At 48.1% G+C, this 65726-nt stretch overlaps 1 protein-coding gene and 1 long non-coding RNA gene across 4 annotated transcripts; one reads left to right on the top strand and one right to left on the bottom strand.

The window, feature by feature from the left end:
• Positions 1-15317: 15317 nt before the first annotated feature.
• On the top strand, positions 15318-24205 carry LOC116957318 (uncharacterized). Its single transcript, XR_004405148.2, has 4 exons — positions 15318-15969; positions 20570-21464; positions 22013-22243; positions 23337-24205. It is a non-coding gene; the product is annotated as an uncharacterized LOC116957318 (long non-coding RNA).
• Positions 24206-24238: 33 nt separating this feature from the next.
• On the bottom strand, positions 24239-45004 carry LOC116957317 (uncharacterized). Of its 3 annotated transcripts, none has more exons than XM_076055736.1 (7): positions 44875-45004; positions 44099-44592; positions 41657-42264; positions 32244-32515; positions 30563-30692; positions 29290-29415; positions 24239-25374 (listed from the first exon to the last, which is right to left on the bottom strand). In XM_076055736.1, exons 1-7 carry the CDS (start codon positions 44892-44894, stop codon positions 25054-25056), a joined length of 1971 nt encoding a protein of 656 aa, XP_075911851.1. In that variant the 5' UTR covers positions 44895-45004; the 3' UTR covers positions 24239-25053. The 3 variants fall into 3 exon arrangements, with proteins under 3 accessions (XP_075911851.1, XP_075911852.1, XP_075911853.1); XM_076055737.1 differs by having other exon boundaries at positions 32289-32515; XM_076055738.1 differs by lacking the exon at positions 24239-25374 and having other exon boundaries at positions 30519-30692.
• Between the last annotated feature and the right edge of the window lie 20722 nt (positions 45005-65726).

Genomic DNA, 65726 nt, shown 5'->3' with positions numbered 1-65726 from the left:
GGCACGAGGTTATATAGGCCTCGGTAGTAGGCGGGGAGAGAGAAGGGGAGGGGAGGTGGGGCAGAAAGTGGACCCCGCAGCAGCACCCGGGTCACTGGAGTAAAGTGGGCCACCGCGGCAGCACTGGAGAGGTTGGCTGCAGGGGGGAGAGAGAAAGGGGGGGGGAAGCAGGACAGAAAGTGGACCCCGCAGCAGCACTGGAGAGATCGGCTGCAGGGGGGGAGAGAGAAGGGGATGTTGTATATATAGGCCTTTTTCCAAAAATGTATATTAAGAATAATTCTGCCAAATTTTTTAAAAAATAATAATCAATCTTGGTGTCGCTTGATGCGAACCCCCTGCCCTCAAACGGCAGCTGCCTTTCACCAGCACACCAGGCAAGGAAGTAGCTATAAAAGGTAATTTTGAAAAACCCCGGTGCAGAAGGGGAGGGGGGGTTGCTAATGAGATTCTGGGAAAATCTTTACATGGCTTCAAAGGCTGCCTCAAAAGCACGTACAAACAACAGGCAACGAGGACTGAACATACAACTGTTTTTAAAAATAGTTTTTTGTGCTTTCTCTTAATACAACGGTAAACGTTTGGAACTTAGCGACAAGAATAAGTCGACATCATAGACTGCCAACACACTCACCCAGATTAAGAACCAGACTGCAGTTGTGGTGCCACGACAGCGAAGCCGCTTCGTGGGAGCCGTGCCTGCGGCGGGGGTGCTGCAGCAGAGAAGCCACCCGGCTTCTGTCACAGCGCTTCCCCCCCCACCCCCCACATGAACACGCACATGCACTCATGTAGGGCCTCGTGGGGGGGGGGGTCACCTGCCCCTGAGTTGTTACCCGAGAGCCCCCTTCGTGGGGGTGCTCCACGGTTTCTCAAGGGCCAAGGAATTGGAAGACCCCCCCCCAGGCCGAATGACACTGCGGCGCCGTGGATTAACTTACAATTTTATGGCCACGTCAAACTCACTGAGAACCGCAATGAGGAAACACCCAAGGCGCATGCGGATCAGCAGGCAGGTGGGAAGTGGGGCAGTACAGGAGGATGCCGTGCACTGGGTTAAACAATAGCGAGCGGGCGTCGGAGAGGGGGCGGATCCGATTGGCAGAGAGCGGGAAATCCAGGGCTCCTGATTGGATGAGGGGCCAGCGGACTGACAGCGCGCTAGCTTTGAAGTAGGGGAATAAAAAGGGACGAAAATTAGGAGCAAGGCCTCTTTTGCTCGGGGTCTTCTGGAGTGAGCGACCGAGGAGTCACGGTCTCCTGCTACTCGAACGTCCGTGAGACGGGTCGCAGAGCAGCCAGGTCCAGTTCTCAGCAAAAGCCACGTGCAGCCTCGCCTTTCCGCGACTTCCAACACCTCGAGGTCGGATCGTAAGTACGGAGGAGAGCGGTAAGGTCAAGGGGGAATGTCCGTTAAGGAGAGTGAGTAGGGAGGGACCAGGCAAATTGGGTCCTAGACCGTAGGGAGATAGGTTAGGCCTACCCTGCTGACCCACACTTACACGGGTAGATTAACTTCAATTAACCAGAGAATAAATCTCCAGTAGACATTAAACCTTGTCGTGTTGTCTCTGTGGGTACGGAGGGGGGTGCCTGGTGTTGTGAGCCTGTTCATTGTGGTTTCCTGTGGTTTCGCATGAGCGTATATTTTGCCTGCGCGTGTGCGCTCGCCGCGCACGTCAACTTGTGAGCCTGTGCGTTGTGGTGTCCTGTGTATTCTGCCCGCGTGGGTGCTCTCGCTACTGCGCAGCTCGTGGTTAGCGTGTACGAGAGGGGCACAACTGTGTATTCGCATGGAGGTTAGTACAACCATTTAAATCATACCACGAGGGGCAGTAGCGAGGGGAGCTGAGGCGGAGAACGGTGGGTCACAGGAGAACGGGGGGACGGGGGGCAGTCACCCCGACAATTTGGCGTCAGAAGCGGTATGAACCCTCAGCGCGTTACCCCACGCAAAAATAAGGCATGTATTCACCGGCCAGGGGATCCCTTCATGGAAACCGTTTGCCCGCAACATCACAGGGGCTAAAAAAATAAATGGCTGAACAGACGCGTAGGGGTTAGAGCAACTTACAATACACTGAGATGGACGGGCGGCTGACTTCGCGGAAGCTCTACCCGCAAGCACACAAACCCAGCTAGAAGAATTAATGCACCAACTTGACCTGCGTTTCGGCGCGTAATGAGGAGGAGGCAAAGGCGGCCTTAGAGGCACGCCGGCGCCAACCCGGCGAGGACTTTCATGACTACGCCGAGGACGTGCGCTCGCTAACACAGATCGCACGCCCGGGGTACACAACAGAGGCAATTGAGGACCTCGCCGCCGAAAAGATCCAACGATACTTGGCTCGCACCTCGTGGTGGCACCCCGATTTAAGCTGTACACGTCTCCCCTTTAACGCACTGGTCGAGCGCACGCGTAAATGCAAAAGACTTGCTAGTGAGCGCGCACAGCTTCGGGGGCAGGGACGAGAGCGCGGCATCGTGAGCCGGCTCCCAGAGGAGGACGAGGAGGAGAAGGAGCTCGCCAGGACGGTAAGGGGTCGGGCAAGGGAGCCTTCGGGATCCCGCGAGACAACCCCGGGATGGGTAGCAGGGCTACAGACCGGCATGGGGGTATAGCCGGCCAGGTGGCCCACGTACACGAGGAAGCGAATACAAATATGAAGGCCATCCAGTCTGAGATGGGTGAGCTACGCTCCACAGTAGGGGGGCTGGCCGGCAGATGTCCCAGCTAGAGTCCGACCTTGGACAGCTGTGTACTGAAAGGGGGAGAGGGAGTGGGCAGGGGGCCTCCTATGGGGCCGTCCCCTGGGCATGTTACCTGTGCGACCGTTGAGGGCACCTCATGGAAGACTGCCCTCAGATCGCCCGCTCTAGAAATGCGCCAGGGTTAAATGCCAACGCCCCCTAGAGTGTGGACCATCTAGGGGTGCAATCGACGTGGTCCCAACACAAAATGACAATAATAATGGTAAGCGAGTGACCTCCACACAGATTCCGACCACAACACCCAAGGACGCGGTGAGGCCGGGCGACTGGCTGCGGGAGCTGGTGGCGGAAATCACGGGGGCCACGTCGCTGGTGGCAGGGAAGGTGAACGGGCGGCGTACCCGGATTCTGCTGGACACGGGGGCAGTGGCCTCACTCGTGAGCGCCACACACTGCAGTGTACTCGGGGTTGACGTGGGCCACCTGCAGGCCCCGGATCGCGCGCTGCACACGGCGAGCGGAGCCGGGATGGGGCTGCTGGGAAAAGTCTCCCTCGAGGTCCGTCTCGGACACCAGGTGTGCACCCAGGAATTCTACATCTCGAGTGTGTTGTGCCATGAGTGTATCGCAGGTACAGACCACCTGGAAAAGCTAGGGCTCAACGTGCAGCCCCACCAACGATGCACCACCGTGGAAGGCAGTGGGGAGCGGATTCCGTTCCTGGGACAAGAGCCGAATCGCCCCCGCTTCACACCCGTAGACGCTACCCTGGTGTCGGCCGTCACCAGCGGGCCGCTCGCCGAGATGCTGGTGCCAGTGGCAACACCCTCCACCGACCCCACACACCGACCATCGGGCGAGGTAATGCTAACTCCTCACCCGGAGTTGGCGGTGCGGTACGGGGTTGTGGGATCAGCCACGCTGGTCAACGCAGATGGGGGCCGGCTGTTTATGCGGGTATTTAACCCACACAGTACCCTGGCAATGCTACGGCGACGCACCCCGGTAGCTACCATACACCCCGTGCACGCGCGCCATTCTAACGACTCGGTGTTTGCACTCTGGGCTGAGGACCCCGGTCATCCCGAGGACAACCAGGACCTGGCCTGGCGAGTCAGCCCGACTCCCCGAGCCAAGGCCGTCCCCCTGCTTGATGCATTACACGTACCCTGGGCAGATTTACCTAAGCAGGAGGCCGATCAGCGGCGCGGGTTACTGCGGGAGTACGCCGACGTGTTCAGTGAACACGACTTGGACGTGGGTCGGACAGAACTTGTTAACCACATTGATACCGGTGCCGCCCGACCCATTAAAATCCCCGCATACCGAGTGGGCGCACCTGAACGGGGCCAGATTAAAGAGGCAGTCGTGGATATGCTCCGCGATAACATAATCCAGCCCTCAGCGAGCCCCTGGTCTGCCCCGGTGGTGCTAGTGATGAAAAAGGATGGGTCGACACAGTTTTGTGTTGATTACCGAAAGTTGAACGCAGTCACCCTCGGCGACGCCTTCCCCATCCCACGCTTCGATGACACCTTTGAAAGCCTCGCAGGAGCGCGGTATTTTTCCACCCTCGATCTGGCTTCCGGGTACTGGCAGGTGGAGATGGTGGAGGAGGATTGGCCAAAAACCGCATTTACCACCCCGATGGGACTGTTTGAGTTTCGGGTGCTTCCGTTCGGATCACTAACGCGCCCGCGACATTCCAACGGTTATTGGAGTTGGTGATGCGGGGCTTGCAGTGGGAACAGTGCCTAATTTACCTGGACGACGTGATAGTGTTCAGTAGATCTCTGTCTGAGCACTGGTCCAGGCTGCGGGAGGTATTCCAGCGACTGCGAGCAGCCCATCTCAAGCTCAAACCGCGTAAGTGTTACATTGCACAGCGCGAGGTGCGGTACCTCGGACGCTGAGTCAGCGAGGCAGGGGTGCGCACCGATCCGGAGAAGGTATGCGCCATAGTGGATTGGCCACGGCCAAGGAACCTGACAGAGATCAGGTCATTCTTGGGGCTCGCCACCTATTATCGTCGATTTGTAAAGGGATTCAGCGAGATTGCACGCCCCCTCACCCAACTCACATCCCCTAAGAACCCCTATCAGTGGACGGAGGCCTGCCAGATGGCCTTCACCACCCTCAAAGACCACCTCACCCACACCCCCACCCTGGCTTTCCCCGATTTCACCACTGATTTTATTTTGGACACCGACGCCTGCAGCAGTGGGCTGAGCGCGGTGTTGTCACAGGTGCAGGGTGGGACGGAACGGGTAATCGCATACGCCAGTCGGACCCTGAGCGGGGCTGAGCTGAACTATTGCGTGACCCGTCAAGAACTGTATGCCGTGATCTTCGCGTGCAAACAATTCCGGCCATATTTGTACGGCAGGAAATGTCGGGTGCGCACGGACCATTATGCCCTGCAGTTCCTCCTTACATTCAAGGAACCGCGGGGGCAGATGGCCCGATGGCTGGTGCAGTTGCAGGAGTACAACCTGCAGATCGAGTACCGAGCGGGGCGGACGCACGCAAACGCGGACGCCTTGTCAAGGCGGCTCGCGGTGTGCGCCGAGACGAGGGCGGAAGAAGCCTGCCCATGCTTCATGGGGGGATGTTGCCGACAGGCGGCGGGCCCCCGGGAGCGCACCGAGACTAAACCCCCTCTCGCGAGAGAGAGTGCAGTATGTGGCGCAGAGACCCCTGCAGAAAGGGCAAGGGACCCGACGGACCACCCCACCCTGACCGGGCGGATCCAAGAGGACGTCGGCTGCGCCTTCCCGGGCCTGGACGACGAGCAGCTGAGGCAGACCCAGCAGCGGGACCCGGACCTGGCGGCGGTGGCAGCGGCCCTAAGAGAGAAGAAGAGCGCCCTACCGGGACCCTGGAGTGGTTTGTATACCCGGTTGTGCGTACAGAATGGGGTGGTACGAGAGCTAACCGAAGCCGGCCAGCCAGGGTGCATGTGTTCCTGCCCAGGTGCGACCCCAGCTGCTGAGGCTGGTGCACGACCACCCGCTCGGGGGCCATGACGGGGAACGGCGCACTCGGGAAACCCCGCGTCGCCAGTATCTCTGGCCCAAATTAGCACAAGACGTGGCCGCCTGGGTACAGGGCTGCCGCACGTGTCAGCAATGCGGGCCGAAACCAGCGTGATATCAGGTACCCCTGAGACTGTTCCGCGTCAATCGAACGAACCAGCTGGTTGGGATCGACCTGCAAGGGCCATTCCCGCGATCCCACCGTGGCAAGCGATATAGTCTCGTAGCGGTAGAGTACTTCACACGCTATCCCGTAGCGGTGGCCATCCCCGATAAGACGGCCCTCGTGGTAGCCCGAGCGTTCGTACGGGATCCCCGAACGGGTCATTACCGACCAAGGCAGTGAGTTCGAGGCCGAGCTGTTTCAGGCGCTGTGCCGTGAGTTCGGAATCCAGAAGGACCGAACCACGGCGTACCACCCCCAGGCGAACGGTATAGTGGAGCGGATGAACCAGACTCTAGCCGGGAAGCTCAAATGCATGGCGGCCGCAAATTAGCAGGACACCTCCCCTACGCCCTGTTCGCCTACACCACCACGGTACACACGTCTATGGGACAGACCCCGTTCCTAATGATGTTTGGCCATGAGTCTCGTCTACCCGCAGATCCTCCCGTTGCGGCGGGGGTGTCCCCCCGCTGCAAAGGGAGGAGGGGAGCCGCCCCGTGGAACACCTGATGGAGACTCTGCGAGGGGCCCGGGGCCGGGCCTACCCGCAAGGAGAGGCCGCGCACCAGCGGCAAGAGCAGAGCGCCCGACCCCGTATGGAGCCCCCCTTCTACTCGGCGGGCTCTAAAGTGTGGCTGCACACTCCTCGCGTCGGGCCGGACAGGTAGGGAAACTGACTACCTACTGGCGGGGACGCTGGACCGCGGGATGACAGATCTCCCCCTGGACGGTGCTGATTCAGGGAGGAGAGAAGGGCCGGGAGATGGTGGTCAACGTCCGCCAACTAAAACCATGGAGAGCAGCGCCAGCGGGGGGGAACCCCACCGTTCGAGTACCCCGAAATCCCGGGGTCCCCACACCCCCCATACTCGGGGGTCTCACACGGTATATGGGCCCCACGGGGCCCCGGGCCCCGAGGGGTCCCGGCCCGGGCCGGGGGGGACGGGGACGACGATCCTTAAACCCTGCCGCCTCTGAGTTCGTCCCCCAGCCCGCAGGTGCCAAGGGCCGAGGGGAACCGTTGGAGTGGAGGAGGAGACCGCCGCCGAAAACCCGGGAGACGGAGCCACCACCCCCGAGGCCGGCCACGAGGACTGGGCAAGTCCCGCAGACCCCGCGACGCTACCTCGTGGGGGCAACCCAGGCGAGGTGCTCCAGTCAACCCGGGACGGGGACTGGCACCTCGGGGGGCTATGTGGTGCCACGACAGCGAAGCCGCTCCGTGGGAGCCGTGCCTGCGGCGGGGGTGCTGCAGCAGAGAAGCCACCCGGCTTCCGTCACAGCGCTTCCCCCACCACCCCCCACATGAACGCGCACATGCACTCACGTAGAGCCTCGTGGGAGGGGGGGGGGGTCACCTGCCCCTGAGTTTTTACCCGAGAGCCCCCCTCGTGGGGGTGCTCCATGATTTTTCAGGGCCAGGGAATTGGCAGACCCCCCCAGGCCGAATGACACTGCGGCGCCGTGGATTAACTTAAAATTGTATGGCCACGGCGAACTCGCTGAGAACCGCAATGAGGAAACACCCAAGGCACACGCGGATCGGCAGGCAGGTGGGGAGTGGGGCAGTACAGGAGGATGCCGTGCACTTGGTTAAACAATAGCGGGCGGGTGTCGGAGAGGGGGCAGATCTGATTGGCAGAGAGCGGGAAATCTGGGGCTCCTGATTGGATGAGGGGCCAGCGGACTGACAGCGCGCTAGCTTTGAAGTAGGGGGATAAAAAGGGATGAAAATCAGGAGCAAGGCCTCTTTTGCTCGGGGTCTTCTGGAGTGAGCGACCGAGGAGTCACGGTCTCCTGCTACTCGAACGTCCATGAGACGGGTCGCAGAGCAGCCAGGTCCAGTTCTCAGCAAAAGCCACGTGCAGCCTCGCCTTTCCGCGACTTCCAACACCTCGAGGTTGGATCGTAAGTATGGAGGAGAGAGGTAAGGTCAAGGGGGAATATCCGTTAAGGAGAGTGAGTAGGGAGAGACCAGGCAAATTGGGTCCTAGACCGTAGGGAGATAGGTTAGACCTACCCTGCTGATCTACACTGACACGGGTAGATTAACTTCAATTAACCAGAGAATAAATCTCCAGTAGCCATTAAACCTTGTCGTGTTGTCTCTGTATGTATGGAGGGGGGTGCCTGGTGTTGTGAGCCTGTCCGTTGCGGTTTCCTGTGGTTTCGCACGAGCGTATATTTTGCCCGCGCGTGCGCGCTCGCTGCGCACGTTAACTTGTGAGCCTGCGCGTTGTGGTGTCCTGTGTTTTCTGCCGTGTGGGTGCTCTCGCTACTGCGCAGCTCGTGGTTAGCGTGTACGAGAGGGGCACGGCTGTGTATTCGCATGGAGGTTAGTACAGCCATTTAAATCATGCCACGAGGAGCAGCAGCGAGGGGAGGAGAGGCGGAGAACGGTCGGTCACAGGAGAACGGGGGGACGGGGGGCAGTCACCCCGACACAGTCCACATTAGTGGCCTTGTATTACTACTTACCTTATTTTCCTCTTATTCACCTCATGTAGTGTTTCTTATTGTATATTTATATCTATGTGACTTTACCAAAAGAACCAAGGAACATTAATTCCAGCAGTCAAGAAAGCTTAAGTGAAAACTTAGTTATACAGTAAAACCTTGGATTGCGAGTAACTTGGTCTGCGAGTGTTTTGCAAGACGAGCAATTTTTTTAAAATAAATATTAATTTGATAAACGAGCGAGGTCTTGCAATACGAGTAGTACATATACGCTTTGTCTGCTGAGCATCACGTGATCACAACAGATATACGAGTGCTTTGATATACGAGTGCTTTGGATTACAAACACGTTTCCGGAACGAATTATGCTCGCAATCCAAGGTTTTACTGTATCTCCAACCTCAGGATATCAAAATATAACTCGAGAATAAACAGCATGGATCCCTGAATACAGACGGGGAACAAAGGTTAATAAAACCCTAGGAATATATGTGGTAATAACGATGATAAATCACAAATCTTGGCTAAACATAAACCAAATTATAATTATGAAGTATTAGACCGAGGGTCATCCAGAAGAGATACAAGGCGAAACAGGTCAATCACACACGACCAAGAAAATGTATCCAATATAGAGAGCCTCCCAACCGCCTTTATCTCCCAGCAGCACGTGGTAGCAATAAATCACAAATGCAGAGACGGCGCCCCGCTTTGAGAGAGACAAATGTAACACCCCGACCATGAAGGAAGGAGACAGGAGCCAGGCCCTGATGAAACAACTTATCACTCTAATAAAATGAGAACAAACACACACATGTACCCAAAACAACGGGGAACACAAATCTCCCCGGACCCGGCCAAAACCAGCTCCATTAAGTGCTGGAACGTGGTGGGAGCAGCGTTCAATCCCATTGGAAGGCAGTTAAACTGGAATAAACTCTGAGGCGTATGGAACGCCGTCTTCGGCTTTGAAAAATCGTCGAGGGGCAGTTGCCAAAATCCAGAAGAGAGATCGAGGGTGGAAAAGTTTTTTGCCCCCGACAGGGCATCGAGGGAATCGTCCATCCGTGGCAGAGGGTACGCATCTGCCACGGAAGCCTTATTAAGTTTTCGGAAATCAACGCAAAATCGGAGGCTACCATCCTTTTTTTTCACGAGAACAACAGGAGCGCCCCACGGGCTATTAGATGGATAAATTATATCAGCGGCCAGCATTTCATCCACCGCGCCGCGCACATGGTCCCTCTCCAAGGGACTCAACCGGTGCGGATTCATTCATATAGGGCTCGCCTCCCTGGAATCAATGTGATGGGACAATAGCAAAGTCCGACCCAAATCGAAATCGTTCATGCTAAAAACGTCAAAGTAGTCGAATAACAGCGCCCGTAGCGTGCCCCGTTGATGCGTGGTCAAGGATGAATTTTTCTGGCACAATTCGGCGATCCAACAGATCGTCGGATGTTTAAGCAGGAATCAACCGCCCCAACCGACCTCTGTTGTCGAGTCCCATCGCGGACTGTAAACGCGGTAGTGACGTGAGCCAAAACCGTACCGGCCGTGACCAAAAAACCTTCTGGACCCCCATTCAAGACTTGCAAAAATGGAGCCTGACCGGCCCAGACGATCATCTCAGCCCCCACATAAGCTTGGTGGCAGTGTTAGATGGGGACAGTAGCACGGCCGCCGCCGCGTCCATCCCGTGGAATTGCTTCCGGTATCGCAATGGGATGAGCATTTGTGAGCCCGGAGGAATTTCAGCAAGCGCCTGCACCGCAATGCATGGCGAAGGATGACTTAACCGGGACGGCAAAAAAAAACATCTTCTGACCTGCAGGCAACTTGATACAGCCCTGATCAACAAGAATTTTAACCGGCAACGGAGAAAGTCGGTGCCTAACAAGCAAGGCACCATACTCTTTGGTTCTATTGGGTAAAGTCACGTAGGTGAAAATAAAATAACAAAAAATCACGACGTTTCGGCCACAACACAAGCGGCCTTCATCAGGTGGAGGGACGAGACTGTCTGGAGGACAGCGCTGGAGTGGAAGAAGCCATGCTTAGATCACGACCTTTAAGCTGTGTGAGAAGAAAAAGGCCAAGTGCCTTGACAAAGGAATTAGCATATAATTTAGCATTGAAATGGCTCATTGAAATAGCTAAGTTAAAGTATACACATCCGCAGAGGTACCCCTTGACAAAGGAATTAGCGCTGGAGTGGAAGAAGCCACGCTTAGATCACGACCTTTAAGCTGTGTGAGAAGAAAAAGGCCAAGTGCCTTGACAAAGGAATTAGCATATAATTTAGCATTGAAATGGCTCATTGAAATAGCTAAGTTAAAGTATACACATCCGCAGAGGTACCCCTTGACAAAGAAATTAGCATCGAATTTAGCATTGAAATAGCTGAGTGATTAGCTTGTAACTGGTCACAGAAATAGCTATGTTAAAGTTAGAGCAGATACATTCACCGAGGCACCTAGTACTCATCAAACAGGAGAATTTAGCGAAACACAACCACGCTCAGACATCGGACCTGTGTGCAAGCAAACAAGGTGTTCTGACAAAGAAAGTAGCATAAAAATTAGCATTTGATTGGCAGATTTTAGGAAAGAGGTGGTGTACGTGCTGGTGGACTCGCAGTTTGGCTCGGGGGGGGGGGGGGGGGGGAAAGGGGGGAGTTTACCTATTGTTGGTGTGAAAAGGGGTAATTTATAAGAGCTGCGAAAGTTTGGGGTACCACTAGTTCGATTTAGAACATCTTTCCAATGGTTGCTTAATTTGAAACCATCCTCTTGGTTGAAATTGTGTCTGTGTTTGTAGATCTGAATTGCCTCATGGACAAATCTCTGATAAAAGCCCGTGGGTTTGCAAAGAACCTTGGTATCGGAGAAAATTATATCGTGATCCCCCACAGCGTTGTAACAGTGATCAGCCACGGCAAAAGAATTCGTTTTGCCGTGTTTCAAATCTGATTTGTGCTCGCGAATTCGGTCAGAGACATGTCGCTTTGTCTCACCGATGTAGCAATCACCGCAGGTACAACTCAATTTGTAAACCCCGGGGTACTGTAAATCAAGAATGACATCCTTCACGGATGGGATCAGATCACGAATTTTGTGTACTGTATTGAACCGGACCTGGATCTTGTGTTTGTTTAGAATTTTGGAAATCTTTTTAGTAACGCCTGCTATATATGGAAGTGTGATGGTTTTGACCGGAGTATCAAGTGGTTGTTTCTGTATGGAGGGAGAGACAGCTTGGCGGATGGTACGGTCAGGGTAACCATTCCTTTTGAGGGCCAGGTGTACATGTTTTAATTCACTGGTCAGGTGGTGTTGGTCCGAAATGCAATGAGCCCTATGATATAAAGTTTTGATGAGAGAATTATTTTGGGCTGGGTGGTGGTGGGAATCAGGTTTCAAGTAGGAATCGGTGTGGGTGGGTTTCCTGTAGACAGAATGCCCCAATGAGCCATCAGGTCTCCTCTCAAACAGAACATCTAAGAATGGTAGCTTGCCATCTTTCTCCACTTCCATGGTGAATTTGATAGCGGGATGTCTGGAATTGATGTGGTGTAGGAAAAGGTTCAGAGCTGGGGGGCCATGTGGCCAAATGACGAAAGTGTCATCCACATATCTCTTCCACAGGGAAGGTCTGAGGGTGGTTTGCTCGCACACAGGTCCGATGTCTGAGCGTGGTTGTGTTTCGCTAAATTCTCCTGTTTGATGAGTACTAGGTGCCTCGGTGAATGTATATGCTCTAACTTTAACATAGCTATTTCTGTGACCAGTTACAAGCTAATCACTCAGCTATTTCAATGCTAAATTCGATGCTAATTTCTTTGTCAAGGGGTACCTCTGCGGATGTGTATACTTTAACTTAGCTATTTCAATGAGCCATTTCAATGCTAAATTATATGCTAATTCCTTTGTCAAGGCACTTGGCCTTTTTCTTCTCACACAGCTTAAAGGTCGTGATCTAAGCGTGGCTTCTTCCACTCCAGCGCTAATTCCTTTGTCAAGGGGTACCTCTGCGGATGTGTATACTTTAACTTAGCTATTTCAATGAGCCATTTCAATGCTAAATTATATGCTAATTCCTTTGTCAAGCAGCGCTAATTCCTTTGTCAAGGGGTACCTCTGCGGATGTGTATACTTTAACTTAGCTATTTCAATGAGCCATTTCAATGCTAAATTATATGCTAATTCCTTTGTCAAGGCACGTGGTCTTTTTCTTCTCACACAGCTTAAAGGTCGTGATCTAAGTGTGGCTTCTTCCACTCCAGCGCTGTCCTCCAGACAGTCTCGTCCCTTCACCTGATGAAGGCCGCTTGTGTTGTGGCAGAAACGTCGTGATTTTTTGTTATTTTATTTTCACCTACGTGACTTTACCCAATAGAACCAAAGAGTATGGATCCTAGCAGTCACGAAAGCTTTAAATCTAGAATAGAAGCAAGGCACCATCAAGGATATGGAAATTAAGACCATCCCCGATGCCGCAACATTCCCAATGGCGATATGTGCGTCCACTTGACCGATAATGCCCATACTACCCCCATTAGCAGCAACACATGCATCAAAAGCCGGTCGCACATGCAAAGTGGGAATGGAAAGGAGGTGGAAAATGACGTCGGAGATTATAGTGGCCGACGCTCCGGTATCCACTAATATCCGAACGTCCACCCCCTGTATATAACCCAGCACCGTGGAGGATCCCATCGCAACCGCCACTACACGGCATGCCAATTTCTTCCATCGCGTAATCGTACGAGGCGAACCGTCGACGGCATCGTGTGAGTCGCGAACAGGTGGATTACACGCGGCAGAAGATGCATGAGGTGAAAACACATGCCGGGTGTCTGATGTATGCCGACTTGCCTGGCCTGGGTCGTGGTCTGTCCATGGAGGTGGCGCCGAAGATGGAGTCCCGGGAGGAGGTGGAGGACGGGGACGACTCCGACAGTCCCGTGCGAGTGGCCAAAGCGGCCACACTTGAAGCACGTCATGCCAGCCCGCCGATTGGCCCCACCGACGTCCCCTGCGCGGTGTCGAAGATCCCCCTCGATGGTGTCTCAGGCCTCTGCCACGGGTCCCAGCGAAGCGCGGCAGCGGCCAGGTCCTCGGATCCTGCGTCGTCCAGAGTGTGGACGACTCGCGACGGTGCCCATCCCATCGGTTCACCATCCACGGCAGGGTCTCCTGTCCAGGCGGCCATCTGCGCCCAGCAGAGCAAGTTGTACTGGGCGTCGAGGCATCTGGCGGCCCACCGGGAAGTCAGCGGCTCATGACCGCACACAGGCAACGAAATGTCGAGTTCCTTTGACAACTCCAACATCTTGCCCAAGATGAGGGGGTCGAGTATGTCGGCCATCGTGAGCGCCAACAGAGCGCCCCGGTAGGCAAGGGGAGACTCATCGGTCCTCCGCCGACGTTACAGAAATTTCCTTTGAGTATCCGACCGTGGCTCATAAATTTCCGCCATTTCGGCAAACGCACCTTTTAATGTCTTCTTCCGCTCAGCGGGGATGGAGCGGAACACTGCTAGCGATATGTCGTCGAGGAGAGTAGGCAAAGCATCCAACACTTCCTCCTCTGTCCACCGCACGGAACGAAATGCGGACTCGAACCGCCAAGTAAAAGCACTCCAATCGCCACCCGCAATAAATTCCTTGATGTGCGGAAGACCAAGGATGCGCACCGCGCCGCCGTCACCAGCCGACGCATACACCGTCGGCCATGCAATACGCGGCTCTGGCGAAATGGCGGACTCCAACTGCGCATCCACGGCCCCGCCCAAGATGGCGGCTTCGCGCCACGTGGCGGCCACCGTGGTCATAATGGGGGCGGCCCTTCTGAGGCCGCAATGGCGGCCGATTCTTGCACGAGGGGACCCTCCGAGACCCCCCGAAGGGAGCCCTGCACGTCTCCACTCGGCAGCGTTTTCTGCGGCCGTCCCGGCGCCGCGGACGACGCGACCAGCGTCACGAGGTTGAGCAGGACCGCGCGGAGCGAATCGATCTGCTCCGCCACACGCCGCCAGCCATCGTCCACGCCGGGAGATGAAGACGGCTCGGCTCCGACGTCTTTTCCAAGCACCTTGGTGGAGCCAACCGCGGTTGCAGTAACCGGGTCCACGGCCCCCGGGGCCAGCAGGTCCTAGGCGAGCAAGTCGTCATCGTCGTCAGAAGATGGCGCAGGTGGGTTCTTCTTCTTGAGATGCTTGGATATTTTCGTAGTACTTCAAGAATCACTTCTGACACCACTTGTAATAAAACACTTCGACGACAATTGACTGTCTTCTTTATTTATTTATTTCTCGCCGCTGGACAGCTCCGCGTTCTTCCACACTATATCCGTCGCTCCGCATTGCGCGGCATGAGTTGGTATCCTCCGCGCACGCTCGCTCACTCTCCCGCTCCCGCGCACCACTGGCAAACGGCGTGCAGGGAGACCGTTTCCGGACCGCCACATGGCCGATGGCGTCTTGGAGGCGCGAGACGTGGTCCCGCTTCCAGACTTCCCACACTTACCCCGAGTCCCTTCCGGCTTCCCCTTATAACCCCCTCCCGCGTCACCAAGCCCCGCCTCTAGCCACGCCCCCTCACGAACCTTCTAGATGGTACCCCACTAGCGCCCTCGGGCTCCGCCCTTGAACTCTAGCCCAGATACTCCCTGTCACCCGATTGGCTTAGAGGCTGAAGCGGCGAAGCCTATCCCACCATTCGGCGACCGTCAGCGTACGCTCGCATTACAAAGCTATAAGAGGTAACATAATATTTCTTACTTCCAACCGGTCCGAGAGAACACGACTTCAAAGGCCACAGAGCCCCTCTTTGTGAGAGACAAGATAATGTAACACCCCAGCCACGAGGGAAGGGGGGGGGGAAGAATGCAACCGGGCAAAAGGAACCCCTCCCTCCTTCCAGATTAATTATTGAAATCAGAACACACACGTACACCAGACGAATAACTTTCCCCACAAGCTAAGAGCAAAATCAAAGGAATTCCGGTCCTTTGTGAGAGGGCGAGCCAAGGGGAGAGAATTTCAGATATAAGCAGAAACACGACACACACAGTTCAGTACTGCAAGCGGCAGGCTCCGGGAATCTGCCCCCGTGACAGGCACATCGATAGGGAGTGGCATCAGCAGAAGCCATGAGTCGCGGAGTTCGTCTTTTGTTTTTCGTTTTGTGTATTGTTTCTTTCACCATTGAGAGCATAACCAGCGCAACCGAGCAAGAGTGTTGGCATCGTTGACCAGCGGACGCGCTGCGAGCGCAATCGTGCCTCGCCAGAGAGCACCGAGCAAAAGTGTCGGCACCGTCGACCTGCGGACGAGCTGCGAGCGCAATCGTGTCTCGCCAGCGAGCACGGAGCAGGAGAGAGAGCGCATAACCAGCGCAACCGAGCAAGTGTTGGCATCGCTGACCTGCGGACGCGCTGCGAGCACAATCGTGCATCACAAGAGTGCCAGCCCTGGCGACCTGCGGACGAGCTGCAAACGCGACCGAGCACCTTCAAAGACAAGCGTCGTGCCGACTCAGCTCATCCAGCAGTGGACAAGGGGCTGCAGCTGACGCCGAGAGAGGGAGAGTCGTGTGTATGACACTCCCACACTCACACACCCACAACGCATCGCCCAGCAAGGGACCAAGGCATAATTGTTACAAGAAACACCCCACCTCAGCATCTGCTTAACGCAAAGAGTTGAGCAAGGAGACAATACACCAACACACACATAACGCACATAATAAAAGTACTCCAAAAGTTATCCTTGTGTTTCGCCCATTGAGTTATGTAGATACGGTCGTTTAAAAGTAATTTAGTCATTCTTTAATTTAGTCATCCTGTTAATTGCACAACTGTACCAATGAATTCATTGATGAAACTAAACATTTAGAAACATCTATGTTACAAATCTACACACTCACAGAGAGACTATTGTGTTGAAACCTTTCTTTTGATCACGGAATCTTGCCCGCAAATTTATTGAAGCCTTAGCCAATTGATAAGAATTTGCTAGACAGACATGCACACTGCCACACACCATTGTTCCAAGACATTTCGTTAATTGCATAATCTTACCAATGAATTAATTGAGGTCTACTTTTGCTTTCGGGACATGTTTCTTTATTGCTGTTTGTATGAATATTGTCACACTCATTTTTAAGGACTTTTTCCTATCGCCGTGTATGCTCGCTTTACTCGGAGGAATTAACCGATTGTTCTGTTACCCAGTTTAACAAACGTAATCATTGAGGGTTAAATGTACTGATCAATGAGGAGGACATCTCGAAGAGTACTGTGTTGACAATTCCTAGCATAAATGTTCGCATATTAGAGTGTTATGTTTTTGTTTAAAAATTAAAGTTGCTTAACACAGAGTCTGAGTGGTGCCTTCCTAAGTTCATGCATACAAATCTTAATTATAAGAACTGTATCTTGTGGAGAGATCTGAATTTTGAGACCTGACATAAAAACAAAGACATAATCAGTAAAAGTTAAAGTGAGAGTCATTGTATTATCTCGATTGATAATACAACGAAGCCGAGCTTAATCAGCATACTTACATCACACTTGCATAACTTCATACAATTCATTGTATTATCCCGATTGATAATACAACCCTAGACAACGAAGAAGAGCCTAATTTTCATAATTGCATACATTAGCATAATTACATACACTTGCATAACTTAATACAATTACACCTTCCTACTTAGCATAAAGTAATGTGCATAATTACATAAATTTATATAATTTCGGATTACAATTTTTTTTATTTTTCAAGACCCGAAGAATACAACGGGGGGGGGGGGGTGGGAGGGGAAGGAAGCGGGGCAGAAAGTGGACCCCGCAGCCGCCCCAGGTCACTGGACTAAAGTGGAACACCGCGTCAGCACTGGAGAGATCGGCTGCAGGGGGGAGAGAGAAGGGGGAGGGGAAGGAGGCGGGGCCGAAAGTGGACCCCGCGGCAGCACCCGGGTCACTGGAGTAGAGATCGGAAAGAGATGCACAGAGAGAGCAAGAAAGACACAGAGAGTCGGGAAATAACAGCTGACATAGGCAGGTAAGATAGAATCATCATAGTCAGTTAAGACTTTACCTGGTTAATAACGTCCTTCCAATGATTGCTTGGTTTGTACCCATCTTCTCGGGAGAAGTTGTGTCTGTGTTTATATATCTGGATGGCTTCATGAACAAATCTCTGATAATAGCCGGGGGATTTGCAGTGTACCTTCGACTTGGAAAAGTCATTTTCTTGTGAGCCCACTGCGTTTAAACAATGATCAGCAACGGCAGAGATATTGTTCCTACCGTGTTTCAGATCTGCCTTGTGTTCGCGAACGCGGTCCGAGACATGTCGTTTCGTTTCCCCAATGTAACTGCTGCCGCAGCCACAACTCGGTTTGTAGACACCCGGGTATTGCATGTCAGGAATCACATCCTTTACAGATGGGATCAAATCACGGATATTGTGCACTGTGTTGAAACGAACCTGGATCTTGTGTTTGTTAAAGTTTTTGGAAATATTTTTGGTATCCCCTGGTATGTATGGCAAAGTGATGGTATTGTTTGGATCCTCTGATGGTTATCTTCCCATGGCTGGGGAGACAGTTTGCGGATTGTACGGTCAAAATATACGTTCATCCTGAGTGCTTGGTGAACGTGCTCCAGCTCACTGGCTAGGTGATGCTGGTTGGAGATACAACGGGCCCTATGGTGTAGTGTTTTGAGGAGGGAATTATTCTGGGCTGGATGGTGGTGGGAGTCAGGCTTTGGATAGGCATTCGTGTAGGTGGCTTTCCTGTAGACAGAGTGTCCCAACAAGCCATCAGGTCTCTTCTCTATCAAAACATCCAGGAATGGTAGCTTGCCATCCTTTTCCACTTCCATGGTGAATTTGATAGATCGGTGTATGGAATTGATGTGGTTGAAAAATTGGTTCAGTGCTGGCAGGCCATGTGGCCAGATGACGAACCGTGTCATCTACGTATCTCTTCCACAAGGAAGGACGTAGGGTGGATGTCTGGATGGCATCTGTCTCAAATTTCTCCATGAAAACATTCGCTACCTCTGCCAATAAGGGAGAACCCATGGGGTACCCTCATTTTGCTTGTAGAGTGTACCATTCCAGGTGAAGTAAGTGTTGGTAAGGCAGTGTCTTACCAAAGTTGGTACATCTGGATTCAGTCCCTGTTGGACCAAGTCTTCAATGATTGCAATGGTATCAGGTACAGGTACCTTGGTGAACAGGGAGACTACATCGAAACTGACAAGTAAATCATCTGGAGACAGTGAGATGTCCTTGATTAGAGAAACCAAGTGAGCTGAGTTAAGTACAGCTGAGGTGGTCTTGCCTGTGAAAGGAAGCAGGGTCTCAGACAGAAATCGGGCCAGTTTATAGGTACGTGAGTTAATGGTGGAGACGATAGGATGGAGCGGGGTACCTTCTTTGTGGATCTTTGGAAGGCCATAAAATCTGGGTGGGTCTAGCAGCTGAAGGTTTTAGAGAGCACTGCTTGTTCGAATCGATAAGAGAAGTCGAATTAGTGATATTGTTGTTTTTGTAGCTAGGCGGTTGGTGGGATCTCTGTTGATTTGGGTATAGCTGCCATCATTAAGAAGGTCCTGAATTTAGTTTTTGTAAGTGGGTTTATCCATGATGACAGTGGCATTGCCCTTATAGGCTGAGAGGATGACCGTGTTATCTGTTTTATAATTGAGAGAGTTCAAAACGCTCATCCTTGCTGATGTTGCTAATGGGTTTCTAAGCGTTTTTGAGGAAAGCAATTTCAGATATCGCAACGTCTGCCGGGATGTGTCCCAAGCCTTTGAGGGCTACGTCGACCTTGGCAATGATATCATCCACTGGGATGTGTTTAGGGGTGATTGGGATGTTACTATGATTGATGACAATCTTGTTAACATCTAACTTTTTAGCGTGTGGCTCTGGCTTCTTTTACGACAGGAGGTTGAATTTAGCAATCAAGTTAACTTTACATTTGGTTGACATTGAAGTAGCTGAAGAAAATGTCATGTTATCTCCATGGTCCCAATCAGATGTGGACATTTAATGTTAATTCTAAGTGTGATTGTAAGAGAATCTTGTCGAAAGTATCAAGTTCAAATCTGAGCAATCTTACACCATTGGTGCATTGTCTTTGAGTTGTGCGCCTTTTGTTGTCATCTGGTCCAACACCATGTGAGACTTGGCTCTAAGGAAAGCTGTCTTGGGTGTGGACCAATCAATTTCAAGGATAGTGCATACATTATCAGAGTTATGGTTTTTGTTTGCATTCCGACCACAGGTATTGTGGTCAATGCAAACATGACTCCTTGTAAAAAAAGGTGTCAGATTTGTTTCCAGATAAAAGGGTAAAAAAAAACAATTATCTGAGCAATCTTATTCTCTCTGAGACTAGAGCTAGGCTGGCCCTAAACAAGATCCGTTTAGAGTTAGGAGAAGTGACAGCAGCAGATGTGAGTGTAAAGGTGATCGGTATTACCTTGGTGTCGCAGGATCTCTTCAGAAAGGTGAGAGACTCGATCAAGTGAGCCTTCTTGTCTCACAGTCTGTTAAAATATCTAATAGTTGCGTGGAAACCCTCCCCGTAGAGGCGGTTCAATCTTGATTTGAAGCTTTCGTGACTGCATGAATCCATACTCTTTGGTTCTTTCGGTAAAGTCACGTAGGTAGAAAAATAATAGATCACGACGTTTCAATCGCAACACAAGCAATCGTCATCAGGTGGGACAACCACAGCAAGAAAAAACTGAAGGAGGCGAGAGATCTGCTGTGGCATGAGGTTATATAGTAGGCCTCGGCAGAGGGGGGAGAGAGAAGGGGGGGGGGAGGAGGCGTGGCAGAAAGTGGACCGCGAAGCAGCACCAGGGTCACTGGAATAACGTGGGCCACTGCGGCAGTACTGGAGAGATCGGATGCGGGGGGAGGGGGGGGGGCAAGGAAGCGGGGCAGAAAGTGGACCCCGTGGCAGCACCTGGGTCACTGGAGTAGAGATTGGAGAGAGGTGCACCGAGGGAGAGATAGAAAGACACACAGAGTCAGAAATAACAGCTGACATAGGCAGGTAGGATGGAAACATCACAGTCAGTTAAGACTTTACCTGGCTAATAACGTCCTTCCAATGATTGCTCAGTTCACCCCCCCCCCCATTCTTCTCTCTCCCCCCCTGCAGCCAATCTTTCCAGTGCTGCCGCGATGGTCCACTTTACTCCAATGGTCCACTTTCTGCACTGCTTCCTCCCCCAGTCGGCCAGCTGCCCAGTCAGACTCCCAGCCGCTCGAGCGTCCGAGAGACGCTGGTGGGTGCAGCTACAACTCGACCCAGGCAGACACCTCCCGGACCCTCGTCCCTCCCACTCCCATCGCGTCCGTGAGATACCGTGAGTACGTCCAAGGGGCAAGAAATTGCGTAAGGATTTGTATAGAAATAGGTGGGACGCTACTTACTGGGTATTTTGCTCCGGGACACGCAGGGCTTTTCTTCAGGCGAGCCAGTAATAAACTTTAGCACAGCGCAACGACGCCGTGTGATTTCTGTGTGTGTGGGGAGAGCGTAGGGGTGGCGTGAGTGCGTGCGTACGTGTGAAGAGCGCGGGTGTTCAATCATACGACGATCGCTGACGTTCACGTGCGCGCGATCGCGTGCGGGTTTACTCAGTGCATTTTACGCAGTGTGTTCGCGTAGCGACGATCGCATTAGGGATGTCGGCGTGGTGTGTAATTCGAGCGTGCGTGCAAGTGAGGCTGCACTGCGTAGTAACTCATTACCTGCGCCCACGTTCGCGCAGCAGCCGCGCAGCAGCCGCGCTATTTTTAGCGCGAGCCGTGGCAAGCAACCTGAGCAGGCACGCGCAAGCACCCAGCCACCTCCGGACATTTGGGGTAGTGTACGTGAGGAGTGAGTGGGATAACCCGAGGCGGTGGGGAGCCAGCCACTAGCCATGCCCCACAGAGAGGACGCTGGTGCGAGGAGGCCAATCACCCGATCGGCGGTCGCCCGGCGAGACGGGGCGGAGGAGGAGGTGGGAGAGGAGGAGGGGGGCATCAGCCCCCACATAATGGAGGAGGTGGGCGTGCGCCCCCACAAAAATCATTTTTATTACATGTTGTCACAAATCAGAAATATAACTAATCGGGCAATGCAACATATATTGTGCAACACTTGCACACGACTCGGGACAGAGAGACGGGCAACCGCCCTTACCGACCTCACCTCGTCCTCCTCACCCCTCACCTCGTCCTCCTCACCTCGCTCCTGACACGGCCACGCACACGCCCATGGCAACCTCACCAGGGCACGACACGCCGACTGAGCAATACCCTAATTTATACTTCCACTTTAACGGCCTCTTCTATCGTGACGGCCAAGACGCTGAATGTGTGTGAGAAAGAGCTTCGTAGCTCATCGGATTCCTCCAGTGTACAAATAAAAACTGTATTCCTGTTTTGATCGCTTTACGGCGCCAGTGGCGTTCAACTCGCGTCCCCATTGCACGACTACGACTCCCTCTGTTGGATGCTCTGTGTCATCAACATTGTTGTGTGTGATTACAATCAACACAACGTTGTTGTGTTGTATTGAGTGTGAGGTATGAACTTTTTTTGTGCCCAACAGGCCGCATATTACCTTGAGTAATTTTGAAGACAATTTTTTTACCTTGGTCTGTGAGGAGGCGTTCCGGGGCTCCTTTACCCAGAATGTACCCGTGTAAGAAAGCATGGTAATCGTAGCAGCTGACTGGTCCGGCACGGGCCAAGCCATCGGCAACCAAGAAAGGCACTCGATGACCCGGGATACACGGATTGATTTCAATGGAGGGCAGGCCGCTTTCGGCGGCGGTTTCCGGTGAGCACATTCCGTGCATCCCTTCAACACATCTTGTACGTCTGCTGCCATACCCGGATCAAAAAAAAGCGTGGCAAACGCAGCCTCCTCCTCCTCCCCCCACACACGAGGCTATTGAAGATCCAAACCCGATGATGTGACCCGACCCACCGAGTGTTACCCACAATGACCTCTTTACTGTAGCACGCTGTCCTTTTATCCCCAAGCGGGGCCTTCCCCCCGCCCTCTGGCTACGCCCTCCTTCTGGTACTCCGCAGCAGGCTCGCTCCCTTAATTACCCGAATGACGGGATATACCGGCATTACACTTCCATGAGTCAATGTTACACTCCCCATGCCGAGCGAGCTTCATACCAAGTGACTTGGTATGAATGGAGCCCTCCTGGACCCTGGGCCCTCCTGGATGCTCCTGGACCCTCCTGGACACTTGACCTTCACTGGCAGTGTCGTCACTAGTGTTGGTGTCACCCAGTGCGGTAACTCATGGCGTCACCCCTCATGAACCTCCGCCCGTACTAGAATCCTTAGTATTGTTTTTGTACTGTTGCTCGTAAATCGTAATTCCCGTATAACACTGAATGTAATGGCAATAGTAGTGACATAAACAACTAGCTAAATAAAAAATTATACCTTTAAATTACAATATTTCCTTTAATTACTACTTACGTCTCAAAAAAGTTATTGATATAGGTTCACAAATACTAATTATCACAATATTGTAGCTAAAACACCAGAACATTTTACAAAATCAGCGACTATAAAAACAGCAGCGACGAAAACAGCACGTGATTGTAGCGCGTGCAGACGAAACCACGTGATTCGAAGCGTCATTGTAATTGGGTAATGATAGCTGACCGGAGTGCATTAGAAGGTTCAAAAAGTAAATTAGCATAGAGTTTTAGCCTTGTAGGTATATTGTACATGTAAGCTGGGCTTACGAAAAAAGTTTTTTGTTGTGAAAACTAACTACAGGGATATTTTATGAAAAATAATACATTTCTGCTGAAACACTGCACAAAAGTTGTATAGCCATTTTGGTGTCACCCCTCTCATGGTGTCACCTGGTGCGGTCTGCACCCCCCACACCCCCCTAGTGACGCCACTGCTTCCTGGAGCTTCCTCGACCCTGGACCCTCTTAGACCTTACTGGTCCCGAGAGCCTCCTTCCCTCCTTGATGCTCCTGGACCCTGCTGGATCCTGGACCCTGTTAGACCCTGGAGCCTCTTGGACCCTGAACCCTGGACATTCCTGGACCCTCCTGGATGCTTCCTGGACCCTGGACCCTCCTGGATCCTGTACCCTCCTGAACTCCGGACCCGCCACTTAACCCCCAGGGGTCTGCGTACCCTCCGTTGTGAGCCACTGCTTAGTCGAGAGCTCGCTCTCATGGAGACCCTTCCATCAGGAGTAGGGAATTCGCAAGAAGAAAAGTGAAGACATTTTATTGGTGCACCTTTACATTTCTGTTATAGACTTACCATACACACCGATGGCATTGTACAGTGTAATAATTGGGACTTTATACGGGATCTACATATAATAGGGTATAGCAGTGGAACAGGCGGTTTGCATACTGCACCGTGGACTTCAGTTGAATACCTGGCCACGATCAACATGAGTAGCGGAGTGGTATCTGAACCAGTACTGGCCTCTACCCCTTCTACAACACGCACCAACCTGCATGGTGAGTGCGCGTTAGTGGTTTTATTATACTATACAATAAAATGCAAACTGCTTGTGACCGAATGACATTGGATGGTCTTCATCTTGCGGTGGACTTCCACAAAGTTGTAAGTTATTTATGAATCGTTATGTTTCGTCTGTAGAAGGAGAGGTTAAAAGGATCGTTTGTAATGTATACAATGATAGAATTTGTCGTCTACATGAGTTGGCACGCAATACATCGGCCACAAAGTGTCCATGTAATGCTAGTCATGATCCAAAGAATATATTTGGAAACACCTCCAGACAAAAATATTGTACGTACACAAAGGATAACATCTTCTGTGGGAATTTTATTTATTTAAACGCAAACTCATTGTGAATATGATTTTAATTTTGGATTTTTTTTTAAGTGTAGTTTTAAAAGTTTTTCACACATATATTTGATGGAAAATATTCTGTCTCTGAAACAGTGATGTACAGTACAATATTGTGGTGTACAGTATTGTGGTGTACAGTGATGTACATTATTGTAGTTTCCAAATTGCCTATTTTCAGTCAGAAGGTGAACAAGTATGGTGGTGGCTGCTCTCATTCCACTACACTGTTACACTGTATATATACAGTTTCTCATAAAATTACTTTGAATTACAATCGTAACAGAACATCTAAGAACTGCGTGTAATGATAATTTTTATTTATTTAACATTAAATGCAACAAAATGGATTGAATTTCACTTGATATCATTGGTACTGATTTACTTTTCATGACAAACTTTGGGATCTAGGAACTCCAAAGGTTTGGGAAAGATGTCGGTAAATTTCTCTTTCAAAAGCATAACTGAACTCTTTACGAATCAGAAGATTTGAAATATCTGGACCATCACGTTTTATAAGACATTGTATATAAGCAATGGCCCTGAACTAAGGCAGTGGTTCTTAACCTGGGGTGGATGCACCCCCTGGAGGTGCAAGATGCCCTTTCTGGGGGTGCGAGACATGACCAGATTTTTTTAAGCACGGGCACGTAAGTACAACTACTTTGTCTCATCAGACCTATGTATTTATGAACATGTTTTTTTAACCATTGAGAACCAAAGGGGTGCATGGCTGCAGTAATGGTTAAGAACCACTGAACTAAGGAAAAATCATTTGAACACAGATGCTTTGTCGACCTGAGTGAACACGTTTTTGCTGTCCTCCATTCTGACAGTGTACTCCTCACCGATGACCTCAACGTCAGGTGAGTGCACGGCTGAATGCTCCATAGTGAGGCTGTCTTCGTCGAAGTGGCGCTGGAACTGGACGGCGTGGAGGCATCGTCTTCGGCACAGCACCAGTGTGAGCACCAGCAGGAAGAACAGTAGTAAGCCCAGAAGTGCAGCCGCAGCGTTGGGGAAATGGGAGTATTCCCTGTCCGTGAAAACTGTCTGGCACTGGGAGCTTGCAGGATACAGGCACTTCCTTATCTGCGCACAAGTAAAAAAACAAACTTGGTTCCTTCTATGCAGGCTGCGGTTACGAGGTCTAATATTCCAATGCTCAGACAAATAACTTAGCATTGTGACAATCTGAAACACCTACAAACTTTTACAATTATAAATTGTCGACCATAAGTTTGTACATTAATTTTATATTTGTGCCATTTCTTATGAATGTGCTATGTTTCACAGATGGAAATAGTCTGCCAGTAACGAGTGATGTTACTATGTGTAACACGTAGGCTTTCACTACTAATATGATCCATAATAGAGGTTTGTTTGGGTTAGATCGCGTGAATATAAATACAGGTAGTCCTCTACTTATGACGGAGATGCGTTACGACGACCCCATCGTAAGTCAAAAATATCGTAAGTCTAAGATGGCCTAGCCTACCCAGGAGTCTTAAAGAATGCTGATAATTGAGCAAAACAGAGCAATTTACAGTGCCGTACTGTATAAACTATATACTGTATGTATTTATTAATTACAATACTGTATTGCACAGTAAAATGTAAAGTAAAACAAACAACCAATATGAACTGTAATTTAATAGAGTCTTTTCAGGAAACAATCCTATCTGCTATAAAAAAAACTTAACATGCATTGAACGTATCGTATCGTGGTAACCCTAAAATTAAATCGCTAAAACTATGTATCATACATGCATTGAACGTATCATAACATATCATTGCACTGTACTCACCAAGATTCTGTCCGTCGTATCGCTATCGCCATCATAAGATCGAATATCGTAAGTCAGACCATCGTAACTCGGGGGACTATCTGTATAGACCGAAACAGGAGGAGGATTTGTCCACAACTCCGGCTGTTGCCTGATGAAGCTGGTTGTTGTAATTACCGGTGAAACAAAATGGTACTCAAATTGTAAATGTTGTGGGTTTACTCTCCAACACACAAACGGTGTAAGCTGAACTATTAACTAATCAGCACGTTTTGTTTAGGTGACAAACCTTACTAATTGGCTGTGTGGGATGAGGGCAGATTTAACGACACATTTATATTTATATTCCTGGCCACCAAGATTATACGGCTTGCCAAAAATACATAAAGAAGATACACCCCTTCGTCCCATCGTCTCTACTATCAACTCCCCCACCTACAAACTGGCTCGTTTTCTGTCTGAAATCCTGCGGCCTTTCACTGGAAAAAAACACCTCTGCGGTACAAAATTCTACTCACCTGGTATCGACAATCAAGGGTATTTCCCTGTCCCCATATGACCTGCTTGTCAGTTTTGATGTAGTTTCCTTATTCACCAAAGCTCCTGTACCTGACACCATCGCAATCATTGAAGACTTGGTTCATCAAGGACTAAACACTGAGGTACCCCCCCTGGTAAGACACTGCTTAACCAATACATACTTCACTTGGAATGGAACTTTCTACAAACAGAGGGCACCCCAATGGGCTCCCCCCTATCTCCGGTAGCCAACATTTTCATGGAGAAATTTGAGACTGACGTCATCCAGATTGCCACTCTGCGCCCAACCTTATGGAAGAGGTACGTGGATGACACTTTTGTTATCTGGCCACATGGCCGGCCTGCTCTAGACCAATTCTTCGACCACATCAATTCCATACACCCAGCCATAATATTTACCATGGAAGTCGAAAAAGATGGCAAGCTACCTTTTTTTAGATGTCCTAATAAAAAAGAGACCTGATGGTTCAATGAGCCACTCTGTCGACAGGAAAACTACCCATACGGATGCTTACCTGAAACCGGATTCCCACCACCATCCATCCCAGAAGAATTCCCTCATCAAGACTCTGCACCATAGAGCCCAATGCATAGCCGACCAGGAACATATAGCCAGTGAAGTCACGCACATACACCAAGCTCTTAAGGCTAATGGTTATTCCGACTACACAATCCGCAAAGCTATCACTCCAACCATGAAGAAGGACCCTCTTGAGGAGCCTTTTAAAACCATCACTTTACCCTACATTGCGGGGATCACAAAAAAGATCTCCAAAATCTTGAATAAACACAAGATCCAGGTCCGATTCAACACATTACATAAAATACGTGATCTGGTTCTGTCTGTAAAAGATGTGATTCCAGACATACAGTACCCTGGCGTCTAAAAACTAAGTTGCCTCTGTGGTAGTAGTTACATTGGAGAAACCAAACGACATGTCTCGGACCGCATTCGTGAACACAAAGTAGACCTGAAACACGGTAGGACCAACACCTCGGCTGTGGCAGATCACTGTTATAATTCAGTAGGTTCACATGACATTGACTTCTCCAAGACGGAGGTTCTCTGCAACCCATCCGGCTACCATGAGAGATTCGTTCATGAGGCTATCCACATATACAAACACAGAGACAAATTCAGCCGAGAAGATGGATTCTGGCTTAGCAATCATTGGAAGGATTTGATAAACCATTTCGCGTCTTAATTGATTGATCATGCTTAAGGTGGCTTTCAGACCGCATCCATTATTTTTCGTCTCCCCCCTCCTCTTTTCCGAACATAGATGGACTCGTCCATCTGAACAAACTGTCAAATCTCTCTCCGTGGTGCTAACATTAAAAATAACCGCCACTTTTTTCAAATTTTCTTGTGTGGTTTTCACACCTGATGATGATTGCTTGTGTTGCAGTCGAAACGTTGTGAGAATTTTATTGTTTTATATTTGTATTATTTTATTGTTTCCTTCTATGTGACATTACCGAAAGAACCAAGAATTTGAATCCCTGCAGTCACGAAAGCTTTAAATCAACATTTATATTTACGCGATTTAACCCAAAAAAACCCCTCAAATGGATTACTTTGGGTAATATGAGTATACACAGGAATATGTTTTAAAGAAAAACATCACTGTTCATCCATTAAGCCCCAGACCAACAGAAGGTACATTTGCACGAACAATCTATTGGCTTTTCAATCAGTGCCGGTTTGCATGCCATTTTTAAAATGACTTAAAAAAATATATAATCCAACAAAATACGAGAACCACTCTGCCACTTCCAATTTTACATCTATTATGTAGTAAAAGTAAGCCACACTTTAAGTACATTTATAATCAATTATAATGTATTGTGACTGAAAAAATAACCAACTACAATATCTATAAAGTGCTGTCATATGCACCAATATCTCAATTCTTCAGGACCTATCTCCATCCTACCCAACATCTCCTGCATACGCCAGCTGCAGCCAAGACCATCATCAATGCATTTATCACATCCCGAACCTGTCTACTGCAACTCTCTCCTCTAGGGCCTCACCATATCTCTCGTCTACAAACTCCAGATAATACTAAATTCCATCTGCATAAATAAATCTCCAATCCCTCCACTGCTTCCAAATCCATACTCAGGTCAACTTTAGTGTCACATTCACCATCTTCTAGATTCACCATGGGCTCACCCCTGCCTACTTCTCCCGTCTCATCTATATTTTCCTCCATACTGCGCTCCAAAAACCAAGACTCTCTGAAGCCCCCCACTCAACATTCGCTCCGTCGGAAGGTTAAAGTTGAGCACACAAATTAAAATATCACTCCGTGTATTAATGCTGCCTTTTAACAGATAAATAAATCATCGATTGTTTTGAGATATATTTTACACTGACTGAAATGTAAACCTATGACGTAAAAAAGTCAGTGATTTCCTGCTCAAATGACCCATTCTTTACAGCCCTAAGCCAGTTTTAGAAATTTCACATTCCTATGGAGGGGGCGAGTCTATGCATGGGAAAGCCACTGTTGACTTGCCACAACGTGGTAATCGACTCCAGAGGGATGATGGGCTGCGTAAACTGCCAACCAGGAGTTTAACTAGCTTGTTTCCAATTGCAAGCTGCTCTGACCACTACTCACATCTGTTAGACTGTACGATACAAACTGTTCGCAATACTCAAAACAGGTACCTGGTCACTGAATGGGATGATGCATAAGGTGTACATTGTCGCTGGGATTAGATTGGAGACTTCAAGGTGGGTGAGCCCTCTTTGCACCTCCATATTGGTGTGTTTTTCTCCCTCGGTAACATAAACCTAGACATAAATAATTAACAAAAATCACTCGTTGCATGAGACAGAATTATTTGCAGTAGGTACAGTGAGATTGTGCAATTCATTGAATTAAATACAGCAGATTCCTAACAGAGGAATATAAATGGAGCAAATTCAAAACATTGAAAAGTCCATAAAGAAATATCAACATATAAAATGTATATTTTTACTTTGTTACCAATTGTTGCTCAAAGCCACCATCCTTCTATCCCGACTCCGTAGACCAGAAAAGGATACACGGCAAATGAGGAGTTGGAATAAATCAAGACCAGCACTCCCCACGCATTTGCATTGGATATAACTTAATTGGTGTCACCCTCTCACTTGTAATGCATCTCAAGCAACATCAAAACGAACATTCTGGACTTCGAGAAAGTATTGTAAATGTGATACTGAGAATGAGGAAGAGATGTGGTTAACTCCTGCAAACTTCTGTTAAAATGGACCTATACATGTAGGCAGCAAATGGTGTTTGTGGCAGGATCCGAATGAGGAAATAGTATGAAAAAAATTCATACTTTTGGCACATTCTCCGTTACTGCAACTAAATGCATTGTACGTCATGTGAAATCTAACAAAATGCGGAAATCTGTAATAAAATATGCTGCACGTTTGCTAATGACACTCGCCATCATACTTTTAAGCATTGCATCTGATTTGAGAATGTATGTGCAAGGCGCATTCCAATGATGTTATTACGTGATAGTAGCAGGCTTGCACTTTTTGGAAAGTACAGATGTCAAAAATGCTTGAAATTACGAAACCAATAATTGTCTGGTTATGTCCTCAGTAAGATAAACATTTTTGTTATGATTCATTTTTTCTCTGACGTACCGTTTGGGAGATACAGACACTCTTGAAATGTCGAGATAAATGTTTCCAGTGAGTAGAAATGTAATAGTGAAAATATTGTGACTCAGATGTACAATACAAAGTGCTTGAGATTAGACGCAGCAGAAGCACACATGCAGCAGCAGCAGCAGCGGGCATGCACAGCAACGTTTGTATCGGTAGAACACGCAGCAGCAGCTGGACCACATTTATGTCATCAATATATAACAAGACACAAATGTATAATGGCACACCGGATTTAAACGCAAGGTTGAACACAATCGTCCACTGTCCATGCCTGGAATGCTGCCCAAGGGTCTGGTGACAGTGACTCCCACTCCAGTTTCACCGATCTTGGATACACGTCCACCCTAACGTGCTGGATCTCAGAGGATCTGCATGGCTCCAGAGTCTCCACAGCTTCTGTCCTGAATAATGCAAATATATATGTAAATCACGCGATAATTCAAGCTTGCGAGTTATCAGTTTCCAATGTCTCATTAATTTCATCGTGATACAAAAATAGACAATCACTAGATGTTTCCGTAATAATGGATTTAAAGTATGCTCGTGATATAGAATGTGGGTAGTTATTCGTTCCAGTCGACAATGACCACCCCTTCATGCGCTCTCTCACACTCAGGGTTGTAGAAGTCCAGACATCGTTATTTGGGGTTTGTTTTTGGTCCTATTGCGAATTCTCATGAGACTGTGTAGTCAGATTTTGGACCCGCAGACACAAGAACATTCTGGGCATTTCAGACGAGCAGGTGCACAGGTGCTGAGATTAGCGTTTTTTGCGATAGAATATGATATACTATACATGTGGTGGTGAGATTAAACTGTATATAGCACAATTACCACCATGACATATTTTTAAACTCATTTGAGGTGTTCTCTGTAGTAAAACAAAACATTCACCAAGTTTAATAAGTCAACTCGCGGTTTTAAACACAGTTTGAGCAGCTGGTAAATGTAACCCGTTTTTGAGAGTTGTTGGCCACAAACCTGTGCCTCTTGCAGATGTTCATCGGTGTCTGTTCAGATATCTACTGGAAATCTGTGAAACTACTAGACATCTGTGAAAAAGAGTTTTATAGCTCATCGGATTCCTCACCATAAATAAATATTATTCTGTGTAGCGTATTACTTTGTCTGATTACATCTTTGAGTGTGTAAAATATACGTATAAAAATATCAGGGGTTGTTTCACGATTAAAAAAATAAGTTTAAAATTTGTATTTAAAGGGGTGAGAACTCAAGAAATCAGGTTTGAGCCTCGTCTTCAAGAATTACCCAGGTCGACCAAAAATGCACTAACATAAAAACAATGGAATGGTGCAGGCCAAAGGGCTTATGGGCCAAAATGGTATTTTCACGTGGATAAACACTCTTCTTGCCTGGTGATACTGGTAGGAACCTCCTGGTTACACCAGGCCACAGGGGATTATTGTGTCCGTCCGTCGTGCATCCAAAAATGGGAGGGGTGGAGCTGGGTGGAGAGGGGAGGGTGGGGAGGGGCTGGGTGGGGAGGGGATGGTGGGGAGGGGCTGGGTGGGGAGGGTGGGGCTAGGTGGGGAGGGGAGGGTGGGGAGGGGCTGGATGGGGAGGGGCTCGGTGGGGAAGGTGGGGAGGGGCTGGGTGGGGAGGGTGGGAGGGGCTGTGGGAGGGGCTGTGGGGAGGGGCTGGTCACCCCGTGGTGCCCTTATAAAACTCAACGTTTAACCTACTCACGCCGGCTTGTGCCCGCCCTCACAGTCGGGCATATTTGCGTAATACACCACGCCGCCGTTGACCCTGGCCACTGACCGAGCAACCCAACGTTCCTACCAGCTCCCTCCGCAGGAATGTGTTTTTTTATACTGCACAGTCCACCATGGCAACAGAGTAAATGGTGTACAATGCATGCAGCATGCAATTTTAAAATAACGCAAGGGTGCCTCCAACAACATTTCTTTCAGCCGTTTAACGACACAAACCGCATGCATTTGTTTTGTGATGATGAATGGAGGGAAATCGCATACACCGCGGAAGCGTGCACATCGGTCGTATGGGCAGGAAGGGTAGGAAGGGTAAGTCTCCAAAGTCTCTGAGAGGTGGTGTGGTTGATCGATTTCCAGCCTTGAGTTCGTGATGTCACTGTAGCGCGTGGGCCTCCTGTAGTTTGGTGGAGTGTTGAGGCTTCATTGAAATGGGATATTTCTGTAGCTGCAGTTTCGTTCTCAAATGCAGGGCAGGTGAGAATCTGCAGCTGCAAATATCACAAGAACAAATATGTCAACTGATAGCTTACTAAATAGGATATGCAAATTCGTCATTTAGCGTCTTATTTTAATTCTCCATAGATAAAGTATAGCAGAGCAGTGATGCTTGCACTTGACACTTAGACGAGGAAAAACGGCTCATATCACTGCCACTTGGTGTCCCTGACCAGTATGGCCAAATAACTCCAAAAACCCACTTCGTGTGCGGAGGCGCTCAATGAACAGTGAGCTGACAATGAGCGGTGCATTTATTTTTACAGTGGTCACAGACACGCTCCGACTTCGAACATTAGAACACCACCCAGTGCCCAACACTCGAGGAACTTAGCGATTGCATTACATTGTGCATTTCATATAAATGTAATCAACTAGGTATTTGAAGTTTGTAAATGAAACACATGTGAATACAAAGACAACTAGTGCAAATATAGTACAACAGCAAGAGGCACCAGAAAAGTTAGGTACTAATGTAGCCAACCGTGCTAATCGCACCTCCGATTAGCACGGTTGACTAGGTATGGTGCGAAACAAGCTCAACATACATACACACTTATGTACAAGCTCCAGACTTTAGTCTAACAGTGACATGAACGCGCTCAAATCGAAAAAAAAACTCCAGTGCAAACACGTGGGACCAAGAGGCGAAAGAGTAACGTGGGATACAAGTAAACATGTACTTTGTGTTTTCACCTCCTCGGACAGACGGGTAGTGAGGGGTAAGGAACCAAGATGTAGATGAGTGTGGCAAGGATATTCAAAAAACAGGAGCAGAAAACACGTAAAAAACTTTTTACCAAACAATGTTTTAGCAAAGTCACGAGTAATTGCGTCAACAAACGCGGGAATAGTGAGGAGAGGGCACAGGTTATGACGTCACGCCACATTGCTGAGGTGTAAGGGGAAGAAGTGATGACGTCAGGAGAGGCGGGATTGGTGAGGACAAGCGGTTGATGATATCACGCGGGATTTGGGCGAGACGGGAAGAGGGGTTGATGACGTCACGAGACGCTAGGGAGGTGACGAGAGTAATGACGTCTGCTTTTTCCGATTATTGGATAATATAATTAGCTTGTGTGCTAGTCACTGGATAAGCAGACACAATCAGAATCTGTATTGAGACTGAAGGACTCCGATGAGCAATGAAGCTCTTTTTCACAGACGTCCGGTAGGGATGGCTCAGCAAGTTACAACACAAAATAACTCGATAGGAGTGCAAAAATAGCGAGAAATGCAAGTCACTCGATATAAATAATCAATCCCATTGCATAAATCTGAAATGCGAGCTCGGGCAAGGCAGCAAAAAACAACAAAAACAATCCCAGACCACAACGCGAGTATGTGTCAGCGCAGGTGACGAGGCTCAGGGTGCTGAGGTGGATGTGACGTCACACGACACTAGGGAGGAGAGGGAGAGGTGTGATGACGTCATGCGAGATTGGGGTGAGGCGGGGAGAAGGGGGTGATGGCGTCACACGATACTGGGGAGGAGAGATGTGATGACGTCACGCGAGATTTGGGGTGAGAAGGCGTGATGACGTCACACGACACTAGGGAGGAGAGAAAGAGGTGTGATAACCATTGGAGTGAGTCGGTGAGAAGGGGGGGGGTGATGACGTCGCGCGACACAGAACTTTTATATTAAACTAGCGGGAAGTACCCGGCGTTGCCCGAGGGAAAAATATATTTAAAAACTTCTATTAAAAACCTTACATATACATACACAGATACTAAGATATTGTGAAAGTCCGGTGGGCCGTTTGTCCATTTCACCACCAACAAAATTATAAGAGGCTTGCAAAAGTCCAAAAAGTAATATAAAGTGTGGGGTAAATAGTTTATCTAAAAGGTTTCCAAAAATTGTGGACACCCCCACCCCCCCTCAAAAAATATATGTACCCCCGCGTAGGTATCTATACCTACACACCCTACGTACAACAGAGTAAGTAGTATCTCGTGAATCTGTAGTTGTATCTACTGACTGTACAGTAGTATCTACTGAGCCAGTAGTAGCTACTGACTGTGTAGTAGTATTTGCTGATTGTAGCAGTAACTACTGACCGTAGTGGTATTAACTGGGCCTACAGTAATATCTACCGACTCTATAGTAGTAACGACAAACTGTATAGTAGTATCTGCTGACTCTATAGTAGTATCCACTGACTATAGTAGTAACTGCTAACTCTATAGCAGTATCTACTCACTCTATAGTAGTAGCTACTGACCGTAGTAGTATCTACTGACTGTGTAGTCGTATTTGCTGACTGTAGCAGTATTTACTGACCGTAGTGGTATATACTGACTGTTTTAGTATCTACTAACTCTATATAGCATGATCTACCAACTGAATAGCAGTATCTACTATGACTACAGCAGTGCATACTGACTGTGGTGGGACCTGCTATGATTACAGCAGTGCATATTGTGGTGGTACCTGCTATGATTACAACAGTTCATACCGACTGTGGTGGTACCTATGATTACAGCAGTGCATACTGACTGTGGTGGTACCTGCTATGACTACAGCAGTGCACACTGACTGTGGTGGGAACTGCTTTAACTATAGCAGTGCATACCGACTGTGATGGTTCCTGATATAACTACAGCAGTGCATATTGACTGTGGTGGATCCTGCTATGATTACAGCAGTGCATACTGACTCTGGTGGTACCTGCTATGATTACAGTAGTGCATACTTCTGTGGTGGTACCTGCTATGATTACAGCAGTGCATACTGACTGTGGTGGTACATGCTTTCACGACACCAGTGCATAAAGGCTCTGGTGGTTCCTGCTTTCACGACAGCAGTGCATACTGACTGTGGTGGTACCTGCTATGATTACAGCAGTGCATACTGCTGTGGTGGTACCTGCAATGATTACAGCAGTGCATATTGTGGTGGTACCTGCTATGATTACAGCAGTTCATACCGACTGTGGTGGTACCTATGATTACAGCAGTGCATACTGACTGTGGTGGAACCTGCTATGATTATAGCAGTGCATATTGTGGTGGTACCTGCTATGATTACAGCAGTTCATACCGAGTGTGGTGGTACCTATGATTACAGCAGTGCATACTGCTGTGGTGGTACCTGCTATTACAGCAGTGCATACGACTGTGGTGGTACCTGAAATGACTACAGCAGTGCACACTGACTGTGGTGGGACCTGCTTTAACTATAGCAGTGCATACCGACTGTGATGGTTCCTGATATGACTACAGCAGTGCATACTGACTGTGGTGGATCCTGCTATGATAACAGCAGTGCACACTGACTGTGGTGGTACCTGCTATGATTACAGCAGTGCATACTGACTGTGGTGGTACCTGCTATGATTACAGCAGCGCATATTGTGGTGGTACCTGCTATGATTACAGCAGTTCATACCGACTGTGGTGGTACCTATGATTACAGCAGTGCATACAGACTGTGGTGGTACCTGCTATGATTACAGCAGTGCATACTGCTGTGGTGGTACCTGCTATGATTACAGCAGTGCATGTTGTGGTGGTACCTGCTATGATAGCAGTGCATACTGACTGTGATGGTACCTGCTATGATTACAGTAGCGCATACTGACTATGGTGGTACCTGCTATGATAACAGCAGTGCATAAGGACTGTGGTGGTACCTGCTATCACTACAGCAGTGCATACTGTGGTGGTACCTGCTATCACGACGGCCGTGCATACTGACTCTGGTGGTAACTGCTATCACAACAGCAGTGCACACTGACTCTGGTGGTACCTGCTATGATTACAGCAGTGCATACTGCTGTGGTGGTACCTGCAATGATTACAGCAGTGCATATTGTGGTACCTGCCATGATTACAGCAGTGCATACAGACTGTGGTGGTACCTGCTATGATTATAGCAGTGCATATTGTGGTGGTACCTGCCATGATTACAGCAGTGCATACTGCTGTGGTGGTACCTGCTATGATTATAGCAGTGCATATTGTGGTGGTACCTGCTATGATAACAGCAGTGCATGTTGTGGTGGTACCTGCTATGATAGGAGTGCATACTGATTGTGGTAGTACCTGCTATGATTACAGCAGTGCATGTTGTGGTGGTACCTGCTATTATAGCAGTGCATACTGACTGTGATGGTACCTGCTATGATTACAGCAGCGCATACTGACTGTGGTGGTACCTGCTATGATAACAGCAATGCATAAGGACTGTGGTGGTACCTGCTATCACTACAGCAGTGCATACTGTGGTGGTACCTGCTATCACGACAGCCGTGTATACTGACTCTGGTGGTAACTGCTATCACAACAGCAGTGTATACCGACTGTAGGGGTACCTGCTGATTACAGCATTGCATACTGACTGTGGTGGTTCCTGCTATGATTACAGCAGTGCATACTGCTGTGGTGGTACCTGCTATGATTACAGCAGTGCATATTGCTGTGGTGGTACCTGCTATGATAACAACAGTGTATACTGCTGTGGTGGTTCCTGCTATGATTACAGCAGTGCATACTGCTGTTGTGGGACCTGCTATGATTACAGCAGTGCATACTGCTGTGGTGGTACCTGCTATGATTACAGCAGTGCATACTGCTGTGGTGGTACCTGCTATGATTACAACAGTGTATACTGCTGTGGTGGTTCCTGCTATGATTACAGCAGTGCATACTGCTGTTGTGGGACCTGCTATGATTACAGCAGTGCATACTGACTGTGGTACCTGCTATGACAGCAGTGCATACTGACTGTGGTGATACCTGCTATGATTACAGCAGTCACTCACACATCATACACTGACTCACTCATCATACACTGAGTCACTCACACATCATTCACTAATCATACGCTGACTCACTCATCATACGCTGACTCACACAGCCACTGACCCATTCACTCATCATACACTCACTCAACACTACCACTGACTCACTCACACATCATAAACTCACTCACACAGCATAAACTGACTCACTCATACGCTGAGTCACTCACACATCATACACTCACTCACACTACCACTGACTCACTCACACATCATACACTGGGAGTGTTATGCTGCCAGCTATGGCTGCTAGTTTGGTCGTACATGTTATTTATATCGTTTATTGTTAAATGAGAATCACAGTTCCTATGATTGCTGTTGTTACATTGTTTTTGAAGCTTTTTTGTTGATTTAGAAAACATATGGTTAATCTATCGTATTCTAGATTTGAAGCTTTCGTGACTGCAAGGATCCATACTCTTTGGTTCTATTTGGTAAAGTCACCTAGGTAAAAAATAAAACAACAAAAAATCACGACGTTTCGGCCACAACACAAGTGGGCTTCATCAGGTGAAGGGACCGTACTGTCCAGAGGACAGCATTGGAGTGAAAACAGCCAAGCCCAGGTCGCGCCCTTTAAGCTGTGTGGGAGGAAACAAAAGCGCCTTGACAAAGGAATTAGCATAAAATGAGCATGATGTACGTAGGAGGTACATGATGGACCGGCGCGGGGGGGGGGGGGGGGGGAGTTTACATAATGTTGGTGTGAAGGGAAATAAGCAGCTGTGAAAGGTTGGGATACCACTACTTGAAAAAATATACTGTACCATTGAAAATTAGTTTAATGTTTGGTTTGATTTAGAACATCTTTCCAATGATTGCTTAATTTGAAACCATTCTCTCGGTTGAAATTGTGTCTGTGTTTGTAAATCTGAATTGTCTCGTGGACAAATCTCTGATAAAAAAACCCGTGGGTTTGCAGAGAACCATGGTATCGGAGAAAACTATATCGTGATCACCCACAGCGTTGTAACAGTGATCAGCTACGGCAGAAGAATTCGTTCTGCCGTGTTTCAAATCTGATTTGTGCTCACGAATTCGGTCAGAGACATGTCATTTCGTCTCCCCGATATAGCAGTCACCACAGGTGTAGCTCAATTTGTAAACCCCGGGGTACTGTAAGTCAGGAATGACATCCTTCACGGATGGGATCAGGTCACGGATTTTGTGTACTGTATTGAACCAGACCAGGATCTTGTGTTTGTTTAGAATTTTGGAGATCTTTTTAGTAACACCTGCTATATATGGTAGTGTGATGGTTTTGATCGGAGTATCAAGTGGTTGTTTCTGTATGGAGAGAGAAACAGCTTGGCGGATGGTACGGTCAGAGTATCCGCTCCTCTTGAGAGCCAGATGTACATGTTTTAATTCACTGGTCAGGTGGTGTTGGTTTGAAATGCAATGAGCCCTGTGGTATAATGTTTTAATGGTGTTGGTCCGAAATGCAATGAGCCCTGTGGTATAACGTTTTGATGAGAAGGCTCATTGCATTTCGGACCAACATCACCTGACCAGTGAATTAAAACATGTACATCTGGCCCTCAAGAGGAACGGATACTCTGACCGTACCATCCGCCAAGCTGTTTCTCCCTCCATACAGAAACAACCACTTGATACTCCGATCAAAACCATCACACTACCATATATAGCAGGCGTTACTGAAAATATCTCCAAAATTCTAAACAAACACAAGATCCTGGTCCGGTTCAATACAGTACACAAAATCCGTGACCTGATCCCATCCGTGAAGGATGTCATTCCTGACTTACAGTACCCCGGGGTTTACAAATTGAGCTGCACCTGTGGCGACTGCTATATCGGGGAGACGAAACGACATGTCTCTGACCGAATTTGCGAGCACAAATCAGATTTGAAACACGGCAGAACGAATTCTTCTGCCGTAGCTGATCACTGTTACAACGCTGTGGGTGATCACGATATAGTTTTCTCCAATACCAAGGTTCTCTGCAAACCCACGGGTTTTTTTATCAGAGATTTGTCCACGAGACAATTCAGATTTACAAACACAGACACAATTTCAACCGAGAGGATGGTTTCAAATTAAGCAATCATTGGAAAGATGTTCAAAATCAAACCAAACATTAAACTAATTTTCAATGGTACAGTATATTTTTTCAAGTAGTGGTATCCCAACCTTTCACAGCTGCTTATTTCCCTTCACACCAACATTATGTAAACTCCCCCCCCACCGCGCCGGTCCATCATGTACCTCCTACGTACATCATGCTCATTTTTATGCTAATTCATTTGTCAAGGCACTTTTGTTTCCTCCCACACAGCTTAAAGGACGCGACCTGGGCTTGGCTGTTTTCACTCCAACGCTGTCCTCTGGACAGTCCGGTCCCTTCAACCTGATGAAGGCCACTTGTGTTGTGGCCGAAACGTCGTGATTTTTTGTTGTTTTATTTTTTACCTACGTGACTTTACCGAATAATCTATCTCATGGTTGGTATTGTTTGACTTGCATCACACTGGGATTTGAGCACACAGCGTTGTAATACGTTTTTTAAAAAATATTTGCTGGTTAATCTAAAGGCTGTTTCTGTTGCCCGTCGTCGCTTCAAGACGATTCTAAAGTAATCTACAACCTTCGATTCCTTTGCGCGATTGAAAGAATCGATTCTTGGCGCGCTCGGATTTTATTTTAAACGGATTTTATTTTAAATTAATGAGTTATCTTTTCATTTGTATGTTATGTTTTTAAGTTTTCAGACGTTTTAAAATATATATTTCCCCGCTAGTAGCAGTATATATATCGACTCTATAGCACAAAGTACTCACCTGACAGATTGCCGTGACAAGGCCTAGTCCCGTGCAAAGCCTCCGGCCTCGCCTAGATTGCCCGGCCGGCCGAGGCTGGGGCCTGGGCCGCTACACCCCTCCCCCCCCCGCGCTACAATAATCCTATTTAATCGCTATAATTTTTATATTTACCGACCCTATAATAGTAAGTGCACACATTGGGGTGGAGCGGGAGAGAAGAGGACATGACACTTTAATAAATTTACCTCAGCGTCGCGTGTAAATTTGTTTGCATTTTTAATGAGCAATGGCGTCCACCCTGCGGCGACGGCGTCTGTGCGTTGCCAGGGGCAACAACTCGCGTCGGCGTTTCGCGCATGCGCAGCAGCGAGCCGGTCGGTAAAGTAAATAAATAAATAAAGATGAATCGCACCAAAACGTTAATTGAACCACTTTAAAGGCGACGGACGGGAAAAAGGAATAGCCTATGCCAAGCAGGGGGCCCGGGGCGTGCCGCCCGGCAAAAAAATTTCCACACGAACACTGCGGTCCGAGAGCCAAATCCCACACAAGCGAGCGTATACAGATAGACGGACAGACAGACATACAACAAATGCCTTTTATAGGTTAGATGTAAAAAAAACATTAAGATACTAAAATATTTAAATAAAACATAAATTCCAAATGATAAAACATATTCGCCATCCTTGTACCTCGGAAGTACCCCGAGTTCCTGCTAGTTACCTCGACATAATCAATGTCCCTTAGTGCGTGCTATCCCTCTCATAGAGTTCACATACTCCATAAACCTTCACGTAAGGAGTAATTTGGTATATTAGTCACGTGCAATGTTATTAAAAACAACGTTTTTTTGGTCCAATTAATATCTTGGTGAAAGTTCCTTTATAGAATGTTTGTTGAAATCATGCCAATATCTCTGCTTCCAACAATACAAACAAATCGATAACTTGTTGAACTTAAGACATTTCGTAAAACTGTGCATATGGTTCAATAGAGTTACCTTGTAGATACATATTTAATTACTTTATATTAACACATTACAGTCTCAAAAGTTAGTGAATTCTGTTCCAACATAACCCAGGGAAAACAAATTATAATGCTCTGACCTGGAGCGAAATACTGCTAACAGCCAGAACGAAATTAAACTAATGTTCAGAAGTCTTATTTAGCTCTTTGGCAGTCCCCAGTCTTGTAATAAATCCAACTAACGTCATACCGATCAACCCCTTATCAGTGCCGACTTTATTACATACAAATTCAGACCTTATTCGTCACCCGTGCCCCTTATAAATCTCAACTTCATCCTACAATGTCCCATGACAAGGGAGAAACACAAATATACAACAAAGTGCCCGTATTGAAATGGCTGGACGCTGTATGAACCTTAAAAGAAATTTCCCTGTACAGGAATAGGGGTGAACCGTATGGGTTGACAGCTATGTAATGTTCATGAGTCTCATTCAGCTCTTTGGCTGTCCCCAGTTCCATAATAAATAGCTTCTGGTGGGCGGGGGGGTTAGGTAGTGAGAGTGGTGAAGTTACCTTGGTGAGGGCAAGATACGTCCCTTTGAGTGCTGGAGGGTTGCGACAAATCACCTCCCCAGGGGTTCCGTATGCCCGACTCACGAGCCACGTCCACAGCTCAATGAGGCGGCAGTCGCACAGCCACGGGTTGCCACTGAGACCCACGGTCGCGAGCGACTTGAGCGACAGTATCGAGCGCAGCGAGGTCAGTCGGTTGTTGCGCAACGTGAGCACCCGCAGGCGGCGCAGGCGAGCAAAAGCTCGGACTCCCAAGCTGGTCAAGCCCATCTCGTCCAGATTGAGGTGGGTGAGGCTGCGAACGCCGCGGGCCAGCCAGTTGTTTTTCAGCGATGGCACAGGGTTCCTGCTGAGTCGAAGCAAGTTCAGGTTGTCCAAAACACGAATCGCGTTCGACGGAGGGGTCGTCAGGTTGTTCCCATCGAGGGTGAGACGACGCAGAGCTTGTAGGCCATGAAAGGCATCTTTCGATATATTTGAGACGGAGTTGTCGCTCAGGTAGAGCCACTGCAGAGAAGTAAGACCCTGGAAAGTGTGGTCTGCGAGCCAAGTCAGGTGGTTGTAGCGAATGTAGAGGCCAGTTAACTTCTTCATTGGGGAGAAAATACCTGTGATGCATGTGTCATAAAAAGTAGATTGATTAACTAAATAACAGTACAATTCAAACGAGCATGATGGATTAAGCAACGAATTAATGCAAACACCAGATGACTTATATTCATAATGAAACTATGAGACAGCTTACTTGCGTGACAACTTAACAGAAGGGGTCCAGCACACATGGGTGAAGTCTTCCGACAGTTGTTTATTCAATACAGACCACCCACATATGGAGATCACCGAAGACCTGGATTCATGGCCACCTCTTCCCCTATATCCACTGAGGCCCCCATTCTCAGCTTTTTTCCACGACCTGTTTACACTTCAAAAACCCTGTGGGTGCTGTCTTCTTATTCACACCCGAGGCCCATGAGGTGGCTGTTCACCGATTAGCCCTTCAATTCCATTGGCTGGTACAGTATTAGGTATTAGGCTGAGCCATTTAAATGGCAGAATAGGTGAGCAATGCTGCGAGTACAAGGTGTTCATTTATTTCATTAATAACAGGCTCGCTCTCAGTATCCGTTTCATCCGTGGCTAGGGGTCAATTTAACTTGACAATGCAAAGAACACAAATAAAACTTACGAGTAAAAGATAACAGCCACAAAGAGCATGAACAAAAAGACGGATGATATATTCCCAGTGAGAGAAAGAGATAAGGTGCAACACCACCAGCAAATCCAATACCACAACGTCCACGCATGGGGAAACGCCTCTCATCGGCAATGCCAGTGGCGACTTGGTGGCCTTGAAGTGCTGGATCACTCCCAACGAGGGGTCATTAACCACTGCCATTCCCTGGTATGCTTTCTACCGGATGACCTGGTTCCCCGTGGGGATAGTGGAGGTGGCCTGAACAGACTGTTAGGGCAAGTGCTGTTAGCGAGCACCTATGAACGCTGGCACTGTGTTACACGAGTGGGTGGGTGGCCAGTAAAATTGATCATAACTACATGTGACAAAAGCAAATAATTATTAAATGTAACCCTAACTTTTGCAAAGTGTAACTTGATAATTAAAAGTGATATAACAGTGTACCTAAAGAAGAACAAATTTAATCGGTGCATACATGCGATATGACATGATTCATTATTATGAAATTAAAAAATATAGAACAGAAGCTGATAAGTGTGCAAAGAAGCGTGGAGAGTTGCACTCTTAGAATTACATTTGAGAGAGAAAGAGCAGCACATAGATGAGAGAAGATACGAAGGTTAATAACATTATGAAACCTGTTCATAAAAAGTCATCAGGCTTGGGCAGGACATGTCGCATGAAAGTAAAATGGACAATGGTCAATAATAAAATAAAAACAATTTTTATTTTACCTATTTTTATTTTACCAGGTAAGGCCCACTGAGCTATGTAGCTATTTTTCAAAAGCGACCTGGCCACAAATGATAGCTCAACGAAGTGGCTTATGTGGAAATGTATATCAGCCAAATACTTTAAACGCATACTGATTCTAAATGTGGAGGGAAAAACTGGAGGACCCGGAGAAAAATCCAAGGGACCACGGGTAGAGAGACATGCAAACTACAAATATACAGCAGACGTTCGGGTCAGGATCGAACCTACAGCCTTCTGTATACCAGGCGAGGTAGTTAACATCTCGCCATCGCTACACCCACTCCAATAACAATGGAGTGTCAGTGAAGGAATCTGGTGCGTCCGAGAGTATGTCAATGAGGAGCTGGAGTGATTTTAAAATCAGTTAATTTACAGGTGCTGGGTGGAGTGTTGCATTGCAATATGTGAGGTATCTTGGGTTAGGCCATCATCCAGCAGTGGATTGATTATGCCATATGATGATGTAATAAATGGAAAATACGAGGTAGTACCTGAACAGATGCTATCCAGTTGGTTATAGTCGAGGTAGAGGTACGTAACGCTAACAAGTCCATCAAATAATCCTATGGGGAGGCTTTTCAAACTGTTGTTTTGCAGGTAGAGATACGTCAGCTGGGAGAGGCCATTGAAGGCACCGGGTTTCACAATCGATAACTCGCAGTCGATGAGATGCAACGACTTGAGCACGGACAAATTTTCGAAAGCGTTGGTTGGCAAAGTGCGGAGCTGGTTTCCCTGCAGGTCTAGTTGGGAGGTGTTCGAGGGCACATTTTGTGGAACTTCACTGAGTCTGGCATCGAGGCAGCTCGTGTGCCTCTGAGGAAGTAGGCACCTGCAGTGTTCCGGACAGGCAACGTCCGATTGGGCTATCGTGGTTGTCGGCGTCATTTCTAAACTCGCGCCTGTGCTCTCAAATAGCAGCACGATAGAGAACACGAGGTCAGTGAAGCAACGTCTTGAAGTCTCAGGCCACCGCGAGGGCTTGCTGCAACACACAGGTACGTGCAAACATACACACACGGATACTAAATATGGTAATTAAAGAAAAATGGAAACTCTTACAACTGAATATCTCAATTTACATATACCTTGAGAACATTAAAAGTATATGTATTGTTACAAAACTTATAAATATATTTATGCCTGATTCTGAATGCAGATGAGAATGATATTTAAATAAATCGGCAATGTTTTTTGTTGTTGCTTCGGCATGATATGACATGCAAGCTTAAACATTTACTCTCCAACAATCTAAACCAATACTCACTGTGACACGCGTCCTGGCATGGCGTCTCGGGAGGGTCACCGGTGCCGGTGGCGTGTTGCGGTTTGTGCCTTAGTGAGCCCGTGGGAGACAGCGACGAGGCGGCAGGACGAGTGGGGGAAGTATATGGGGGATAGGGGGGAGGTGATGGAGGTGATGGAGGTGATGGGGGGGGGATGGTGGGGGGGGGTGATGGAGGGGGGGGGGGTGATGGGAGACGGGGGGATAAAGGTGATGGGGGGAGGGATGGAGCGGGTGGGGGGAGAGGGAAGCAGGGGGGGACCCCGGTGCCAGGCTTCACTGTCAGCAAGGGGTCTACACCACGCCGCCCTTCCGACCATTGTCTCAATCCCCGCTGGTAAAGGCATGATGTGGTGCGATTCAGGCTTTCTTGAAAATCCACTCAACTGGTACTGTAGCCAATTATACCAGGTTAATATTAAAGCACAATGGTGCTGATCTTTAACTCTTACAAAATACATTGTTTTGTAATTTTAACCAAACTCCTACTTTTCTTGTTTGAGTCACGTTAAAACAACTTCATTTGGATTGGGAATAATTATGCCTCAAGGTTCTGTCCAGCATGATTCGCAGCATGTTGTTGCACTACTCAGATTTTTTTTACCGACAGCAAATTAACTTAGTCGCACTGCATTTCCATTCACAAAATCCAGCCGCTTGTGTTGTGGACGAAACGTCGTGAGAATATTATTGTGTTATTTTATTTTATCAATTTAATATTTTATTCTCATTCTACGTGACTTTACCGAAAGAACCAAAGAAGAAATTGAATCAAGTCAATATTTTTTTTAATAAAAACTAATTTGGACTAGTTGTTAGTGGTCTGATCAAATTGTAAAAAAGCATATCAGGCTAATTATTATATTCTATTAAAAACTTTTGCCTGGCAAAGACATTTTATGAACGAGTGTTAAAATAATTCTCCTCACAGACAATTATTGGTGTAAATGTGCCTTGTCTACAGATACGCACATTCCATTTGCTTTTTTCTCTGTCAGGGTGCACGTGCGGAGTCATTCTATCGGTAGTGGGCTGAGAAGTTGACCCGTTATCAGTTAGACTTTAGCCATGAGAGAGAAATGCTGGCCGCATCAGTGTGCCAGCAAGTCACACAAACATGAGGGAAATCTGAACAGACACCGCAGGCCCCACAGTAACGGCGACACCGCCAATAATACTTGAGGAATTTCTCGTTTCCGCTGCAAATGGTTGAGATTAGTAATGTAAAAAAACACGTATATAAATCAGTGACTGCACTCGCTTTCACACAAAACTCAGCATTTTTTAAAACTAAAATTGCATTTTAAGTAATGCAAAGTACAATTGTACAGGGAGGGCTTAACATTCTTATTGTGCTCGGTTACATACGCTGGGAAGTGGGGGGGCAGGGTGGCAAGCGGGTCTTGTGATCAAGAATGCTATAGACGACAGGAAGCACCGCCATGGTAACAGCCAGCCAATGCAAAATACTGGAAAGGCTTTCAACAACACGAACAATGCCTTGCCGACTAAGTACAACTGTGGTGCCACAACTGCGGAGCAACTCCGCAAGCACCGCGATTCCCTCCAAGCCCCCGCACTAAACACGCACCCGCACCCACGTAGTGTCCTGGTGGGGGATTGCTTGGCACATCGGGTTTTAATCCGAAGGGCCCCTAGACCGAGAGTCCCAACGGTTTCCTGGTGCCAGGAGATTGGCCCGACCCTCACAGGACAGATTACACTGCGGTGCCCCTAAATTGGCTTAAAATTGTATGGGCGCAGAAAGAAAAGGTTCCCTGGGCCAACCGCAATGAGGTACAACTCGGAGGGGAGAACGGAGGATGGAATATTTAGCAAGAAGGACACAAGAGACAAAAGGACAATGGGTGGCCGCCACCGCCTGCCAGTCACAGGGAAAGGGACGGCGGAGCGGGTAAGCGCATGATTGGCTGCGCGGTACAATGGCACCCCGGGCCTTTGAAGTTAAGGATATAAAAAGAGTAGCCCGGGACGATTTTGGGCAGTTGTCTTCAACCTCCGGGCCCTCAATACCCACTCCCTGCCGTCCTGCCTCCTCGAGCCGCTCGCAGCATCCGTGTGATGCCAGTGAGTGCTGCTACGAGACAGTGATAGGTGAGGTTTTCGCTCGTCCTTCTCTACCACATAGAACGCTTGAGTGACTGGGTTCGTAGGCAGAGTCAGGCTAAGCCCTTCTTGCGAAATATTCCCCCTCCAGGTAGGGTGTATTTGCGCCATTAATAAACTTTAGTTCAGAGTATCGGTGCAGTGTGATTTCTGTGTGTGTGGGTAGAACCTCGGCATGGTGTCTGTGATTTGCGTGTGGTGCGACTGCACGGGGAGACGGTGTGCGTGAGAGAGTGAGCGTGGAGCTGCAGCGTGTGCGCGCGTGCTGAGAGGAGATCGCTGCAGGCGTGGGTGCGGTCGTGCTGCAGTACGCCGCATTAGGGTGCGTGAACACGCGCAACAGTAGCACTGACGGCGAGGTGCGCGTGCTAATTCATGCAGCCCTTTAGCGCTAGCCTTGGTGTGCAGCGGATTAGGGCTTAACCACCCCGAGGCGCGCGCGCATATTAATTCAGCCGCTTCAACGCTAGCCTTTGTGTAAAACGAGCGCCTGCAGGGGTGCGCGCGTGCACATGGAGGAGGGGTAAAATTAAAACCGCTCGTCGACGCTCGCATGTGTTTACGCGCGCGTGTGCGAAATAAGCGCCTGTAGGGGCACGCGTGATTACGCGCGTGTGGGAAATACGCGTCTGCAGGGGCACGCGCGTGCTTTTGTGGTGGTGCACGTGGGCGTGTGCAGTGAGGGAAAAAAGTATTTGATCCCCTGCTGATTTTGTACCTTTGCCCACTGACAAAGAAATGATCAGTCTATAATTTTAATGGTAGGTTTATTTGTACAGTGAGAGACAGAATAACAAAACAAATCCTAAAAACGCATGTCAAAAATGTTATAAATTGATTTGAATTTTAATGAGGGAAATAAGTATTTGACCCCCTCTCAATCAGAAAGATTTCTGGCTCCCAGGTGTCTTTTATACAGGTAACGAGCTGAGATTAGGAGCACACTCTTAAAGGGAGTGCTCCTAATCTCAGCTTGTTACCTGTATAAAAGACACCTGTCCACAGAAGCAATCAATCAATCAGATTCCAAACTCTCCACCATGGCCAAGACCAAAGAGCTCTCCAAGGATGTCAGGGACAAGATTGTAGACCTACTCAAGGCTGGAATGGGCTACAAGACCATTGCCAAGCAGCTTGGTCAGAAGCTGACAACAGTTGGTGCGATTATTCGCAAATGGAAGAAACACAAAAGAACTGTCAATCTCCCTCGGCCTGGGGCTCCATGCAAGATCTCACCTCGTGGAGTTGCAATGATCATGAGAACGGTGAGGAATCAGCCCAGAACTATACGGGATGATCTTGTCAATGATCTCAAGGCAGCTGGGACCATAGTCACCAAGAAAACAATTGGTAACACACTATGCCGTGAAGGACTGAAATCCTGCAGCGCCCGCAAGGTCCCTCTGCTCAAGAAAGCACGTATAAATGCCCGTCTGAAGTTTGCCAATGAACATCTGAATGATTCAGAGGACAACTGGGTGAAAGTGTTGTGGTCAGATGAGACCAAAATGGAGCTCTTTGGCATCAAATCAACTCGCCGTGTTTGGAGTAGGAGGAATGCTGCCTATGACCCCAAGAACACCATCCCCACCGTCAAACATGGAGGTGGAAACATTATGCTTTGGGGTGTTTTTCTGCTAAGGGGACAGGAGAACTTCACCGCATCAAAGGGACGATGGACTGGGCCATGTACCGTCAAATCTTGGGTGAGAACCTCCTTCCCTCAGCCAGGGCATGGAAAATGGGTCATGGATGGGTATTCCAGCATGACAATGACCCAAAACACACGGCCAAGTCAACAAAAGGAGTGGCTCAAGAAGAAGCACATTAAGGTCCTAGAGTGGCCTCGCCAGTCTCCAGACCTTAATCCCATAGAAAATCTGTGGAGGGAGCTGAAAGTTCGAGTAACCAAACGGCAGCCTCGAAACCTTAATGACTTGGAGAAGATCTGCAAAGAGGAGTGGGACAAAATCCCTCCTGAGTTGTGTGCAAACCTAGTGGCCAACTACAAGAAACGTCTGACCTCTGTGATTGCCAACAAGGGTTTTGCCACCAAGTACTAAGTCATGTTTTGCAGAGGGGATCAAATACTTTTTTCCCTCACTGTACGAGATAACCCCGGGTGGCGGTGAGCCAGCCAATTAGCAATGTCCTTCAGAGAGGGCGCTGGCGCGAGGAAGCCAATCACCCGATCGGCGGGGGCCCGGTGAGAGGAGTGGAGGGGGTGGACATCGCGCCCCGCCCACTCACAGGGAGTGGGGAGGCGGGCGTCGGCCCCCACACAACTTGAGCACGCACAACATTTAGCATCGCCAACTTTGGTCAAATTGTGATTTGTAACCGCAGTTAGAATTGTTCAGTTAAAAATTGAAGGCGTTTGGGCACAGAAACGGAAGCCACGGGAGTACTCGAACGGTAGATGTTGTTGTGAGTTTACGCTCCAACACATAACCTGCGTGCTGAACTAGTAACTAACTGGCACGTTTTGCCAGTTAGTTACTAGTTGTGTCGGGTGGTAGCGGGTTTAACGACACACTTATATTTAAACAATCTAACCCCCCAAAAAGCCTCTATTATGGAAAGCCATCTGGTCCAACACCATGTGAGGCGAGGCTCTAAGGAAAGCAGTCTCGGGTGTGGAGCAATCAATTTCAAGGACAGTGCCACATACATTATCAGAGTTATGTTTTTTTTTTGTATTCCGACTGCAGGTATTGTGGTCAATGCAAACATGACTCCTTGTAAAAAAGGTGTCATTTTTATTGCCAGATAAAAGGGTAAAAAAACAGTTATCAACACCTATGAAGGCTGGCACGGCACACGAAGGGGGCGAGTGGCCAGCACCACGCCCGGCTGCCTTTATCTTCCCATTCAGATAATCGTCGCTGGTGTTGATCGGGCACGGGAGTGGAACTCGGGTCGCTGGGTTGGTAGTACGGCGAGCTAACCATTGCACTACCGCTCCTCACAAAGACAAAGAAAAAGACAAAGACCCCCCGTATGGCCTTAACAGACTGTAGGGGAAAGTGGTGTTCCGATTTAAAGCTTTCGTGACTGCAAGGATTCATCTTCTTTGGTTCTTTCGGAAAAGTCACGTAGAATGAGAATAAAATTATAAATTGATAAAATAAAATAACACAATAACATTCTCACGACGTTTCGGCCACAACACAAGCGGCCTTCATCAGGTGAAGGGGACGAGACTGTCTGGAGGCCGCTTGTGTTGTGGTCGAAACGTCGTGAGAATATTATTGTGTTATTTTATTTTATCAATTTATTATTTTATTCTCATTCTACGTGACTTTACCGAAAGAACCAAAGAAGATGAAAGTGGTGTTAGCAAGCACCTATGAAGGCCGTCACGATATACGAGGGGGTGGGTGGCCAGCACCACGCCCGACCGCCTTTGTGTCCTCAGTTTTTACACACCGCACCAGGTACTCATTTAAGGCTGAGTCGACCTAGGGTAGGCCCAGAACCGGTTCAGATAATCTTCACTGGTGTTGACCATGAGCGGGAATCGAACCCGGCTCGCCAGGTTCATATCGCGGCGCGGTAACCGCTACACCACCACTCCCCATACGGCACAGGGACCACACACAATTACACACCCACAAAAACTCACACGAAGGGAGATATGCTTACACACAGTGCACACTCACACACAAAGACAAGCATCTCACATAGTACACACTCACACACAACAACAGTCGCCATTTGGTACCAAGTGCTGATGAAATCACCACAGCGCTTGCGCCAAGCAAGATGGACTTTTAGGCCAAGTCAAGAGTCAAAGGATTACCGGCAGAAAGGAAGTCATGGGAAAGACCCAGGTATTGTTATGGGTTGACTTAGATGACTGGCAGATGCACCGTCTGTTCCCCACTTTGCCAAATGTCTACGTTTTAATCGCTCCACTCATTGTCAGTATCGTTCCTCTGCCCTCCACTCTTGTTGGATGGCGACTGCCTCCAATTGCCCAGCAGCGTCTTTCACGAGCCTCCCCCACAGAGGCCGATTTTGACACCGCTAGTACCAGTCTTGAGCAGGTACACTCAGCTCTACATACTCCTGTCCCAACATCAGTCCATCTCTTATCTAGCCCATGTCACACCTGTTTAGCCCCCTCTATCCATCCAAAGAGGGTATGTGAGTGACATGACCCAGCCAACGTAGCTTTGCCTGCCAGAGCTCACCGGTGATGGGACTGTGTCCAAATCTTTCAAGAATCTGAGATCTCCTCACACAATCCGGTCTGGTTAAACCCAACATGCATCGTAGGGAGGTCAACCTGAATGTCCGCGTTTTGCAAGCGTAGAGAAGGGAGGGCGCATAGCTGTGGCAGAGAAGATCCAGAGCTTCTCATGCAGCAGTAAGCCAGATAACTTCCACACAGCATTACGCAGTTGATGAAAAGATGCCGCTCGATTGATTCAGAGTGGCACTGCTACCAAACTGGAGCTGGTCATAAGTACACACTGTCCAGGTATGGAAACTCTCCACTCTTTCCCCAATTAACCCATGACTCAAGATGAAGATATGAGGGTGTAGAGTATTTGATGGACATAGAATACCAAGGCAGGTGCTTTGTTTTGGTGGGACAGATGGAAAGGCTTCATCTTTTAGTGGCATGCTCCAGGTTCAGCAGCAGTCGCCAACTCCTTTTCAGAGTGAGCAGCAATTACAAGATCATCAACTAACATGGCTGACCAGTAAGGAGCCATCCCTTGACCGCACCCGGTCATCAATCAATTAGCCTTCCATTGTGTATGTACCAGATGAAAGTTCCACTGGTATAGTTTTATATTCTTGGTATAGTTTTGGCAAGCTTCTCGAACTTCACAGTGAAAAAATGTTAAGTGTCAGAGCAAGAGGACATCCATGTCACACAAAAAGCTATATGCATTCATAAACACTCTAGGTGTGATATCAGATGCATTAACATAATTATTAGCCCATCACCTGGCCTGGCTTGGTATTGAGCTAGATTCAGATGGCTTAGCATTGTTTGGTCCTGGCTAGGCTCGTTAAATAACCTGTGGAAAAACCAAGCATACCGTAATGGCCCCATGCTGACGAGCTTGGATTGTCCAGTGAAAAAGGGTAAAAGTGGTGCAAAGCTGCATTCTGACAATCTATCCTCCAGGATAATCACGTGAAGGTAATCAGACACATGTTTCTCCAACCCCGTGTTATAAAGATACACACATTATTTGGCGATACTGCATTGCCAGTGATGCATAAGCATAATTAACATAACACGTCATGTGCTATGAAGATGAGCTTCTTCCTGAAACGTCACCAATTAGTTTTATTTTTATTTTAAGGTCACAGTCTTATTGACAAATTGCTATAAATTTGTACTCAGTTGCCAATGAGCCAGTACAAATACGTAATGTTAAAAACACATGCACGAAAAGTGAGAGTGCATATCGGACAAATAAGTAATCAAAATTACTGGGCCATATCCTTCAGCGTATGAAAAATGGACCTATGAAAAAATTGAAATATTTTGAGTCTCTTAAAAACCCCCACAAATGTAATGAGAATATATATATTTAAATAGCGTGTCACCTTAACAAAAATAACCAACAGAAGCTGTTTTAATTATGTGTAGTGGGTTCCACGTAGACTGGAGATGTTGTCTTAGAGGCAACACGGTTTATTTATAAACTTTAACAAGACTCCCCTTAACTCCCACTATCTAGGGGGGTACAGCCTCCGGGCTAGCGTGCCACCACACTGGGTTAACCTGGCTCTCAGCCCTCCGGCTATCTGTGCCCTAGGGGAGGATAACTGACCCAACCCAGCCAAGGTACGGGTCCTGACCACTGGTCTGAGCTCGGCCCGGCCCTTACAAGGACGTCGGGCTCGAGGTTCCAGGGTCCTAGCTAGGCAGCTCCTCTGACCCGACCCAGCCAAGGTACAGGTCCTGACCAATGATCCACGCTCAGCCCTGGCCCTTACAAGGACGTCGGGCCCCGGGGTCCCAGGGTCCTAGCTAGGCTGGTCTTCTTACTTCGTCTTCGGAACACTGCTCCGAGCTGTGCTTGAGGTGCCACTTTTATACACCTCCCGGGAATCTCCGCCCCCGGTACCGCCCCCTCTCTGGAACCTTCCAGGGGACTCTGGATGAACCCCCCCAGCTCCTCACCTGGGGTCTGGGGGGGGAGAATCTGGCCCCTCAACGGTCCGGCTCTCTCTGACCTTCCCCAGCTCAGGGTGGCCCTATGGGCCTGTGTCCGCAACTGCAGGTAAGTGTATATACGAACAGAATACGATGTGCATTTTTGACGCTACATCTGCGTAAAAACATACCAGGGCTCATCTTGGTCACCGCTCCCCCCAGGCCCCTCTGGAGCCACCACATCATCATCGTCATCATCGCCATCATCATCTTCTTCCTCCTCCCATTCCCCAAGGGTGCCCAGAGCTGCACCCTTCCCCTCTCCCGAGTCCTCCACTTGAGGAACGTAAACCGCCACGCTCTCGAAGGAGCTCTCCTCTTCTCTCGCTTGGATCCGGCCTTTGGTGCTCGTTGGCTTTCTCTCGCCTTCCACAGACCCCTGCCCCTGGGAATGTCAGGTGACACGGCGTTTAAGGTCTCGTTATTACTTTACCATTTCATATCTCAACTCTTCAAAAAAAATTTGATGGACCCTAACCCAAAGCATTAAACAAATTACAGTTGCTCATCCATTATCGATTATCCTGCTTCCAACATTATCCGGCAGTCTTGGGACGATCCGGCAAAACCGCTTCAAAGGCTATAACCAGTCCGGCGATCAGTGCATGACAAAAAAAAATACCTATGCTTGATTTCAGTGTTAAATATTATATAAAGTACATTATACACTACATACAACTTAATGAAAATACTTCACATATATTCATCTTTCATGACTAATAACGATAGTAAACAGGTCCCTGCAGGGTGGGCTGGTAGGACAAGTCTCTGCGCTGTCTATTGCTGATTTTACACCCAACAGCACGAGATTTCACTTAGTTAAAGTATTGAAAGGGGACGGACGGACGGACACATTAATCTATTGCAGGCTGGTACACTCAGTTTACAACTTCGTTCCTACCAGTATAACAACAGACTATACACGGTGCGAACTGGCGAAAAGTTGCATTGTGTAATTCGGCGTTCTCATCTGTCTGGCGATCGTCAAACACGATTGGTTTAAACAAGAGCATAGTGGTAGTACTACTGTACTGCGTACATCACCCCATGCAGAGTCTTTCAGATTGAAGTGTAATACGGTACAGTAAATATGGAAATGTTTTACAGTGAAATATTTTTTGTCTATTTCTGTTTATCTGTGCTAAATTCATATCGTAAACATATTTAAAACACTAAAAACATATCCACAACACCTAATAACATAGCATGCAAGAATGTAAAAGACTAATCTATGTCAAATGATGATTAGTGATCATCCGACGATTTTGAAAATCCTGCGCCCCCTTCCCTCCGAAGCCGCCAAATAATTATCAATCATCTACTGCATGGAACGAATATGAAGTCATCTACCCACATGGAGTTGAGTTGCATTTCACATTGTTATAACTCATTCTTTTTTGGCCAGGAATAAATTTAAACCATAAAAGTGATGCCACCACAGGCGGTACCAACAAGTAAAATATCCGGTCTGGGCTCACGGACTATTTAAAGCAGTAAATTAATGTGGTCGAGAGCCCTGACTGAGAGTGTTGTTGTTGTTGGTGCTGCTGTGTAGACCTGTGGACTGCACTGCTCCCCGCCGAGAGGCTCAGCCAACGCCAAAAGAGCCTCCAGGGAGCCCCTGCTCTCTGTGTAGATGTCCATTTGGAGGGGCAGTGATGTTTCACTGCAGGGCACCTGCAAGCCCACGACACAAATGCGCGCACACACGGCACAAACGCCCATACACGGCACAAACGCGTGCACACACGGCACAAACGCGTGCACGCACGGCATACGTGGGCGCGTGCACACGGCACAAATGCACGCACACACGCTTGACATTTGTCAAATGTCAGGTGGTTTAGAAAAATATTCTAGATTATGTTGGCGATGGTGTGGCTTATCTTAAATTGATTAGATTAGAATCGTCGCCAAAACATAATGGATTATTTAAAAAACAACGTCATAAAAAAACGTGGTAGCCCACTGTGTATTTAAAGGTGAACAAAGCTATTTACGATGTAAATGTGTACAGAATGGGTATCTCTTTATCAATGGTTTTGCATTTGCGTAACAACACTGGCGGAAACTCTTCAAACATTTTGTTGCTCTTCATAAAAATAGTTTGCACCGTACACAACGTTTTTTTCCAAGGTTTATCTTGCAAACAAAAAGGATGCATTCCTTAAATGGGCTCTTCACCGATCTAATTTTAATCCCAGCCGGTGGTTTGCGGCAAACAGGCGTGGAACTAGGGCAGGGCCAGGCTGAGACTAGGAGATTAGGCCTCGCTTTTCATGGAGTTCATTAAGTCTAGATCAGTGGTTCTTAACCTTGTTGGAGGTACCGAACCCCACCAGTTTCATATGCGCATTCACCGAACCCCTCTTTAGTGAAAAATAAAATGTGATTTTTTTCAAATTCAAGACATAGATATGTTTTTTACTGGTACACAAAATGAGCCGTGCATGAACATTACCTTGTTCAAAGAATAAAACCAACACAATGCATAAACTCACAACAAATTACATAACTGGAAATCAATGTGACTTCTGCTGTTGCCTTTGAGAGATCAGTTCAGATATGCGTGGCTTCACCTTGGCAAGTGCCACTCTCATGTCATTTTCACAGCAAAGTCTGTTCCTTTTCTTCGTTTTTATGTCCAGCATCCTCGAAAAGGATTGCTCACAAAGATATGTTGTAACAAATGGTATAAAAAAATCCAGGGCTTTCTTAGCAATAACTGGATACTTGTTCATTTGTCGACACCAAAACGTTGAGAGCGTTGTTGTTCTGAAGAGTTGCTGTTGAACCTGGCTCTGCTGAATTTCAATGATTTCGTCGAGGAATTCATCATTGACATCTGCTGTTTCAACAGCAAACGTGAACGGCTGTCTCACCCATGCTGGATATGACTCTCTTGTAGGGAAATATCTAAGTGCGTGGCAATTGTTTGCTTCAGTTCCGTGGATACAGAAATATCTCCGATTCCAGACACATCTTCGATCTTACTTGCACAGTCGTCCAGAAGCGGGAAGTTTGCGAAGTTATTGTTCTCTGTTCGTCGTTTCCATAACGGTAGCTTTTTTTGAAAAGCCTTCAGGTGTTCTTCCGCTTCCATGATATTGACTCCACCACCCTGCATCTGCTGATTGAGATGATTGAGAGCTGCGAATATATCAGCCATGTACGCTAAAATGAGAATGAACTCAGGATTTTTGAAGCAATCTGCATGGCAGTGTTGGTGCTCTTGCAAAAACAGGGCTAATTCCACACGCATGGCAAAAACACGATTCAGCACCTGTCCCCGGGATAACCACCGAATATTAGAATGGAGCAGAAGTACCTCAAATTCAGAGCCCATTTCTTTACACAGCTCACTGAAGATGCGGTGCCTCAGAGCACTTTTTCGCACATAGTTCACACATTCCACCACAGTTTTTAATACTTCTGCCATTTTTGGAGGTAAGGTTTTTGTTGCCAACGCATGCCTGTGCAGAATACAATGCGTCACAATGATATGTGGTGCATCGGCCTTTACTAGCGCACCAAAACCAGACTTTCTTCCCAGCATGACTGGAGCTCCGTCCGTACAAACTGCAGAAACCATATCCCATGAAAGATTGTTGTCTCTGAAGAAGTCATCCACAAGCTTCTTCACATCGGCTGCCTTCGTTGTTGTTGTAAGAGGCTTACAAAATAAAAACTCTTCTTTTATCATGTCGTCTTTCACATAGCGTACAAAAACAGCAAGCTGGCTTAGATCAGAAACGTCTGTGGTTTCGTCGAGTTGAAGGCTGAATTTTGCCGGGCTTGAAATCAGATCCGCGACTACTTGAGCCAAGATGTCTTTACTCATGTCTTCTATTCTGTCACTGACGGTGTCATTTGAAAGGGGAATTTGGGATAATTTACCTTCGGCCGCTGTTCCGAGTATCAGATTCGCCATCTTTAATGCAGCTGGTTTCACAAGTGTTTCACCAATGGTGTGTGGCTTGCCCTGCTTTGCGATCAGGTAAGCAACTTCGTACGATGCTGTCAGGATCGGTTTGTTAACAGGTACAAATCCAAGAGCAGGCAGAGTGGCCCTTTCATCGAATCTGGCTCTCTTCACCCTGAATTCAGCAAGTGTTGTGTTCTTGTATTCCCCGTCTCCATGCAGCTTCAAGAAGTGTTCCTTTAGTTTTGCCGGTGCAAGACTAGAGTTGCTCAACTTGGCGTTGCAAATCATGCAGATAGGACGCTCACTCCCATCACGTTCCGTGATACATGAGAATCCATGTTGTACATATTCGTCCGACCACTTTCTTCTTTTGCCCGACATAGTTAGTATGGATAAAATATTAAAGAAATCACACGACGTACGACAACAACAGTCACACGTTGACTACTGAGTACGCACTAAATTCCCCGCAGCGCTGATTGGCCAAGCAGTGTAGCATGATCATCTGCAGCCAGTGATGGCCAAGCGGGCCGTGTGTGTCATCACAAATTTACACAATAATTCAAGTGTGTCCGGACCTCCGTGGCGGGGGCTCTGCCGAACCCCTGAGATCGACTCACCGAACCCCTGGGGTTCGATCGAACCCAGGTTAAGAACCACTGGTCTAGATGCTAAGCAATGGAACCCCAGTTGAGGTTTTACAGGTGTAGTGTTTGTACTTGTCACTGTATGGTGCCGGGGCTTGCGAAGCCACGGCCGGTAATGTGTTGCCATTATGGGCATCCCGGGTTACGGGATGCAGTACCAACACTAGCTGTGGTTGGGTGAGCGCTGGTTAGCACGGAGGTACTGCGAGCAGTGTGCGGTGCCGGCTCCCAGGGAGGGAGTGAGAGGGTGCGTCAGCCAGCCAGGGTTACTTTGGGGCATGATACTGAAGGGGGGCCACCGGTGGACGGGGGCCGTGGGGTGGTCACGTGGTCCAAAGGAGCTCTCGGGAATCTTCGAGAAGTAGCTCGAGAGGCCTGGAAGGTGAGCGGGGCTAAGGGCGGAGCCAGCCCCAGCCCGGGAGCATATAAGGAGATCTCCCTGACAAGCTCGAGGTTCTTGAAGTGTTGGTGTTGTGAAGATCCACGTGGGGGAGAAGAAGCCTCTAGCCATGCGGTCCAGGACCCAGCTTGTAGTCTGGGCCGGGATAGCGAACCGTGTCTAGTTCTGCCGTAGCGTTGGTTAGATGGGCATTCAAGACCCGAGTGTAGATTGTGTTGTGTTGCTTGTTAATGCGGAATATATATTGTTGCTCCCAAGATAACGTCTGCTACTCAGTTGGACTCACTACACAGGTGTTGCCTTCAGCACCTGAACACACTGCTTCACTGGTGGAAAACTTTGGATTAATAACAAAGATCGGCCATCACAGGCGCATCAATGGCATTGAATATTTTTTCCCTCTTCATTGTATATGAGTCCATGCACTTCCTGTGTGTGTGCATTTGTGTGGTAGTGTAGTGGTTAGCACGCTAGCGAATTTCTTTGTCAGAACACCTTGTTTGCTCGCACACAGGTCCGATGTCTGAGCGTGGTTGTGTTTCGCTAAATTCTCCTGTTTGATGAGTACTAGGTGCCTCGATGAATGTATATGCTCTAACTTTAACACAGCTATTTCTGTGACCAGTTACAAGCTAATCACTCAGCTATTTCAATGCTAAATTCGATGCTAATTCCTTTTTCAAGGGGTACCTCTGCAGATGTGTATACTTTAACTTAGCTATTTCAATGAGCCATTTGAATGCTAAATTATATGCTAATCCTTTGTCAAGGCGCTTGGTCTTTTTCTTCTCACACAGCTTAAAGGTCGTGATCTAAGCGTGGCTTCTTCTACTCCAGCGCTAATTCCTTTGTCAAGGGGTACCTCTGCGGATGCGTATACTTTAACTTAGCTATTTCAATGAGCCATTTGAATGCTAAATTATATGCTAATTCCTTTGTCAAGGCGCCTGGTCTTTTTCTTCTCACACAGCTTAAAGGTCGTGATCTAAGCGTGGCTTCTTCCACTCCAGCGCTGTCCTCCAGACAGTCTCGTCCCTTCACCTGATGAAGGCCGCTTGTGTTGTGGCCGAAACGTCGTGATTTTTTGTTATTTTATTTTCACCTACGTGACTTTACCCAATAGAACCAAAGAGTACACAGGGGATCTTTGTCTTGTGCATTTGCGTCCAAGTTTATCAGAGTCGTTGCTGATTGTAAACAAAGCCAACGCTGCAACCTGGGCAATGCCTTTGGCTGCAAAGAGGCCATCTCCATCGTGACGATTTTGTTGATGACAATTCTCCTGATCTGTTTGCGTGTACAGGCACATGGATGCCACTGTGAAGGCCACTTATTTTCCTTCAAAGTACCTTCAGTGTCACGCTCAGTTTGTCCATACAGCATTCTGGAGAGGAATTCAACCACCTCATCATTCTGTGCGTCCCCTTCATCCTGGAAGCACATTGTTACAACACCGCCCTGCAATAACCAACATATCTTAGCAAGATCTTCATTAAAAATACGGGGGATCTGAATGTACACCGATGTGGGCTCTTAGTTAATATTTTACTTTCACGTTGTTGTCGTTACACATTATAAATATAGCATTCAAAGCTGATATACTGCACTGTAAAGGCTACCAAAATAAAATATATCAAGACAACACTGTACATGCATAACTTGTAACCTCTGTGCATATATACCCAATGGTCACTGAAACATGTGTGACATGGTAAATGGACATTCTACTCGGATGGAAAACACTTCAGTAAATGGTTAATAATCCATTTTCACTCGCAAGGCTACATCTACACAGCGAGAGATAGCTTCCACCGACACCTACCGTATATACCAAGTGAATATACCAAGTCTAAATTTAAGTGTTGGCAATGGAAACTACTTTTGGGCGGCAGGATATAAACCAGCGGTAACACACTTCTGTGTACTTCACAGCAAGCACCTGGCTTGGGGGTTCCATTCCCAACTTGGGCACCTCTCCGTGTGTGGAGTTTGTAGAATCTCTCTCTTTCTCTCTACCCCTCTCCTACATTGGTTTCCTCTGGATTCTCCAGTTTATTCCCATAAACCAAAGCACACACAGAGTAACCGGTAAAGTAGTTCCTCAGTTAACGGTGACATCAGTTAACGTTTTTTGTGGTTAATGTTTCGCCTCCTATAGGACTCCCATGGTGTCGACTAACTTTAACATTGTTGACTAACGTTAACATTGTTGGCTAGTGGTAACATATTCTTGGTTCTTTCGGTAAAGTCACGTAGAAGGGAAACAATTAAATAATAAAAATATAAAACAATAAAATTCTCATGACGTTTCGACTGCTACACAAGCAATCATCATCAGGTGTGAAAACCACAGCAGGAAAGTTTGAAAAAAGTGGCGTTTTTTTAAATTAACGTTAGCACCACAGAGAATGATTTGGCAGTTATTCAGATGGACGAGTCTATGGTGCCACCGCGGCGGAGCAGCTCCGTCGGGGACCGTACCCACCACCATGATACCACCACCGGGGGGTGACAACGCCGACGCGGCGCGCCTCGCCGCCCCCCCCCCCCCCCCCCGCACGAACGCACACACCCCACGTAGAGCCGGGAAGGGAGGTCACATGGCCGACAGGTTTTTATCCAGAAGCCCCTAATGGGATCAAGCTTCATGGTTTCCTGCGGCCGGGAAATTGGGCGATCTCCCCCCGTAGCTGACGCGCACCGCAGCGCCATGACCTGATATTAAAATTACGTGGTCACGGCGGAGGCCACAGAGCCACCGCGGATGAAATCACACACACACGGCACGGGGCATGGGAACGGCGGTACGCCTTTGTCATAGGTGGAATTAGGGACTCCAATAACAATGAGACAGGAGCATTCCAAAATCTGAATGGACAAGGCAGCACGGGAGTGCGGAAACATCCGAATGCCTTTTGTTTTAGGTAAGGTCACGGATCCGAATGTGAAAGAGACGAGAATAACTCGGCCTCTGAATGGACAGGGCAGGCGCGGGTGCGGAAGCATCTGAATGCCTTTTGTTTTAGATAAGGTCACGGATCCGAATGTGAAAGAGACGAGAATAACTCGGCCTCTGAATGGACAGGGCAGGCGCAGGTGCGGAAGCATCTGAATGCCTTTTGGGTGGATAAAATACGGAGGCTTAGCGTAGCAAGAGAGACTTCTGAAAATCATCGCGGTCCACGGAGCAGCAGAGTCAGCCGTTCGAGACGTCCATGTGACGAGCTCCAGCGCAGCCAGGCTCAACCCTCTACAGAGACGACTCACAGCCTCGTCCTTCTACAGCGTTCAGCACAGCAGAGTGGAAGTAAGCACAAGAGAGAAGTGAGTTTGAGAGATTTAATCGAGAGTGGGGAGCGGAGCGGTAGGCAGGGTGAATTGAGCCTAGGATTCCCCAAGGATAGGCTAGGGGGGCCTGCTGACTCACACAATCACGCGTAGTTAACGGGTTACTCGCGGTGAATAAAATAACTGGTAGGGGGATAAACTGTGTCGTGTGGTCTTTTGGAGGGTGAAGAGGAGGGTGGAGAGTGTTTTGTGTTCGCGCGCATACGCGGCTGTTTACGGGGGTGTTTAGCGCTCGCGTACCCGTGCGGCTGTTTGCGGCGAATAAGGGAGTCTAGCGCTTAGCGCTCGCGTGCCTGTGCGACTGTGTTGCGGTCGTGTGTCTGCGCGATTGCCTATAGAGAGGTAGCGAGCTAAGCGCCTGACGTGCGCGTATTCGCGCGGCTATTTAAACGGCCTTTTAGATCGGAGCAGAGCGACTCCCCCCAATCCGCAGCGCGCGCACGGCAAATGCCCTGCCCTCCCACCCCTCGACCCCAACCCCCTCGCGTGCGATTGGTGTACGGGGCTGGGCAGGAGGTGGCGGCATGTTGGTTATTGCCGGAGCGCGTAGAGCGTGGGTGTGAGGGAAATGCACGTCGGCACGCCGCACCTGTTTGTTTACGTGCGGGATGGGGTTTTTACTTGCGAGCGCGCTCCCCGCGCCACGCCGCCACTGAACAGCATAGCGCGCCGCAAGCATAAAGCGTACCGCCCCGCTAATTGAGCCATGCCTACGAAATCAGCAACACAGTCAAGGGCACAGGGGGGCAAGGAAGTGGGGGCCGGTAGCCCGGACCCGACAGAGCAGCCGGGGGGTAGTGGGACAAATGTAGCAGGGCAGTCGGGAGCCAACGGCCCCGACAATTCGGTGATGGCGGGGGACGGTAGCCCCCTCAAGTCCATCTATGTTCGGAAAAGAGGAGGGGGGAGACTAAAATAATGGATGCAGTCTGAAAGCCACCGTAAGCGTGAACAATCAATTAAGACCCGAAATGGTTTATCAAATCCTTCCAATGATTGCTAAGCCAGAATCCATCTTCTCGGTTGACATTGTCTCTGTGTTTGTATATGTGGATAGCCTCATGAACGAATCTCTCATGGTAGCCAGATGGCTTGCAGAGAACCTCTGTCTTTGAGAAGTCAATGTCATGTGAGCCTACTGAATTATAACAGTGATCTGCCATGGCCGAGGTGTTGGTTCTATCGTGTTTTAGGTCTGTTTTGTATTGTTTCCCTTCTACGTTATTTTACCGAAAGAACCAAGAATATGAATTCCTGCAGTCACGAAAGCTTTAAATCAAAATTTAATGGTAACATGTTTACGTGATGTATGCGGGCACCAATTTTGGCCAATTCGAGTGCCCATGAGTGGGGCTAAGCAAATCAGTGACATCCATTTGTAGGGGTGATTGTCACTCACCATTCAACAGCCTGTAGTTCCACTTACCGTCAATAGAGTGCAGAGGCATTACCTCGCCAGGGCAAATGCCATGGGTCAGAGAGAGGCCAACGGTGGATCCCAGTAAACGGATCCCGGTCCCCCGGGTGGGGAGGAACCGGGGGAATGATGTCACCTTAGAGTGTTCCAGAAGGGAGGCGTGGCTAGGACGGAGCAAGCCACGAACGGGTATATAAGCCAGAGCACTCAGAGCTCTGGCTCAGTTATCTACACGCCGAAGACAGAAGACCAGGCTGGAGAATAGGACCCTGGACCCCAAGCTCTACAGTCCTTCTAAGGGCTGGAGCTCAGAGAGACCAGGGGTCAAGGGAGAATAGATCCCTGGCAGAGAGAACCCTGGACCCAAGCTCTGCAGTCCTTCTAAAGGCTGGAGCTCAGTGAGGCCAGTAGTCAGGACCCACGGACCAGGAGGTCGGGGTCAGTTAGCCTCCCCTAGGTCCCAGCCGGAGGACAATAGGGAACATGTGACCAGAGTTAGGTCCCGTATAGTTCGGAGGCCATAGCGCCTAGGTATCGGTTGAAGGGACCGATATACCCTTCCTGCTAGGGACCCTGTAGTGAAAGACAATAAGCAACGTGTGCCTCATAAAGAAGTTTATTCGTAATATTTACAAAACTACACATTTATGAGCCCTTTATACCTCGACTGGCCCTGTTTATATTCACTTTTCTGTTTTGCAGACTCAGTGATTTTTACTTTAAACATGGCATTCCTATATTCAATGGACAGTTATTTTGGTTAATTGTAGTTTTCGTGGAACCAATTAAAAACGTAAACTGAGGGACTGCTGCATTGGCCAAACATCCCAATGTTGAAAAAATTATCTGCAAATTCCTAAATTTTGGATCACACACACAGCAGCAGGAGCAGCAATAAATGCAATGATAATAATGTGTAAACAGTGTGCATTCGAGCCTTGTGTGTGCTTCTCTGGGCATGCGGAGGTTGCATGCAGCTGTAGGTGAGTGAGAGAGAGCTCCTACCAGATGCGGGAAGCTCAGAGTGCACTCGAGGCAGAGTGGGGGCATGTACGTGAAGCGGTCAGTCACATGCACGGCGCCAGGCCCCACCTCGTCCTCACCCCCATGATCGACGTAACGCACCTGGCACGAGCACAGACCACACACGCACGGACCACACGCACACGGACCACACGCACACACCACACACGCATAGACCGCACGCACACAGACCACACGCGCACAGACTACACGCGCAGACTACATGCACACACCACACACGCGCACTCGCCTTTACCAGTCGGCGTGCACATCAACAACAACAACACATCATCACATCACATTCATAAGAAGAGCAACACAGGTCAAACGTTTAAAAAAACTTTTTTTACTAGGGAAGACCCCATGAGCTACGGAGGTGTTTATCAGAAGTGACCTGGGCCACAATTGATAGCTAAAAAACCTGGCTCATTACATGGAAATGTATAGCAGCCAAATGCTCTAAATGTCATGTTGATTCTAATTGTGGGGGGAAAAAATAGAGGACCCGGAGAAATCCATGCAATCACGGGTAGAGAGAGACACGCAAACTCCAACTACACAGGTGTCAAGAGTCAGGATGGAACCCATGACCTGTATACCAGGCGAGGTGGTTAACATCTCGCCAAAGTGGCATCCTTAACATTTGATGTGGATTACCTTACAAGATGAAAGGTTTATATAGTAGTCCCAGGTTACGGAAAGGGTTAGGTTCCTGAGAACGATCCGTAACTCTAATTTTCGGTATGTCAGAAACTGAACAACCTTCCCCCAAAATCAAGATAACATCCCATCGCAGGAAATAGTTGTGCCTCTACCCAATTGCTAGTTCGTTTTCTCTCAGTACTGCCTCGCGCTGTCATACGTTTTCTATCGCTACCTGTATTGTCTCACTGTACATACGCTGTGTACTTCTATGATTCTTTAATTTTTTTGAATACCTACCTCAACACTACCTATAATTAAACTAATAGAACATTTACTGTATTCAATTGTTTATGAATACCACGAAATAATTGAATACTAATTGCTAAAGGAAGCAGTCACTTCTGAATGTTCGTTTACAGTGCATTAGGCTAGGCCCAGGCATAGTGTGCTGATCATGAAAGGTATTTTTTGATACGGCTACTGATACTCCTGCTGCTATGGAGTGACTCATGCAGCCAGCTATGGCTGCAAAGTTTGGTCGTACATGTTATGTATATCGTTTATTGCTAAATTTGAATCACAGTTCCTATAATCACTGTTACATTGTTTTTATAGCTTTATTTTGGTGATTTTTAAAACGTTTTGGTTTAGCCATGTTTGTTTGTTGTATTACAGAGTTAGCCTGATAACTTTAATCTAAATTGTCTTATGGTTGTTATTGTTTGACTTGCATCCCACTGGGATTTTTGCACACAGCGTTGAAATACGGTGTTTTTTTCTGGAAGACTTCGCTGTTTTTTCCTGGATTTTTCTATTGCGTGTAGTTATTTAAAGATGTTTCTTGTTCATGTTTTTGTTTGTTGCGGTTGCACCTGAGTCAAGAGCCGCATGGCTCACATGGTTATACCTAATAAATGCAACTGAAATCTCCAATCACTGTTGGCTGAGACCATAAGCAATCCATGTGGAGTTGTGTTCAATTAAGTACATAAAGTAAATAGCTCATAAAATAAACTCAAAATTAAGAAAACTAGCAATAGAATAAATATATTATATATATTTTTTCCCAAAAATCCCTTAAACCTAGTGAAACTCGAGCGAGGCGTGAGGTTGCC

Source organism: Petromyzon marinus, chromosome 72 (genome assembly GCF_048934315.1).
Source record: "Petromyzon marinus isolate PM22_M1 ecotype Great Lakes invasive population chromosome 72, UKy_Petmar_22M1.pri1.0, whole genome shotgun sequence".
Taxonomy (NCBI): domain Eukaryota; kingdom Metazoa; phylum Chordata; class Hyperoartia; order Petromyzontiformes; family Petromyzontidae; genus Petromyzon; species Petromyzon marinus.
This window is presented reverse-complemented; position numbering and strand designations above follow the sequence as displayed.

Excerpts from the sequence above, each read along its gene's own strand:
- LOC116957317 (XM_076055736.1), bottom strand. The coding sequence starts at position 44,894 with ATGCCAGGACGCGTGTCACA. Across the intron at positions 30,693-32,243 it reads TCACAAAACAAATGCATGCG|GACAGAAGCTGTGGAGACTC; the intron begins GTTTGTGTCGTT and ends TGCATTATTCAG. Across the intron at positions 25,375-29,289 it reads TCATCCCATTCAGTGACCAG|ATAAGGAAGTGCCTGTATCC; the intron begins GTACCTGTTTTG and ends ACTTGTGCGCAG.